The sequence below is a fragment of the Coptis chinensis genome, chromosome 9 (genome assembly GCF_015680905.1).
Source record: "Coptis chinensis isolate HL-2020 chromosome 9, ASM1568090v1, whole genome shotgun sequence".
Lineage (NCBI taxonomy): Eukaryota > Viridiplantae > Streptophyta > Magnoliopsida > Ranunculales > Ranunculaceae > Coptis > Coptis chinensis.
In genome coordinates this window covers 62,356,576-62,428,664 of record NC_141464.1, presented here as the reverse complement: position 1 = coordinate 62,428,664, position 72,089 = coordinate 62,356,576, and the positions used below count along the sequence as shown (strand labels likewise).

At 38.1% G+C, this 72,089-nt stretch overlaps 1 protein-coding gene and 2 pseudogenes across 1 annotated transcript; 1 reads left to right on the top strand and 2 right to left on the bottom strand.

Annotated features, from left to right (window-relative positions):
• The first annotated feature begins 410 nt into the window (after positions 1 to 410).
• LOC147477228 (uncharacterized) lies at positions 411 to 1,499 on the top strand. The gene has a single exon (XM_086585943.1). It carries the CDS (start codon positions 411 to 413, stop codon positions 1,497 to 1,499), a length of 1,089 nt encoding a protein of 362 aa, XP_086442069.1.
• Positions 1,500 to 26,907: 25,408 nt separating this feature from the next.
• Positions 26,908 to 29,599, bottom strand: LOC147477227 (G-type lectin S-receptor-like serine/threonine-protein kinase At2g19130 pseudogene; annotated as a pseudogene).
• Positions 29,600 to 31,116: 1,517 nt separating this feature from the next.
• Positions 31,117 to 32,940, bottom strand: LOC147477226 (glutamate--glyoxylate aminotransferase 2 pseudogene; annotated as a pseudogene).
• Positions 32,941 to 72,089: the final 39,149 nt, after the last annotated feature.

Here is a 72,089-nt window from a genome sequence, read left to right as displayed (position 1 = left end):
ATTGGCGCCATCTGTGGTCTCATTACTTGAGAAACCACCTTCACACACACCAAAAACCAAAAACCAAAAATCTCAAGCCCACGAAGCATGGGAAGCCTCAAAGCTCAAGTTCAAACCTCGCAAACCAGCTAGGTTTAACGAATGAGAGCATTTCCCTGCTTAGGAAAATGCTGCTCTACGTGCACAAGTAGACGCACAACAACAACCAGTTGGTAACGTCGCTGAGAATGGCATCAACGAAGTTAATCAACAGACTAACGAACTGTCACAAAGGATCGGCCAGAGTGCAGTAAGAAAAGATGCAACCCAGATCGTTTAGAAAATGCTCAAGACGTACTCGCGCATCCCCGTTCACTACTGAGGTACTCAACAAACCCTCTCTTCAAGATTTCATCCAGCCACGTTTTCCAATGTACGATGGCAACATGTGCCCTGGTCAACACGTGGCTCGCTACATTCAAAGCCTTGCACTCTACAATTCACCTGAGTTTGATCATCTTCATTGTCACTTATTTCCTGCCAGTCTCAAGGATGGCGCACTCGACTGGTTCTTCTCACTAGAGTCAGACTCGATAAAGACATTCGAGCAACTTACTAATTTGTTTGCTAGTCAGTACGCCCACAATAGAAGTAAAAAAGCAGATCTTGATTCACTTTTCCAGTTATCATTTGGCGAAGATGAGACCATTCGCCAATTCCTAGGTCGATTCAAAGCCGAACTGTTATGCATGGAAAGCGGCCTTAAAGAGTTTTTCGCCACACTGGCATTCTCCAACGCCTGTCGAGTGCGTAGCACAAATCTCTCCAGATCACTGATTAAAGAGCATCTGGAAACGTTATCCGAGCTATACGCTTTGGTAGACAAATACATTAAGTTGCAAGAAGGTTTGAGACACCACGGCCTAACAGAAGATCAAGAGGTCACCGCGATCTCTGATGACACCCCACCTACCAAAAAGCGGTCTAGGTCGCAAGTACCAAAGTCGGGAAACCGATTAAACAACAACCGTGAGTTTGTGGTCCTTACATGGTCTCCCAGTTACATACTGGATAAGATCAAGCGAGTTGCGTACTTTCGACTTGACGTCCGGCAACCAGCGGATCGACCTGACAAGCCCTACTATGCATTCCACAGAGCAAAATGTCATGAGACCGATGCATGCTGGGGGCTAAAGCATTACCTCCAGGACCTCATTGAAGCAAGGCACATCAAACAGTACACCAACATCGCTGATGGAGATCTGCGCCATAAACTCATGACTCGCAGAATGCACAGCCGATCTCCACCTCGCCGTGATCATTCCAATGTCCAAGCTCGCTCCCGTAGCAGAGGACGACCAAGAGATCGCTTCCGCCACGAGCGTCGTCAACACTCATCAGATCGAGACAATGACATAACCATTCACATGATAACGTTTCCGGATGATTCAGTAACATCGTCCAGAGAGAAAAGACAGCATGTAGATGCCCTTGAAAAAGTCTATCATTTTTCTTCCTAGGCCGCACCTACCCCACGCAGTTCCAGTCGCAGTTCAGGCGAGATCACTTTTATGGAGGCCGACCTTAACAAGGTTTGCCTCCCCCCACAATGACGCACTAGTAGTCCATGTCAAAATCAGCGATTGGATGGTCAATCATGTTTTGATAGGCCTTGGTAGTTCATGTGACATTCTGTTCTACCATACTATTCAAGAGATGAATTTGCCCAAGTCAGTTTTCATAGATCCCATCGCTCCTCTTTACGGGTTCAATGGCTCTAGAGCCGACCCAATTGGTGATATCATACTCCCAGTTTCTATGGGATCACGAGAAGATAAAGTCATCTTCAATACGCATTTCAGCGTTCTGGACATCAAGTCGTCCTACAACGCCATCCTAGGACGGTGGTGGATTCATCAAATGCAACCCGTACCGTCAACATTACATCAAGTTATCCGCTTCCCAGGCCCTAGGGGCATGATGGAGCTTCGAAGCAATCAGCTCGAAGCTTATCATTGTAACCAAATCCTCTCAGCGAATAAGATCGCCGATCCACCTTTCAGCACAAGGAACGAGCCTATAAGCTACACAATGGCCAAAGATTTGGTCGCTGAGGTCAGTACCAAAGCACCAAAACAATATGCTGGGGGATCCAGCAAGAAGGTCTATTCGTCTGTTCAGATCCCAGAAGTCACTCAAACCTTTGTTGCTCCACCAGTCAGGACCCTAGAGGTCGCTTCAGTTGTTGTCACTCCACCAGTCAGGACCCCAGAGGTCGCTTCAGTTGTTGTTGCTCCACCAGTCAGGACCCTAGAGGTCGCTTCAGTTGTTGTTGCTCCACCAGTCAGGACCCCAAAGGTCGATTCAGTTGTTGTTGCTCCACCAGTCAGGATCCTAGAGGTCAAACCATCATGTGTTGCACAACTAGCACCGATTCCAAAGGTCACTCCAGCCCCTGTTGTCATGACCACAAAGGCCACCTTAGCTCCTGTTGTCGTCGCCACAGAGGTCGCTCCAATCCTAACTGCCAAATACACCGTCCCTCAGAATGGCAAAGCGTCGCCAGAAATCAATCCTTTGGAAGACACATCATCGTCAAAGGCAGCATCTCAACCTGCAGACAGAGAGCAAGTGAACCTAGGAACAGAAGATGACCCTAAGTTCGTATACATAGGGGCTAACTTAGACCCTACACTCAAGGCTCAACTTGTAAACTTTTTAGCAATGAATAAAGATGTTTTCGCTTTGTCGTATATCGATGTACCGGGTATAGATCCTAATGTCGCATGTCATAGACTAAATGTAAATCCTAATGCTAAACCAGTTCGTCAATGACCTCAACAATTATCCCTGCAATTTCAGAAAGCCATCAATGATGAGGTCGACAAACTCAAACAAGTCGGTTTCATTAGAAAAGTAGACTATCTAGACTGGATTGCTAACATCGTCGTAGTTCCAAAGAAAAACGGCACAGTTCACCTCTGCGTCGACTTCACCAATGTCAATCAAGAAATGCCAAAGGATAATTTCCCTTTACCTCGCATTGACCGACTTGTGGACCAGACCTGTGGCCACGAGCTCCTCTCTTTCATGGATGCGTACAGTGGGTACAACAAAATCCCACTCACTAAAGAAGATCAAGAGAAAATGTCATTCATCACTGAGCAAGGAATCTATTGTTACAACGTGCTCCCATTCGGCCTTAAGAACTCTGGAGCAACTTATCAGCGTCTCGTTACTGACATGTTCCAAGACATGTTGGGTGACACCATGGAAGTCTACATCGACGACATGGTCATCAAAAGTAAGAAAGTCGAAGACCACCTCACTCATCTCGAGCAAGCATTCACCAAGTTGTGCCGAACTCGAATGAATCTTAATCTAGAAAAGTGCCTTTTTGGAGCGTCCTCAGGGAAGTTCCGTGGGTACCAAGTATCATAGTGGGGGATCGAGGCTAACCCATACCAAATCCAAGCATTCTTAGACATGCCCGACCCTCAGACAAAGAAGCAAATTCAGAAGCTGTCAGGAATGGTAGCAGCACTCAACCGATTCATATCAAGGGCATCAGACAAATGCTGACCGTTTCTACAACTTCTTAAAAAGAGTGAGCAATTCTAGTGGAACGACCAGTGTCACCAAGCATTCTCCACCTGATAAGAGCCCAAAACTGTAGTTTTAACCCCTTAACAATCGTACTTTTAGACCAATTATGTGAATAATAAGTAAGAGTTAATACTGATTACGTGTTTTTATGCATTTCAGGCTTCAAAGTCCATCATGTGCAGAAATGTGCCACTTTAGCGAGATAAAGGAGCAAAGGTTGGTTGCTAAGGAGTTATGTGATTAAAAGCCAATTTTCAAGAAGACAAAGCCTCTGTAAAGCCCGGTCAAAAGATGAAAAGTCAAAGTCCACGCGGCGTAAAAAAAGGCACAAAGTCAATGAGAACTTCCGAAGACCATATCTTTGGACTCAGACCTCGGAATTGGGCCTACCTTATGTCAAAACGACCAGCTCGGAAAGAGCTTTTCAATGGTCTAAGCCTTGACCCAATCAGAGGAGCAGAAGTGGACGAAGTGTTTGTCAAAGCCAATTGCAGCTGAAGAGCCCATTTTGGACTAAAGAAATTGGGTTTTGGGCCCGATTTTCCGGCCCAAAACATGGCTCCAAGCCCATGTACGATTTTTGGATCTGAAAGTATAAAAACAAAAGCTTGACTCTCTGTTAATGGTAGATAGTTAGGTTAGAAAATAAATTAGGTTAGGATAAGAAAAGTAGCCATTAAACCTTAGTTCTAGATTTAGTTTTACATTAATTAATTAGTTTTTATTCTTGCCTTAAATTCAGTATTAAATTAATGTTATTGCTATTCATTAGATAAATAAAGTTAATTAGTTCTCCATAATCTAGTTTCATTTTCATTTATTTATTAGCTTAAATCCTTAGATTTACTTATTTGTCATTATTAGTTTAATTCAATTATTGCATGAGTAGTTTCGAATTGAGTTTAAACAAGTAAAGTTCAAATCTTTATATTATGTCTTGTTTAGATTCCATGAGAAATGATAGTCTTATGATTCTCGGCTAAACCTCCATTAGAGGGGGTTGAAAAACCTTGATGAAGCTTGATTTCGATTAGCATACAATAGTCGTAATTTCCTATTCAACTCTAGAAGTAATTAGTCCACCATGAGAATGGGGTTGAATACTTCACATGCTAGATGTTAGTTGATAGAGATTACCATGAACACTAGGGATTAGGAAGAACCAATTGTTCTGCGTAGCAGTTCAATTCGGATTACAACGATATTCAAATCCCCCCTAATTCCTTATCATTGAATCATTTTAGTTCATACCTTGTTATTTGAATTATCGCGTCTTGTTAGTATAAATTAAATCCGTAGTATAATCATAGAATAGAAATTTCACATAACACATTACTCTCACCATTGTTCTTTGTGTTTGTTCAATTGAATTTGTTTAAGTCTTGAGAGTTAAGAGTGGAACGATTCCGTACTCTATATATTGCATAAATATATATGTGAGAGTAGGAAATAAATTATTGATACCGTAAGAATAATAGGATTACGTATTAGTGTTGTTAACATTAATATTTAGGATTCTATTATTTTTACGGGTTATCACCACCCCTCAAAGAATATCTGACAACACCTCCTGTCTTAGCGAAGCCAACTGACGGGGAAACGCTGGGGCTTTACCTCGCAATATCAGACTTTGCTATCAGTTCGGTTATCTTTAAAGAAGACAACAACTTAGAGAAACCAATCTATTTTACAAGTAAGACAATAACGCCAGCTGAAAAGAACTACTCTTACATTGAAATGGTAGTGCTTTCATTGTTATATTCTGTAAGGAAGTTCAGGCCTTACTTTCAAGCGCATCCAATCAAGGTACTCACCGACCTTCCATTGAAGAAAATCCTTCGCAAGGAGAACAAGACAACTTGCATGGCAGTATGGGCCGAAGAACTCGGAGAGCACCACATGGAGTTTGTCCCTCGCACATCTTAGAAAGGCCAGGTCGTTGCAGATTTCTTGGCAGATTTCCCTGTCGATGACCCAAATTGGGAACCAGAAGCAGAGATCACACCCACAAAGGAAAGTGCCAAGTCAGTTTGGTCTCTCTTCGTAGATGGTTCCAGCAATCCCGGAGGGAGTGGCATCTTAGTGTCCCCAGATGGAGCTATGGTAGAGAAATCAGTTCACATCGACTTTGCGACATCTAATAACAAGGCAGAGTACGAGGCACTAATCACGGGACTTCGGATGGCACTACAGCTTGGTGTAAAGGAACTTCAGGTCTTTAGTGACTCGTAACTGGTTGTTCGCCAGATTGCAAAAGAGTACACTACCCACGAAGGTAACCTTTCTAAATACCTTCAAGTCGTTAATCAGTTACTTCCTTCTTTCAAGAAAGCCACTATACACCACTTCTTGCGTGACGAGAACCGTCACGCAGACAGTTTAGCTTACTTAGCTACTCAAACACCGAACTGCGCCCCTAGACAATTACTCATTGAGGTAGTTGACCGACCTTCTTACCAAGTGGAACACTTCTTAAAAATCAGCGACATGTGCCCACTCCTTGACAATCAGATGAGTCAAACATGGATGCAGCCCATCATAGAATACATCCAACACGGCACGCTCCTAGAAGAGCGTACCAAAGCCAGACAAATCCCATATCAGGCTGATAAGTGCTCAAAAAGTGCTATTTAACCCTCGATTATGCCTCCTGTTTAGCCATCTTAGTAGACTAATAGTGTTTGTAAGTTATGTTTTAAGATTCTACAGGTGAAAAAGAGAGTTTTGTAGAATATTAGAGAAAAAGGGATAAAAAGCGAGCAATACGGGGCATTAAGGATCACATGGGAAGCCCGTGGACAATCATGGAAAAGGCCAAGGAATTGAAGCTATTAAAGATGCGATTTGGACCTATTTTAAAGCCTATTTGGAAGCCCAAGGCCAAAGGATTCGTTGTTTGGACCAAAGCCCGCAAAAAGAGGATAAAATGATAGAAGCGAAGAGACAAAATAGGGCTTACGTGGTTCCGGACGATAGATCGGCGTCCCGTGACGCATTGATCAAGTCCGGATGCATGGATCGACCGTCCCGGACTCATTGATTAAGTCCGGGCGCATAAATAGTGTGTCCGAGATGCATGAATCGACAATCAGTAGCAATTCCTTCTCGGTTTGGAGATGAAGTTGGACTCGAAGAAGTCTATTTGTATTAGGAAACAAATGACGGTTTGGAATGCTTCTAGAGCTTATTGTAACCCCTATAAATAGAGGACCTAAGTGCCTCATGTAATTTGCCAATTCACTTATATTCTTGTCTCCAGAACTTGAGGCAGAGAGAGATTAATAATAAAAGATCTATTTTAACTAGCTGAGTCTTAATAAATTAGTCTTTCTAGTCTTATGTTCTTCAACTCTTCTTCTTCTCGTTCTTCATGTTCTTCCTTCTATATGGAAGGCTAATCTTCTCCTTCAAGGGAGGAGATGAAGCCAGTGCTTAAGGTTTAATGATTCTTTTGGTTCATGATGTTCTTCAATCAGGTTAGTTCTTTATGTTTTTAGTTATTAGTTCCATTGCCCACACCAGGGGATGAAAGTATAGATTAAGGTTTTTATTTATTATAATTGAATATCATGCTAGTTTAGGGTTTTATTTATTGCAATTGAATATTTGCTAGTAACATGCTTTTATTTATTGCAATTGAATATAATGCTAGAATAGAGTTTTATTTATTGTAATTGAATATTATACTATTATTTTCTACTTTTCTTCTAATTGTGTAGTGTTTTAGAGTAAGGGAACTATTTCTTGTGTTTGCCTTAGATGGTGATTCATTGAATAGCTTCCCAAGCTCACATAAAAGGAAAGAAGATACTAGTAACATGAACATAGGAACAACCTTAAGTAGAGTTAATTGTTTAACGATGTTTCACCCAAAAAGGCATCGGCACTCGCTCGATTGCTCGTTTGTAGTCTACTTGGAGAACAACATGAAGCAAAAAGTCATTGAATCAAAAGCATTGGTGGATTTGAATCTCTTGAATCTATCTCTCTCATATTCTCTCCATATTTCCAATTTTTAGCTTTAGTATAAGTTTAGTTAGTTTAGTTTAGTTTAGCATTAGAATCTACTATATCTATAATCATAGTTTTTAATCCCTCAAACCCCCTTTCCAGTCTTGTCCTTCATATAAACATACACTTAAAAAATGGAATGATACCCTACTCATCCTTTACTTATTGAGGGATAATTAGGTTTTGATACGCTTCTTTTTGTTCAACGACCATCATACATCTACATCATCTATCTACATTATCTGTATACCATCTACACACACAAAAGGAGTGAGTGTCAAATGGCGCCGCTGCAGTTTTAAGTTGTTTATGTTTAACATTTTCTTTCAAGATTAGAAGTTTGGATCTTAAGATAATTTTAGCCGCATCATCCATCCTTTTGAGAAAGAGAGAAGCTTGAAGGACATCTCGAAGACAAGATCTACCATCCAGGTTAGTCGAATCTTCATTCTTTTTATTTCATTCTTAGTTTAGTTGCATCATAATTAGTTTAGTTTTATTGCTTTCTAATATAATTGCATTTAGGATCTTTTCAACAATTGAAGTTGTAAGCCAACACAGCGAAAAATCAAACTCTAGTGTTTCTTGTCTGAATCTTGACAAACAGACTATCGTCTGTGGGACGTGGTACTTAAGCAATCTAAGTGATTCACCATAACCCTAGAAGAGGTAGCTTTAGACAACGGGCGAGATACTAGCTACAAAGCCCAACCCAGTTGAAGGAAAGTAGTTTTGCATATTAGTATAATTTAGAATAGTTGCATATTAGTTTAATTGCATTCAAGCATAGTAGGATAGTTTTTCGTCATTTTCGCATAGCATTTTCTAGTGTATGCACCGTCATCCATATCATCGTCCGGTAAGAACACAACAGTAGACAAGGTTTAACAACCGACTCACAAGAATACTAGACGAGATTGAAACAATGGCCGCAAGCAATGATGGAGGTGTTATGAATCCAAATAATTCTGAAGCTATCCCACCCATGCAAGCACAACAGAGAAAGAAGTTGAGCGATTTCTATTCACCAATCATTGGAGACCCACCCAGCAGTATTGTTTTTCCAGAAACAGAAGCTAACCAGTTTGAGCTTAGAGAATCAGTAATCTCTATGCTTCCAAAGTTTAACGGTTCAGACAATGTTCAGCCTTATGTTCACATGAACAAATTTCTATCAGTCCTCAGAACTTTCAAGAACCAGAATATCAGGGATGAGAGTATCAAAATCATTATGTTCCCACTCTCACTCGAAGGTGAACCATCTGAATGGTTAACTACACAGCCGATCAATTCAATAGACAACTGGGAGAAAATGAGAACAAAGTTTATGAACAAGTTCTACCAACCCCAGAAGACAGATGCCATGTAGCAAGCCATCAACAATTTCAAAGGGAAGGTGACTGAAGAATATCATCAAAGCTGGGAGAAATTCAATAATCTGCTAGTCTCATGTCCACATCATGGATACGACAAGAGCACACTGGCCTCATTTTTCTATCGAGGACTCTCGATGATGAACAAGCAGATGATACAGTCAATGCACAAAGGCAAGTTTACATCAATGGATGGAGAGGAAGCTTACAATTTTCTCGAGAATTTAGCTGAAGAAACACAACAATGGACTACTAGCAACGAGGATGTCTCTAGCATGGAGGGGGAGCCAAAGCAATTTGGCTACCAGGCACATGAACAAGCAGATCAAGAACTGAAGTCTACATTGGCCAACCTGGCCACTAGCATTGAAATTTTGAGTAAGAAATTCAATCAGTTCTCTATGAATCCCTCCAAGATCAACAAGTCTCAAGCTAAATCTCTCCCAATCATGCAAGCTAGCCAATACTGCGAAGTCTGTTCGGACACTTCTCATGCAACTCTAGAATGTCTTGGTTACTATCAACATGCATCAATTTGAGAGTACAATATAAACTCATTTCAGAGGCCCAACCAAGGTGGTAATAATTTTCAAGGTAATTATTGGAGACGAATCTTTGGACCCCGTGTTCTCAAGATCAAAGTTATATTCCACAGACAAGTCAAGCTTCACAGTTGGTTCCTCAACAACAGTTATACTCTTAGTAGAATTCCAATACAAGTGGAGAGTTAGTGCCTGATCCTAGGAGAAATTATGCTACACCTGCCAACCTGGAGAATGCAATTACTTGCTATCACAGAAAAATCAGAAGTTTGAAAGTGTTCTAGAGCTTATTGCACAGTCTCAGCTCAATCTTCAGCAATCTCAGGTAAGCCAATGTTCTAGAATGGAGTCTCTAGAGGCTAAGGTCGACAAACTCACTACTGCTTTGTCTGTAAAGACACAAGCCACTCAACCTAGCTTATTGGAACCAATATTGAGGAGTGAAGATGTATGCCACATTGGGACAACTTCTAGTACTGATCACCTCCATGATCATGTCAGCTCAGTTACTACTCTTAGATCAGGATTGAAGATTGATAACAAGGTTGACTTACCTTCTCATGATGACATTGCTACAGAGCAATCGGTCAAGATTTCAAATGAAGTTCGAAAGGAAGTGGGAGAAATCCTTTCAACTCCCATTGGTCAAGACAACCAAGACAAGATATGCAAGAATGCTAAAGAGAAAGAAGAGTAGACACATGTCTTGTGTTTTGTACCAAAGGCACCTTTTCCTATATTTTTTTGCTCAAAGCAAAAGGACAAGCAATTTTTAGAGATGAAGGAGGCATTTGAGAAATATAACATCAATATCCCCTTTCTCAAAGCGATCAAGCAGTTGCCATCATATGCCAAATTCTTGAAGGATGCATGCAACATAAAGAGAAGTACTCATGTTCCAAAGCGAGCGTTTCTAGTTGGACAAACAACATCTATTATCCATCAGCAAGCTCCAATCAAGCTCAAAGATCTAGGAAGTCCTATAATATCATGCAAGATAGGAGAAAAATTCACGGGTAATGCTCTTTTAGACCTTGGTGCTAGTGTTAATCTCTTGCCATATCATCTGTACCAAGCGTTGGGTCTGGAGAACCTAAAGCCTACACAAGTCAAATTGAAGTTAGCTGACCGTTCTACCAAGATTCCCAGAGGCATAGTTGAGGATGTTCTTGTTCAAGTAGCCGATTTCTACTATCCAGTGGATTTCATTGTGATAGACACCCAGGAAGCCTTTGATAAAATACCAATTATTCTAGGCCGACCTTTCCTCGCTACCACAAAAGCTTTGATAAATTGTCACAACGGTGAAATGAAGATCAACTTTGGTAAGATGTCCATGGACATAAATATCTTTCACCTGTTGCATAAGGATTATGATGAAGCCGAAGGTGGAGAGGTGTACTTCCTTGATAGCATGATACAAGAATTCGTCCCATTCGAAGATACAATTGAAAGTGCTCAATCTACAAAAAACTATGATGAACCTGAGAACCACACCACAGAGGCGTTGCTAGCCATGTTCTTAGAATCTCTGCAAAAAATTCAGGATTTAAGTGAGCATAATGGAAAATTGACAGAGAGAGTATCATACCTTGAGAAGATGAACTCTACATTTCAGGATGAACAACATACTTCTGCCCAGAAAAATTAGTTACTAGAGAATCAACTTAAAGAAGTTTTGGAAAAACAACAGTATCTAGAAACTGTAATGAGTCTTCTAAAGCAGAAAGTGGACTATATTGATAAGAAGCATTGCACTGTTGAAGCCTTTTCTACACCATCATTGTCTGAACGAGAGAAGTATGTGAAACAGTCTACCACCCACCTTGAGCGTAGTCAGCCAGATATCTATTATCATTACTGTAGTGGTAAAGGGCACATAAGATATTATTGTCCTGTTAGAAAGAAAGATTTTCGTCAATCTTCTACACAGAGGAACCACAAGGCATATCACAAAATCATCAGACCTGAAATAGTTCAAGGTAGAGAAGCAACTTCACCATCAATCTTTCCGACATATCAAGGAGTATTTTTGACAACCCACAAGTCTTGAGGATCTGACTATAAAGGACTCAAAAGTCTTGAGAATCTGACTTTAAAAGACTCACATTACGTCTTGGGGATCTGACATAAAAAGACCTAAAAATTTGTTTCTTGAACTAATTCTGATATTCGGCATCAATGGTAATATCCTACCTTTTTCTCATCCATTTCATTTACTTCTTTATACATTGAGGTCAATGCATGCATAAGTAGGGGGAGGGTGTACTTGAGAAATGAATTTCGAAAATTAGTTTTCAAAAATTAATAAATTTTTTTTCTATATCAGCAGCATGAGAAAAATGAATTTTAATGATGAGTCTGGGATATAGATTCTATACTGCTTAGTGTTGAGTTTGATAGATATTTGATATTATTGATTTCATTACCGCTTAGACTATTTATTATGCTCAGACATAGTTCTTATTGATAGAATTCTTTATCAAGGCACCACCATAGTACTTGGTCAGTTTTGTGTACTTTTGCTAGAAGAGAGATTTAAACCCCTAGTAAACTGGAAGTAGAATTTTTAGACTTAACCCGTAAGACTTGAGCTTTATACCCATTCCTTGGAGAGTTTTTATAAAAAATCCGAGTTTTAGTGACTCAACATCTTTCAGTTCTTTATGTCGTTGTAATATAGTCTCATTATTCGTTGATTTGGTTAATCACGAAGTGACATCAACTGGGGAGATAGCCATTAGGTCTTGTAGTCTATTCGAAACAGAGTATCATACTGATAAGTCAAGTAGTGAACCCATTCAGCCTTTATCCCACCTAGTAGGACCATCATATTAAACCCTTTTGAGCCTTACAATAAGCCATTTTCTTCCAAAACCCTTTATCCTTTACCCAACTCCAGACAAGGAGTATAGCCAAAATCTTTATCAGCCATACCCATATGTTTCTGAGAATACGAGGGGCACAATGAGGAAGAAAGACCACAAAAGGAAGATTACAAGGAAATATCAGAGAGATACAATGAAGACCATCATTCTGTTCAAAGTGAAAGAAGCTAGTGGAAAACAAGCATATCCAGTACTAATCAAGGATATACCACTGAGTTAAAAAAAAAAAAAAAAAAAAAAAAAAAAAAAAAGTTGAACAGAATGGATGGAAAAGCTAAGACAAAGGAAGAATTTTCTCTGCAATACAGAATTTGAAGAAATCTTCCAAAGAAAGAAGATAAACCCTTAGTGTTTTCAGAAACAACCTTAGAATCCCTTTTACCTTGCCTTCATAAACCAATACCCAAGCCAAGGTACAATCCATGACTTATCACTACAGTATGGTACGAAGTCTAGAATAGGTGAGAGGATGCTAAAGTGAAGGACCCGATACTTCATATGTGATTGACATTCTTTCCATGAGACTACTTTCATTCAGAAGTCTGTTTTTCAAGGTAGTATGTGGGATGTTCGTATGTATTATTCTTTTCCCCACATACATGAGGTAAAATAGTAGACCACTGAGAGATTCTTTGTTGAGAGTATGACCGGTGAGGATTGAAAGTCGAGATTTTCTGTCTAAAGGTAAACTAGAGATTCCCTTTCTTGGATAGGAGAGTATAGGAGATTGACTAAGTACACACATAAGCCTTGATTGAGAATTTTGTCAATTTTTACTATCTCCCATCATAATCTATGAGTCTTTGCAGCAATGTAGTTAGCAATGGAGATTGTCTATTGGAGTAAGCACTAAGTGGGTAAGGAATTTCTCTCTCTGAAAAATGCTATCATTCTTGAACATGTTATTGATTGATTTTGTGGGTATATCACCTGAAAACCCTCACGAGACTATAACTCATCCTTTTTGGGGAACTTAAAGGTTTAAAGCCTTGTTACATATGGTAAATGCAATCGCGATTCCTGCGAAAGTGAGTTAGGATTTTATTTTTGTTGTTAGGATGTGATTTTGATCACTTATCTATTTTTATCTTATTTGCTAAGAGACTAGCAAAAGGCTAGTTGGGAGTTGTGATAAGTGCTCAAAAAGTGTTACTTAACCCTCGATTATGCCTCTTGTTTAGCCATCTTAGTGGATTAATAATGTTTGTAAGTTAAGTTTTAAGATTCTACAGGTGAAAAAGAGAGTTTTGTATAATATTAGAAAAAAGGGGTAAAACAGAGCAATACGGAGCATTAAGGATTACATGGGAAGCCCGTGGACAATCATGGAAAAGGCCAAGGAATTGAAGCTATTAAAGATGTGACTTGGACCTATTTTAAAGCCTATTTGGAAGCCCAAGGTCAAAGGATTCGTTGCTTAGACCAAAGCCCGCAAAAGAGGATAAAAGGATAGAGCAGAAGAGACAAAATAGGCTTACGCGTCTGGGACACATAGATTGAGCGTGCAGATACATTGATCAAGTCTGGGACACATGGATTGAGTGTCTAGATGCATTGATTAAGTCTGGGATGCATAAATAGTGCGTCCAGACGCATGAATCGACACTGTAGCCAATTCTTTCTCAGTTTTGGAGATAAAGTTGGACTCTAGAAGAAGTCTATTTGTATTAGGAAACAAATGACGGTTTGGAATGCTTCTAGAGATCATTGTAACCCCTATAAATATAGGACCTAAGTGCCTCATGTAATTTGCCAATTCACTTATATTCTTGTCTCCAGAACTTGAGGCAGAGAGAGATTAATAATAAAAGATCGGTTTTAACTAGCTGAGTCTTAATAAATTAGTCTTTCTAGTCTTATGTTCTTCAACTCTTCTTCTTCTCGTTCTTCGTGTTCTTCCTTCTATATGGAAGGCTAATCTTCTCCTCCAAGGGAGGAGATGAAGCCAGTGTTTAAGGTTTAATGATTCTTCTGGTTCATGATGTTCTTCAATCAGGTTTAATCTTTATGTTTTTAGTTATTAGGTCCATTGCCCACACCAGGGGATGGAAGTATAGATTAAGGTTTTTATTTATTACAATTGAATATCATGCTAGTTTAGGGTTTTATTTATTGTAATTGAATATTTGCTAGTAACATGCTTTTATTTATTGCAATTGAATATAATGCTAGAATAGAGTTTTATTTATTGTAATTGAATATTATACTATTATTCTCTACTTTTCTTCTAATTGTGTAGTGTTTTAGAGTAAGGGAAGTATTCCTTGTGTTTGCCTTAGATGGTGATTCATTGAATAGCTGCCCAAGCTCACATAAAAGGAAAGAAGATACTAGTAACATGAACAAAAGAACAACCTTAAGTAGAGTTAATTGTTTAACGATGTTTCACCCAAAAAGGCATCGGCACTCGCTCGATTGCCCGATTGTAGTCTACTTGGAGAATAACATGAAGTAAAAAGTCATTGAATCAAAAGCATTGGTGGATTTGAATCTCTTGAATCTATCTCTCTCATATTCTCTCCATATTTCCAATTTTTAGCTTTAGTATAAGTTTAGTTAGTTTAGTTTAGTTTAGCATTAGAATCTACTATATCTATAATCATAGTTTTTAATCCCTCAAACCCCCTTTCCAGTCCTGTCTTTCATATAAACATACACTTACAAGTAGAATGATACCCTACTCATCCTTTACTTATTGAGGGATAATTAGGTTTTGATACGCTTCTTTTTGTTCAACGACCATCATACATCTACATCATCCGTATACCATCTACACACACAAAAGGAGTGAGTGTCACAGGCACGCTATTACTGCTTAGTCGATAACAAGTTATTCAGGAAATCCGCTGGTGGACCTCACTTACGGTGCATAAGTCCAGAACAGGATTAATTGATTTTTGCTAAGATTCATGAGGGAGAGTATGGAAACCATGTTGGAGGTCGCTCTTTGGCCCATAAAGCGATTTTGCAAGGATACTTTTGGCCTCGCATGCAGATTGATGCCAAAACATATGTCCTCAAGTGCATAAAATGCCAAACATTTGACCACAACATCATCCAACCAGCTCGTGAGCTGATCAACATTGCGAGCCCATGGCCATTTCACATGTGGGGCATGGACATCATGGCACCGTTCATCCCACAGAAAAGCACTGGTTTCCACTTCGTCTTAGCTGCAACCGACTATTTCACTAAGTGGGTCGAACAATTTCCATTAGCACATGTCAAAGAGTCACATGTCAGAAACTTCATCTGGACTCACATCATCACCAGATTTGGCTTGCCACATACACTGGTGATGAACAGTGGCTCCCAGTTCAAGGGCAAAACAGTCAAAGAATTTCTGGCCAAGTGGAAGATCGTTCATGGATTTTCCACTCCCCAGTACGCCCAGAGCAATGGTCAAGCAGAGGCCAGCAACAAAGCAATCTTAGAAAATTTGAAGAAAAAGATTGAAAGGAACAAGAGCCAATGGCCAAATCAATTAGAGAACATTATGTGGGCTCATTGCACCACAGCTCGCTCTAGCATAGGTGAATCTCCATTCTCCTTGTGCTATGGCACAAAAGCCGTTATCCCCACTGAACTGACAGTCACTACGACTCAATCAGAGCTCGTCGAGTCTGGCCACAATGACTCCGTCCTAGCACGAGAGGTTGATTTGCTAGAAGAACGGCGTGACCTAGCCGCCATCAGAGTGGGCATCTTATCAACAAACTCTGAAGAAGTCCTACAACAAGTGAGTACATCCTTGATCTTTTCAACACGATGATCTAGTTCTGAAAAAAACTCAAGATGAATCCAAACTAGCACCAACATGGGAAGGACCATATATAGTGGAACGAGTTGTAGGCAAAGGAGAGTACTGGATCAAAACCCAAGAGGGGAAATTATTGCCACGCCTTTGGAACACTTATTTGTTAAAGAAGTTTTATCAATAAAACTACATTGTTGTATATTCCATGTTTTCATTTACTGTAAATTCAAGTTTAGTTTACTTATGTTTGTTATTACAATCTACTCCGTTTACTTTAAATCGCCAAGTCACACAATTCGCACCGCAAGAGCCACCAGTATACGCGCACTGTCAACACTTTCTGATGTTTTAACACTCTCAGTGAGCAATACGCTTTCACAAGCTACCACGCTCTCCGTGAGTAGCATGCTCTCTTGAGCTTACAGCCTCCATAGCCTCTCCGAGTCTCGCTAGTTGAGGACCTATATTTCTAAGATCAATTCAGTGAGAACGTTCTTAGTGAGCAATACGCTTTCATAAGCTACCACGCTCTCCGTGAGCAGCATGCTCTCTTGAGCTTACATGCTCCATAGCCTCTCCGAGTCTCGCTAGTTGAGGACCTATATTTCTAGGATCAACTCAGTGAGAATGCTCTTAGTGAGCAATACGCTTTCATAAGCTACCACGCTCTCCGTGAGTAGCACGCTCTCTTGAGCTTATAGGCTCCATAGCCTCTCCGAGTCTCGCTAGTTGAGGACCTATATTTCTAGGATCAACTCAGGGAGAATGCTCTCAGTGAGCAATACGCTTTCACAAGCTACCACGCTCTCCAAGCTACCTCTTTGAGCTTACATGCTCCATAGCCTGAAGTTGAGGACCTGTATTTCTAGGATCAACTTCGGTGAGAACGGCTCTCCGATGAAGCAATACGCATAAGCTACCACGCTCTCCTTATAGGCTCCATAGCCTCTCCGAGTCTCGCTAGTTGAGGACCTATATTTCTAGGATCAACTCAGGGAGAATGCTCTCAGTGAGCAATACGCTTTCACAAGCTACCACGTTCTCCGTGAAGAACACGCTCTCTTGAGCTTACAGGCTCCATAGCCTTTTCGAGTCTCGCTAGTTGAGGATCTATATTTCTAGGATCAACTTAGTGAGAACGCTCTCAGTGAGCAATACGCTTTCATAAGCTACCACGCTCTCCATGAGCAGCACGCTTTCTTGAGCTAACAGCCTCTAGCGCCTCTCCAATTCTCCCAGTTGAGAACCCTTCACTTTAGGGTCAAATCAATGAGAACATTCTCAGCGAGTCTTACGCCATAGCAAACTAGCACGCTCACCTAAGCTACCAAGCTTCACAGCCTATATAGTTCTTGTGGGGAAGTACATACAGAAATGTTACTAACCTGCCTATACTGTCCTTACTTGTGGTCAGCCCACAAAGGAGAATGTTATTTACGAGCAAAACGCTTCCTTAAGCTAAGTCTTAGGCTCCTTAGCCACTTTGCACCATAAGCATTATAAACGGAATACTAGCTACAAGCAACCAAGCAAAAACATGCATTCCATACACATTCATCAATAGAACTGTCCTGCCAACGCCAGGAAACCAGTTCCACCGATCTGCTGGGTCTACCCAGGAAATCCAGATTGGTATTTCTTACAATTTAGCAAAATATCAAACTGCCACTTTTGTGGAAACTAGTTCACTGCGTCTCGGTACCAAAAAGGTGAACTGATCAGGCAAGCTTGAGAACTCAGCTCTATTGTTTAACTCTCATACAGAGAGGAGAACAGACAAAGTATTCCCAAATTTTCAACACTTACAAAAACAAGAGCGGAAATCACCATCAAGGAGCAACAACAACATGTTTATCTTTCGGGGCAGCACTGGTCGAGGGAGTGTGCCTTGCAGATCTCAGCACCATGCGCATACCCGTACCCTGATCTCCACCATCACACGCCTTTTTCAACTAGAAATACTTCTCATCCAGTTCGGCATATTGGATACAAGCCACGTCGTACGCATTTTGCGCTTTGCACGCAACCCCCTGACATTGCTTGGCATACTCCGTAACTTCAGCCAACTTGCCCTACAGATCCTTCATCACGTTCACCAACACAGAATTCTCATCAGCAGCATCCCAGTACTTTTTGGTCATTACTTCCAGTTTCTTTTTGTCAACGCCCCAGGCAGCTCGCATACTTCCCAACTCACCTTCAGTGTTGACATCAGTACCAGCACGTTGCACAGCGTTCTTCAGTTTGTTGTACCCCGCAAGAAACTGCAAATACAATACCAAAATTAGAGTCGCCTGATAAACAAAAGAAAAACATAACAGATGAATAGCTCACCAAACAAGTAGCCATGTCCATGGTCCCCAACAGCGTCTCCATATCTTTGTCTTCAACCTCAGCCTTATCACCATCCAACACGATCCCTTTTAGAAGACTGGTCGCTATGGGTGCTGAGTGGAAGCTACAGTCAGAACGTTTAACAGCACGCTTCTTCCCTATCTTCCCCACATAGAAGAATTCGCTCCCCACGTCCCCGAGATGCTGGGACGAACTCTTTCCAGTGACGTGGTGGCCTTGACCCTGGTCTCTACGTTCGTCAGCAGCTAGATCGGTCTCATCCATCTGCCGAGGAGACCTGAATACAATGCCACCAATCGAGCAACCTGAACTCCTAGGTCGCTTATTGCCCTTAGCTTCTGAAGCAACAACTTTCCTCTTGCCACGGTCACCATGCTGATGAGGGTGGAACTCCATCTCTTCCATTATAAGGGGGGAGGTTTCCCTCAAACTCCCTTCACCCTTAGTATATTTACGGCACCTGGCCATAATGAAATCTACAGACAAGGCTAACATTAAGCGAGTTAGCAACCAAGACACAAGGTTCTGTTCAAAAGGAATAACCAAATATAGAAACAAACATACCTGAGTACAGAGCAAGGAAAATGGCGCACAACGGTTTGGAGAAGAGGGGATGCAGCAAGAAGAAGAACAAATGCCTCTGGTCTTCTAGGAACAGTCGTACTTATTCTTAAATAACGTATCTACCCTAGGCATGCCATAATTACATCGAGACACCAAATGTCAGGCCACCTGGTAGCCATCATTTCATATTTCTAACCGTTCATATTCTTACACGTGTCACGCATGTGTAGGAATATTTCAGTTATCCAGAATACGGAGCACGGCATACGTCCTACTATGTCCGCAGTTCGTACAGAGTCACTAATTCTTGTCAAATGCGACCTACTATATACGCGGTTCTTATAAGGAGTCGCCTACGCAACCACACAGATATAACAATATCGAGATTCATACATTCAATCATGCAAGAGATAAACAGAACGGCGAAGGAAACAACAAACATGACATATAAGCAAAAGGACGAACTGGTCGGACCAAACCAGACCACAATGCACATCTTAGCCGAGCTTCTGAGTCAACTCAGGAAATCCAGCTCGGCTAACCACCATTCATCATCACCTTGGCACCCCAGACCAATACGGGGCACCAGGTCGTTCAGTATGTTCACAAACAGAAACAAGAAAAGCAAACTGCCTAGGTTCCGGGAAACCAGCTTTATTGTATCACAACTTACAAACATCAAACTCAACAAACTACTTTTACAACTCACCAGCTCTAGGTAGAACAACTAAATTTCTAGCCGCCAGCGAGTCATCAACCTCGGCATCCATCTCCTCGACCACAATTGATACACCATCCACATTTAAATTCACAAATACATCTGACATAACAGCTTCAGTTTGAGGTTCAGCAACCTCTTGCGCAACGACCGCAGAAGTAAGAGCATCACTTGCATCTTCTTGTACTTGTACCACTGAGGCACGGGGAGCCCCACGTTCATGCTCCTCTTTCAAAGCCTTATAATCGGCTTCCAACTCAACAAAATCAGGATCCAGAATGTCATAAACTTTAGTAGTGTCCTGAGCAACTCCCTTGCAGTGTAGGGCGTAGTCATTCAGCCTACCAATTTCTACAGTAGCTACGTTAACGTTCTCTTCAGCAGCTTGTAGTTTCAGCTTCAGTTCTTCCACCTCACTATCCCTCAGCAGCTTCACCAACTTAAGATCCTGGTACTCCTTCACCACTTCAAGCTCACGGCGATCTATGCCATACGCGTCTTGAACCCCCTTCAGCTCGTCTTTCAGCTTCACCACAGTCTCTCTATTTAATTCAGCGAACTGGGCAATCTCTGTCAGCTTCTGAAATCCACTCACAAGCTGCAATTGCACACATACAATAGCAATCATTTCGCAATAGTTCTCATAAACGAACAAGCAAACCAAGTCTGGACAGTTTCACTTACCAGACATTGCGCTATCTCCATTCACTTCAGGTTATCAGCTAGCCCCTTGGCATCCAGCTCCTTATGGTTATCATCTAGAGCTATATGTTCAAGCAAGCATGCTGATACCTTACTCGACCTGAAGTTAACATCAGTTCGCTTCACAGTCCACTGCACCCCCTGGTCATCCAAGTACACTATTTGCGAGATCAAGTCCTCAGCAGTCATAGGCGACTTCCCACTAGGCTTACTGGGACCCTTCGCCTTAGCCAGTAGGGTAGGCTCTCGAAGCACATGGAATGAGCTTTGTCTAGCCCCAAAAGTTGCCAAGTCCATAACTGGTTCCGGCCTCGACCGAGTACTGCGAGTGGCTTTACCGTGAACTTAACCATCACCAGACCTGCCCCCTGTACTAGAACTCTCCCCCAGTACATGCTTCGTAGCTCTAGAAATGTCCTTTTCAGCGAGCTGCTCCATGCACGAGGGTTGAAGACCACCCTCTCCAGTTCTACCGGCGCATCAATCGAACCCCCTTCAGGTCACTAGCCCGACCCACCTAGCCCCCGAGGCACCAACACCTCCGGAGGGTCGTTTCGAACCACCGCGACCTCGGTTCCTATCTTCCCTGGTTACCAAATTGCTCGTTCGTTTCTCCATCACTTCATCACTAGCTTGACCCCGAGCTCTTTTCTTCTGAACTCTTCTTTTCTCCCTAATTGCTGGACCTCCTTTTTCTACAAAGAAATGAGCTACTTTAGGCAGTTTTGCTTGTTTCTGGGATCGAGTCAACCGTGCGAACCTCTCTATCTCCTACCGATTAGTTCGTGTCTTTACAGCAAACTCTGCAAGCAGAAAAAAAAACACGGGTCAGTTAAAATAACAATAAGTCACCCATCAAAACGACATGAGCAAGACACTCCCACCCACCGGAGATATTGCAAATCCTAGTTTGCAACCTACATCCGCTAGCACAGTAGTTACCAACTAGCAGCAACGGCCTCTTTTTCCAAGCTTCGTTACTTACACCATCCATCACACTGAAACGCTTCATCATAGTTTGCAAACTAAAATTGAAATTACGAGATCGCTTTACAATGAAGTGCCCAGTAATGTCAGATACCCCTATGTGGTATTCACCACTCGCATTCAGTAGGTCGAACACTTGGAACAGCCGCCAAGTGTTACCAACAAACTGATAAGGGAACTTCCAAGAATGAGCTAAAAAGTCACAAACCAGCTTCGAGAACAGTATTTGCATATGCGCTCTCAGCTGACCTTCACAAATTATTACCCTACCATTCGACGGGTTATATTCCTCACTCTGTACATTTTCACTCGACCCTGGTTCGTATATCTCTAGGTCGAGTATATCTATCCCATAAGCTGCCCTCAGTTCGGGGAACGCACTCACTGCAAGTCGATCCACCGTCCTAAGGGCAACCCACTTGAGGACGATCCCTCATCACGACCTGACGTGCTAGCCATAGCACCCACAGAGCCAGATTGCATACTACCCTCATCTTCCCTAACTTTAACCTCACCAGAATCAGAACGACTTTCAAGACTAACCGACTCTTCCTTATCCTCCTCATATTCACCACAACTTAAAGATACTTCCTAAACCTCTTCCGATCGCATATCGTCAGAGTCAAACATTTTTGTGTTTTCTTCTTATCAAATACCCAAACCTAAACAACAAAACCTGACACTGACCTACTTATTAGACACACAACACTTGCACAAGCATAAAGAAAGCTGAAAATGGAAAAGCAGTGGTAGCGAAAGCACTCACCTGAGAAACCCTAGCCTGCAGTTTTGCTGAAGAAGAAAACAGAAAATAGCTTTTCAGTTTTCCCAAATTTGATTTTGGACAACCGCCCGTTCAGTTCCCAAGGCGTTATAATTACAACCTAAGCCTTAGCCCACACACGTGTCTCATGGACCTGTCTTTTCAAGATTCCAAAAATGTGGCAACACGTTTCCTCGCCAACTGCTATGATTCTATCACGTGCCAACCATGTGCCAACTTCCACTTCACATCAAGTCGTTATACAGCATGACTCGACCCTTACGGTATGACAGTCAGTTCTGGTCACACCAGCCCGCTCTTCCACTCATGCTCAACATGTACTACCGTTTTCTCTCAGCAGATCGTTTCAATGTATAACACAATCTACTGAGAGGGGGTTGTGTAAGGGAGTAATATTCTCGTTGAGGAATATTAAGCACGCGTTAAGCATAAGTAGAGAACGTAACAAACTCAAATCATCGACCTCCAATATCGAATCGTGAGCAGCTTGCTTCATGTAGGTGGTACACTTCAGCTCGCCCAAGAATACCTCAAGTCGAATAAACGACCTCAAGGAGAATGCTTAGAGTAATGACACCATCCCTTATCCAATCACCGTGATATATGAACTACTGCACCTACTACCAATCATCACACAATTCCTACCAAAACCAACCTAACACACATTCTCAATCTCCACCCTACATATGTACATGTCAGTGCACGTGTCACGTGGATCTCCACCCCCTTATGTCTATAAATACCACCTACATGAACTACGTAAGACCTGATTCTTCTCTCCCCCCAAAATCAAGAGAAGATACGTAGGTAGCTCGCTCATCAGCGAACTCGGTCTCTCCTTAACCCAATCCCATTCTCCTTCCTCCCTTGTATGTAAAAGAAAACTAAAGCACGCCTTTACACCGGGCATCTCTCCTAATGGCTTACTTGTACCCTAGGCCTATACTTTCTCCCCCAAATTCTAATACATCTCCAACTTACCTAGCAACAAAAAGTTTATTGACTGAAGTTTTTTAAAAGTTGTTATCCCAAAAAAGTTGTTTGTTTTTTTATAGTACCTAGTTATACATGTAAGTTTATATATAGTAATTTGAAAGTTAAAAAACAATGAAACATCTAGTCAAAGAAATAAAACATTACCAAACAAATTATGAGCATCTTAATGAAAGAAAAGACATTTTAATAAACAATTTGTGAGCAATTGCAATTATATTGCAACTGCCAGACTGCCAACAAGCTTAGTTGGTTGGTAAAACCTTTAGGTGATGATAACATAGGTTTAGGTTTCGAACCCCGCCAGCATCCGAGTTGCCCGAGTTACTAATCCTATTTAAAATAGACTTGCCCAGTGGCAGAACTAGGAAATTGAGTGAGGGTGAACCAACCCTGACCCAACCAAGCACACCAAAAAAAACACACATTTTTTAACTAATTATTCATAACTCTTATTTGAAATTATTATTTGTCACACAAAATGAAAATAATCAAAACTGAATGCTAGTGTAAATTTGTAGGCCCGTTAATGTTTTTTTTTCACTAATGAGCTAGGGTTAGGCATACCCTCACCTGTATTGAAAATAAATCATTGTCTTACATAAATAGTACTTTTATAGACATCCTCTTCCACATATACATGTAATTTATGGTCAAGAGGTGGAATACCGGAAACTAAGTCATTACATCCAATGCCTAAGACATAGGCCTACAATATAGTCAGCAACTCTATTACATTCTCTAAACGTACACATGTTGAAAAGAGATACACAGAAAAGAGGGGATCATATTTTGGATAGCCTTGATCAGGTCATCACAGTACCATGGAGGTTTTTCAACCTTGTTGATGGATTTAATGGCCCTTAACGAGTCATAATCTACCTCAGCTTGGAGGATTTGATTGTTCAAGCATATTTTCATACCTTGTTCAATAGCATTCAATTCTTGAACAAGAACTGAACATCTATCATCACTACCAGAGTAAAGTTGCACAATTTGCCCATTCATTTTTGATAGCACCTCCATATCCAGATCTTTCAGAGTTCACAACACCATCCATATTTAGTTTGACAAAACTAGTGGCAGGGGGAGACTAGGAACAATTGATGGCATGTGGAATTCTAATCTTAACTTGTATACTAATAGAGGATGTCAGGTTATGATTCGCTAGAGAATTAGGTAGCTCAAGAGATAAAGATTGTACGTATATAACGTTTGATATCTCTTATAACCTTGTTCAGAACAACATGGGCTGGTTTATTTGCTGGTGTGTCGAAATCTTCTAGTATTTCTCTCTAGTAGTGCTTCTAACATAATAGGCTCCTTGATAAGCACCTAAAATTGTAGTTTAAACTCCTTAATAGTATTTCATTTAGGCCAATTATGTTTATAATAATGTGAATTTATCATTGTTTACTAGTTTTTGTGCATTTCAGGTCTTGGAGCTGAATATGTGTATAAAGACATCACTTTCATGTGGAAAAAGAGTTAAGATGATTGCGAAAGAAATTCTATGGTTAAAGGCCAAGTTTTAAGGAGAAAAAGTTTTTAAAAGCCTAGTCAAAGCTGGAAAAGTCAAAGTCAACTCGAGTAGAAAAATGACAGAAAGTCAACAGAACTTCAACATGCCTTATCTTTGGGCTCAGAAATTGGAATTGGGCACATTTTATATCAAAATGACTAGCTCAAAGAGAACTTTCTAATGATCTAGGTCTCAACCCAATTAGAGTAGTGAAATTAGACAAAAAGGGTAGTGCAATAAATTCCAGCAGTTTGGACCCTTTTGGATTTAATTCTTTGGGCTTTGGACTTGATTTAGTGGCCCAAAACTCAGCTCCCAAGCATATGCACGAAAATTGTAACCTAAACCTCTAGTATATAAAGAGGATTAAGGCAACCCTAAGATCCGGTTCCCCTTAGTTTAGTTTAATTAGGGTTTAATATTATTGCCTCCAACCTCCATTAAAACACCATTATTTCAATAAAGTTCATTCATATCTTCATTAATGTAATTCAATGTCTTATTTAATTGTTAGTATAGTTGTTATTTCAATGAATTTAGGCTAATCTCCTCATTAGAGAGAATGATTATGAAGCTTAAAGAGGGATTTTAGTATAGATGATAATTATTTCATTGTATAAGGTTAAATAAATTTAGTTTCTTATATATGTTTAGAGATAAACTGTATGTTGAATTGAACCAATGATTGTTAGTGTTAGATCAAATATGTTTAATCATAATTCTCTTTCATGCTAGTAGTAATGACTATAGAGATAGATGTAGGTTATTGTTAGGGATCAAGAAAGTTCAAAACTTTTGTTGGAACATTGGAATAGAGTTTTACAATGAAGTAATTAGAATTTGCATGAGATAACTTGTTAGGTTGATTATTCATTACTCTCTATATTTCTTCATTCATTCAAATATCATATTTTATTGTTTAGATAAATTAGTTTAAAACTTAATCAATAGCATAATTAAGTTTAATTCATCTCTCAACATAAACATTACTCTCACCATCGTTTCTCTTGTTTAAATTAGTTGAATTCATATATGTCTTGTTGATTAGGTGTGAAACGAATCCGTACTCTTTTTATTGCATGATATGTTTGAGAGTATGAATTTGATATAACTACATTAATTGTTATCTAAACTCTTTTTGTGTTTTTCACTTCTCTATTCCAACATTGTAAATTCAAGATATCATGACCACCTTTCTCCTTGAGTTTGCTAATGGTACTGAAGTTAGCTTAATGCACAATCTTCTTCATTAATTGTTGGGCTACTCCACAAATATTGTCATTGTCACCAAATTTGGCGATTTTTTACAAAAAAATGCATTTAAAACCCATTAAATTGGCAAGGCGTCTTGTTCCAGTTTAAAACCCGAGTTTTTCAAAATATCGCGTTTTAAACACATTTTAAACTTAAAAAACATTTAAAACCCGAGATTTTGAAAATCTCTCGTTTAAAACTTTATTAATTTTTTTTTTCTTTTTTTTTTAAAATCTAACACAAAATATGAGAAGAAAAATGGGTTTTGGAATTTACCTTTTTGAAGAGTGGGCATTAGATTGACTTATTGAGACAGTTCTATTTTGCTTTAAACTATTAATACTTGTAAATTTTAAAGTTATTCACTTATTTGTAGTATTTGATTATTCAATTATGGTTGGTAATTAGTAGTATCTTATTTAGGGTCGTGTTTTGGTACTGAATCTAACACTTCTAGTATTTGGATGAGGTAATTGATGATTTGATACTTTTATGTATTTGAATTTTATTTCATTTGTATTATTATTATTTTTATTTTATGTGCCTATTCTTTTTTCCATTCTTATAAAAAATCAAACTTCTTATCTATCGTATTTTTTATCATCGGTTTTTACAATTTTTTTTTTACGTATTATATTTATTATACGTTCTAAACCCGTTTTACCGTTTTAAACCCATTTTTTATTCCCCACGTTTTTTTACGTTTTTTTTTTCCGTTTTTTTTCGGAGACGTTCCGTTTTAAACCCGTACCGTACTTGGTGACAATGATACACTACGTACCTATTTTGTTCGCAATAAAACAAGTGGATTTGGAAATTTGACCAGGTGTTCACTTTTGTATAAAATTCACAGCATTGTAAAATTATACGAAGCAGATGAAAATCATAGGACCTAAAATTTAGAAAAGACCTAGGGAATGCACTGCAAAGAGAACTGGTTCAGAATTCTTTGTGGACGTCATTGTCTTACGTCTTCGAACTTGTTAATGAGATGTTGTTTTTGGTTTGAGAAGAAGCAGATGATGTACTGCGCGTTTGTGAGCTGCGGTTGGAGGTGGTTTCTGAAAAGAATGTATGTCCCCTTCTTTCTCCACAAGAACTTGGAGTGTTCTGGGGATGGGAGGAGGATTCACCTCCATGACCCCCTCAAGGATTTGAACCACCTGCCCCATTGTTGGCCTATGAGATTCATCATCTTGGATACACCAAACAGCAACTCGACAAGCTCTAGTTAGCTCTTCAACATTGGCAGTACCCTCTAACCTGTAGTCTAATAATGCAAGGACTTCTTCATCTTCGCTTATTTTGCGTGCAGCCCAAGCTGGGAAGAACTTCACCATCTCATCCTCCGAATGCTCTGAGTTTCTTCTCCCTGAGATTATCTGAAAAAGCATCATGCCGTAGCTATAGACATCAGCTTTGGTTGTGATAGCTACACCGGAAATCCATTCTAGCGGCAGATAGCCCCTAGTTCCCCTCATGGTTGTCAGGACCCTGCTGAATTCGTGACCAATAAGCTTCGCCAAACCAAAGTCGGCCACCTTGGGACAAAAATCAGCATCCAAAAGTATGCTCTCCAGCTTGATGTCACAGTGTATAATGTAGTCTCTGCACTTCTCATGGAGATAAACTAAACCTCTAGCTGTTCCAAGTGCAATTTGGTACCTTACCTTCCAGTTTAACATCTCAGAATCTTGTTGATTAAACATGTGATGATCTAAAGAGCCATTAGGCATGTAATCATAGACCAACAACCTTTTATCTCCTTCAGAGCAAAAACCACGTAATCTGACGAGATTAACATGTTGTATGGTCCCAATAGTGCTCACTTAACTGCGGAATTGCTTTTCTCCTTGACCTAGGGCTTCAAGTTTCTTGGCAGCAATGACCGTTGTATCAGGTAAAGTCCCTTTGAAGACTGAACCAAAACCCCCACCACCTAACTTTTCGGAGAAATTCTTCGTCGCATTTTGCAAGTCTCTGTAGGTGAATGCCACCAAGGAGCCCTCAACTGTCTTTGACGTTCCAACTGATTGTCTTATCTGCCATCTCCGAACAACTAAGAAAACAAGGCCTAGTAAGGCCACAATCCCTGCAGCGGCACCCACTATAGCCGGAGTAGGTGTTCCCTTATTCTTAGCACCAGTATGCGCAAGTTTGAGATAGAGATCTATTCCACGACCATCGCCATCTGGGGCTTCTACACTTAACAAATCACCATTCCAAACTGAACACCCCCTACTGTAAGCATAAGCACTGCAAGAACAGTTGTTCAAGCAAGCCGATTTGCACTCATCAGCACTTGAAGCACTTGGAATTACCAAAGACTGTTGATTGGAAGGCTGATTTGCATGCAATTTCACATTTTGCTGCGGTGAAAAGCCATCTTTCCCGCATTGCAAAGATGCTTGCCTCACACATCCACCAGAATAATCTGTAATATTCCATTCTTTTGGTGTTCGTGGTTTGAAACCATCCAAACACGTACAAGAGGGTAAGTTCTGATCGCATATACCGAAAGCACCACAAAAGTCATAGACATCACACTGTTGTCCTGGTTGAGACCAAAATTGAATCCAATTTTGTGTACCATCACCCCAAAAAGTTTGCTTGATTTGCTCTGTCACATCCATCACAAATCTAGAAACAATAGAAGTATTATAAAGACTATAGGTGAAGTAGCACTCATTCACATTTTTCGTATAGCTGAAATTGTAAATATAATTCAATCTCATTTCTGGAACTCCACTGAAAATCTGTCAGTTCCAATGTCCACTAGTCCAATACCTTTGAGTCCGATTCCACAATATAACATACTGGTCCCCAATTGGGTCCAACTCTAAAGAAAATAACCCTGTCCCAGGATCATTTATATTTTTCCAAGAAGTGAGTAACTGCGCTTTCTTCGTTCTATTATCATATCTAATCTTTCCACCAGGCAACCATGTATCAGTAGGGTAATCAAAACTCTGCCAAGAAACATCAGATGGTCTTACCCTATTTCTCAAAACAAGATTTCCATCAACCCCAAGTACTACTTCAGATGAATTCATGGCACTTGAAGTAGTGTTTGTCCACCAAACTCTGACTTTCGACTGGCTTAACAGAACTAAATTACCATCTTCTAAGAGTTTCAACTCAGAAGAAGCAAGGTCAGTAAGAGGAGTATCTCTATTGGCAACCCAAACAACAGTTTTGTTTTCAACAGAAACTTTCTTATACCATATTCCTATGTAGGAGTTAAGAGAAGTACCTGGTTGGAAGAAACCAAGTTCGAAGTTCCCATCCTTAGAGATCAAAGTTTGGTTTGGAATGAGAGATTGACTTGCAGAGATGGTATCAGCAGCAGTACAGAAATGAGTTTTTGTTGCTAAAAACAATAACAGAAAGGATAGAAGCATCTATGTTTGGTTTCTTGATCTCATCTCAGCAGAAACTACCACAGAGAGGTTCCTGAGACAGAAATATGTAGACTTTTTCAAGCAGACAAAGTCTTATTATTATTAGCCAGACAAAGTCTTTTAACTTTCAGCTGCAGATCTTTCAATCCTACTTTTCATGGTAACTATTTAACACCATGTGTGGAAGCATCTTATTAAATCTTTTAATAGGAAGAATTGGTAGTAAGAGTGTGTTTGTTAGGATGGAAACACCATGGAAAGGAAAGGAAAATAATAGTGGTCCACCTTTTCCATAGTTTTTAAGGCGTTTGTTTATCCATGGAAAGGAAATGGGCTTTTCCATATGGAAACAAAATCATGGAAATGGAAAAGGTTTTGTGTCCTTAGCTAACCCCCCTAAAAATTTTGTGGAAATAAAAAGAAATAGATAGCTAGGGACTTAAATTTCTTTCCATAGCCCACCAAACAATACACACCCAATAATACAATTATTCATTTCCTTAGCTTTTGCAAACAAACATGATTATTTCTTTCCCCAATTTACCAAACACATACCATTTAAAATTATTTCCTTTCCATTCCATTCCATAGTGGACCACCCATTTTATTTCCTTTCATTTCCATGAGTTAAAATTTAACAAACACACTAAATGATGAATTGCAAGAATATTCAATTATAGTCAGCAACACTTGTTATTGCATTATTATTATTATTATTAAACCCCACACCACAATCTAATGTAAGACTGTAAGACACCTTTGTTCCTTACAATATTATATCTGATCAATTGATTCAACGCAACCATCTATGTCAGTGTTATAATTAGTATGCCACTTACAGTGGTAATTAATATAAGCAAACGTAGCAAAAATATTAACTTTTATTTTATTTTATTTTTTTTACCCCATATCTTATATATAAAGCGGATACCAGATTTCCCAATTAGTTCCTGTATTCCTGGTTTTATGCCAAAGTTTTAAATGGAAAGGGTACCGGAAAGTTAGACAGCCACTTATTTTTTGTTCTTCACACAAAGGGTAAATTTGTAAATATGCTTCCCCCTTTCCATCCCTTAAATTACAACTGAAATATCTCCGAATAGACATACCCTTTCCATCTATCACAATGAAAGAAAAAAAAACGACACATATAACTCTAATTCTCACAAACTATCTCTACCGCTTTTTCTTTCACAAATCTCTAATTCTCTTCATCATCTCACTCTCTCACACACAAATTCTAATTCATTGTTTCTTTTTTGATTATTCATCCTTCAAACTTTGGTAATATTGTATTTCTTTTGGAATCCAAAATCATTACTTCTGCAACTTTGGTATGGTACTATTTTCTTTGGTTTTCTTATTGCTGTGTGTCGATCTTCTATTTATTTATTTTTCGTTGGTTTTACATTGCCATAATTCAGTATTTTCTTTTCTTTCAGATTAACTTTAATTGTCTGTCAAATACTCTCAGGTATGGTTATTCAATTCTCTGCAATTCAGTTTGAAGTATTTAATGTTTGTTTCCAATTTTGTGATTTGCCATTTATGCTAATAGTTTCTCACTGTCACCATTTATGACAGTGAGAATATTAGGATTGATTTTTTTTTTTTTAAGACTCTATTTCGATAATTAATGCCTCATTTTAGGCCTGCGTTTTGAGGATAGTACTTCTAATTTTGCAGTTTCTCCAGTCATTTAAAGGTTGGAGACTTTGGATTAAGCAAGCTCATCAGGGTTCAAAATTGCGATGATGTCTACAAAGTGAGTAGAGAAACTGGAAGATGTGAGTAAATAACATTCTCATAAAATAGTTGTCGTAGACTCGATGATAGTTTCATAGGCTCTATAATATATCTATAGATTATAGATGTTCTGATTTCTTTCGTAGAACTTTTTTTTTTTTTGAAAAATCAATCCATGTACATAAAATAGAAATGAAAGTTTGAACCAGTGAAAATACACAAGGATATACCCCTTTAAAGAGAGAGGAGAGTCGGCAGAAGGTAGGGTGTAAATGAATTAACAGAACTGTATACAAATTATGATTTCTTTTCAACTCCTTTACATCCTTGAATATCCTCTATGTTCCTCATATTGTTCAATGAACTCATCGTTGAACTTCTTAAAACTTTCCATGATTGCAGGCATGTCTTCTTCAGCTGGTAAGATGGTTGTCCTTAGGTGGAAAACCCTTCTTTCTGACCAAATCCAGAACCAGGGACGGTAGAAATGCCAGTGGCTTCCAATAGCTTGAGACAATAAAAAACATCGGGGACTTTTCCAGCCATTTTCGCAACTTCGATCGCTTTTGGTGGTAATCTTATTTGTGGGAATGAATACATAGCTCCTTTTGTAAAGTTGCAAACTACATTTCTGCAAATGTTGAATCCATTAGTCATTATGTGGGCTCTCTCCTTAATGATTCAAGAACTGAGTTGCTCTCCTGAACATACTTCTGATATGAGATGTCTCCTGGATTGGGAGGACTGACCATCAAACCCATAAATATTTGTCCAAGAACATTTGGACTGAGTGATATGGATGCAATCTTATAATTTTGTCAACAGTCTGTGGAGAAATATTTGCCATTTCAAAGTACCATCCTCATTGTCCCAAGATTCTCCCTAATACCCTTTTTAGGACCGCGGTGTGGAAAGATATACAAGTTGGACTTCCTTGCTTACGGGTAGAACCATGTCCAACAAAACCTTTCTCGCACTTAAGAAGGGTTGTGCATCCTGGTATATGTTATGCTGATAAACTTCATTTACCATAAGGACCAACTTTTCTCGGTAACAAAATTTTAGTATTTCCTGCAGATTGGCTTCGCTCAAACACTGACTAGTTGGGTTTCCTGGGTTTATAATCACCATGGCCCTCACAGTTATACCTCTTGAACGGGCATCTGCAACTGACTGGCGAAGGTTATTTACATCAAGACCCCAATTTGCAGTCTCTTCCAAGTAATATGGAACAAGAGAACCACCATATAAAGATATTGCTGCTGAATAAAGCGTGTATTGTGGAATTGGAACCAGAATCCCATCACTTTGACCACGTATAATTGTATTCAAGATTTGCATTACTCCTTTGCTAGCACCATCCGTCAGATATATCAGTTCTGGGTCAATAAACTCTGCCACTTCCTATCGCACTCCTAGAAGTCCTCGGGAATCACTGTAGGCACCTAGAACACCCGATGTCAAAGAAAGGTAATGTTTAGCTCTAGCAATGGCATCTGCTAGGAAGGCGAGTCCCACATTAGGATCATCCAGTAGAAATGGAGCTTGGCATAGAGCCACAACCTGGCGAGGGAAGGTCAGTGGCTTCTGTCCTAAAGCATGCGGGTTGCCAACATTTGTAAATATAATCTTCTTTCCTTCCTTCTGAAGCTCGGAAGCTCTAAGATAGAGCTCACCTCTCACAACATATTGTGGCTTCTTCACGTTCTCATTCAGTGTCTCATGGTCTAATCACTTTGACATAATTGAGTAGTTATTAGTGTTCCTAGTGCCGATCTAAAGCTCAGACTTCCAACTGGAAAGTGGAAACTGAGGTTAGCTACGTGTAGAAATAAGAAATTGATAAGGTATATAGTGTCAGTTCCATTCCAATAATGACAATAACTATAGTCACATCCCCCTAAAACCCATATATTGCAGATGTTTTCAGTAGCTGGGTAGTATTTCGTCCCTAGCACATGATTGGATCGGGAAACAACAAAGATTGTGAGGAGTGGTTCTTTGATCGTAAGTAAGCGAATGAAATTCTTATTTGTACCTTTGTTATGTTTAGCTCTAGGCTTCTAGCTGTGGGTGTAATAATTGTTTATTGCAACTCCAAATACCTGAAGCCAATACTTTGCTCTTTCCAATCTTATCTACCTGCGATCTACCGTGTACAGGTATTGTTCGTGACTTACCAGTTCCAATTCCGGGCTCAGGGATGCAACTCACCAACATCTCTCATGTTAGGGACTTATCTTCTATGCTCACTTCGGCAGTTGAAGATCCAATTGTTTCAAGTAGAAATATTTTCAACTGTGTAAGTATTGGCTGTTAAAATGTTATTTTGTTGCCTCATAGGTAGGATGGTAACCTATGCCAAATAGCTCGGATGGTGGTGGGTATGTGGAAGCTGAGTTGGGTATGAAGATTGCATGTGGGGTTGACATTATGTATCAGCAGAGAAAGAGTGAAGGATTGCATGGCAAAGGGAGTTTGTGGGAAGCTTTTCGTGAGAGATTAAAGAGTAGTGTATACTTCAAGGAGCTTCTTCCTAGGTCAAATAATTAAAAATAAATAAAATTGTTAGTTCTTTCAATCTTCAATCAACCATCGGTAAGTTCTATGCCTTAAAGTATGTTATCTGTTGCCATCTTTTATTATTTGTAACGGGAGGTGTTTCAATTAGAAAATTGAATATTATTTTGTTAAGAATCATGTCCTGGGCAGGGCAGCTCATTAGAAATTCAATACTTCTTGATATGGATAAACCATTTGAAAATTTCTACTGAACCACCTGGAACCTCAACTAAGGAAACAAAGCCTGAACGGATGCGTAGAAAGTCCGAATGTGTGGTAAATATACAACCGCGTTGATTTTTAAATATTTGTTTTTATCAATTCCTTATCCTTTATAACTAACACGGGATGGGAATGTGCATATTATGTTGGCACAGGAAATTTATTTATACAACTTTAATGAAACTATGGAAACTTCAAACACGACTGTTGCATCTAAGAGAATCCGCAAAATTTACCAAGTAATAGACTTTAATTATGGTCAGTAGAATGCTAAACTTCCATCTATTGTGATCTTTAGTTTAAATAAAATTTTGATGAAAGAATATGTCGTTATAGGAGTAAATGTGTGTGGTGTTGTGGATGTGGTTGTATGGTGTGGTGTGGTGTTGTTGAGGTGGTAGTGTGTGTGTGTGTGTATGGTTTTTTGTGTGTATGTGTATGCTGGCAGGTCATGTGGTAGAGTGTTGGGTGTGTGACGTGCTGTTGTGTTATGTTGTGTGTGTGGTGTTGTGTTAAGTGTTGGGTGTTATTGCTACTGTTTACTTGGTGCTGCATTCTGCCTGCTGCTGCTGTGTGTGTTGGGTGTTGTTGCTGCTGCGTTCTTGATAAGCGTCTAATTGTTACATATTTATACCCAAATCTGTATGAGTTAGTCTATTTATCTTATATATTTTTCGATTGATTAGCGTGTTTTATGGTTTTTGCAGAAATCGACTTGATTACGGGAAAGTGCTAAAAAGGACAGGAAGTTGATCGAAGTTAAAATTGTGAGGCTTGCTTTCCATCAAATAGTTAATGAGCCACGCCAAGGATCTGTTTGTGGAATATGGGCCTAAGAGTTGGCCCATTAGCTAAATACCAAGTGGGTTAAAGACAAGAACCGAGACATAAAGACTGGACCAAACCAGTTAGTAACTAATGGTTGTACCAATTCAAGTCCACCTGAGATGCACCGTAGCAACACTTATATTTCTCTCCCATTTCTCATGAACAGGAGTACCGAATAGAGAATAAAACATCCCGATAATTCCGGTGATGGAAATGGAATACCGTATGAAACCAAACCATCTGTCTAGCAATCCAAACATCCAATCCCACCCGATCACCGACTATGATTCTTACGAAAACAGAATCTCAATAAGACATCAACTAGTTATTCTCCGAATGGATCGAAACCGAAACTCTTGCGACCGACTTCGAATTCCATTCAAAATCAAACACTGCTCTAACCAAACCTTTATATATACAAGGGGAAACAAAGAGAAGGGTGCACTCCAGAACACTGAAACAGAGAACATGAGAGACAGAAAAGTGGAGTTCGAGTTAGTACGCGGAAAAGCTTGGGGACAGAACGAATTGGAGGAGAAGACTTCAATGTGAGACTACGGTTTTTGCAATGATTAATTCTTCTATTAATTTCATTTTTCTGTTCATTGTTATGTATAGCTAAACTCCAAGTCTAGGGCAGATGAAACCTTAGGCTAATGTTTGTGTTTTTTGGGATTAATTTCGATGATTTCCAGTTAGTTTAAATTGTTATATTCTTCTAGTTTCATGTATTGATAGCTAGCTTATATCTTTCATACAGTATGTCACGCATGCTTTATAGTTCGATATTCGTTGCTATTAGTTAAGCCTGTTTTAACTGTTGAAGTCAAATTTAGATATTATTCGTGCCGTAAAAAGACGAGTAATCTTTTGAGTTTGATCTGTAGTGTCGAAACTTTAGAAGATACATGTTTAGTTAAGATTATCACGATCATATCATCGAGAAAGCAAGGGTTACCTTTCCCTCGTGCTACTTGTATTAAATCTGGAACATTAAAATTACTCTTAGAAATATAAACAGAAGTCTACGGTGGATTCTATAGTCCTAGAGTTCTCTCCATTTGATAAAACCCAATTATTTAAGTTATAGTTTTTGTAGTTTAAATAGTTTAGTGAGTAGTTAATTCCAACTTTCTCTAAAACAACATTGTTCGAATTAGGATAAGTAATATTTTAGTATTCAATTGTCCCTAAATAGCAATCCCTGTGGGATCGACCCGTTTGCCGCAACTATTTTCAACGATAGCTATGCGCTTGCGGTTTAACTAAGGTTAGATTAGTCTATTTAATTAGACTGACTAAATTCCTATCAGTGCTTGGTGTTGTTTTCTCTTTTGCTACTACCTCCATTACTTCTACTTGAAGTCTTTGCCGCTTCTTTACCTTTGATGCCCGTGGTTGGAGTGTGGTGAGTGTCTTTGGTTCAGATATCGTGTGTGGACTGGTGTGTGATGCTATAGTGGTGTAGGCGGCAGGTGGTTTAGTAGTGTAGTCGACTTATTCTGCTGCTGCTGTAGTGGTTTGAGATTGGAGCATGTAAACAGTTATAGGACCGAATGCTAGAGATGGATTGGAGCATGTCGTTATTATTATTGTCCTCAACTTATTATTGTTTTATTATTTATGGTTATTAGATATTTTGTTGTTGGAATTTAATTTGTAATACTACAGTGATGTTACTAATGGCTACTAGATTTGCTCTGCCATGTAATAGTGTTTGTTATGATATTAGTAAACAAACACTTTCTTTGAAGGCCCCTCATGATTCAGTTGCAGCTACTGCCTACCATGTAGTATAACCATTGTTGCTTAATGGCCCAAACTATTGTTGGGCAATATTTCAATAATGAGTTAGTACATAATGGCCCAAACCAACTCATTATTTTACAATACTCAGGCCCAGAACAATATATAAAAATGGGCCAACCCAGTCCATCATGAAATGCTTAATATATGGTGGACCAAATAATTATTATTTTGAAAAATGTTCATAAATTGGGACCAAAGAAGTGAAAGAACCAAACATTTCATTGCATTATGTTAATCAAGTGGAAGCTTGAAACCCGCAAAGTTTTGCATGTGCAGATTGGTGCTAATAACATTTTCAGAATAGGGACAAATAAACAATGTAAGAATTGATCAAAATATTGTGCTACTAACAACAGGATGAAACAGATGTAATTCAGCGATACAGCTAGCATCCATAATTTCTTCCTTTTGTCGCCTCCATACAAATGGATTGAAAAAATTCAACCCTCCATCATTTGAATATATAATTCAATCTCCATACACATGAAATGGGTCCACATTATATTAAAAGCTTTTAAATTGTAATCTTGCCACATATAGCCATCTTACCGAAAACTATTATTTACACATTCAATTCAGTCCACATATTATATCCGACTTAAATGTGAACGTTTCTAAATTAAAAAAAAAAAAAAAAAAAAAAAAAAAACAATGACTTTTTTTAGTTAGCAACAATTTCTTTCTCTAAAAAATAGTTGATGGATTCGCTAGATCATTTTGAAGACAATAATAAGAAAAAGGTTATTCTTCTTGCATTTTTTTTAGATATTTTATTCTTCAGTTTATAATAGCAATTATGTTGCACAACATGATGTAATATTCTTATATCTTACAGGTAGTACACTCATATAAATCCAACAATGTTCCTCCATTACATATAAATGCTCGACAAGAGAATTACACAACTAGCAACACAAAGGTAAACTTCATCAACATAATACCTATTTTTTAGGTAAATTAGTTTGTGGCATATACAATACTAATTACATACTAACTAAATTACAGGCGGTTAAATACCTTTTCAAATATATTTATTCGCATCATGGCAAAGCAGCAAAAATCGAATCAAACAAAGAATAAAACTAGCGTATTCAAGTGTTTTTTTCTTTTCTTATTGAATTTTTTTAATATAAAACATTTTACATAATCCATTCAGACAAATGTAATATGTAATATTTTACATTTTACATAATTCTTTCCTTTGATTTTTTCCACCCCAATTTTCTTTCCTAGCACGTGCAACGCACGTGCCCATTTACTAGTATATATTAATAAAGATATAAAGGATTACAACATAATGTTTTGTTCCAGCAGACAACCCGGTAGCTTACAAACTTGAAGCCGATGGTTAGTCCATTTCGCAATCAAGTTTGTATTTTCATTTGAGGTTCTACTGATCCACTTAAATTTACTGTGGTGGCCAAATATCGTACATATTGATATTTGTCATTATTTCACTAAATTTCTAATACAATATCAGCATGAGAGCCTATATATTCATTTTAAATTGGAGGTAGAAGAGAAAAAAAAATGGACACATGTCACAAAACTATTAGATGAAGTCATGTGGAGTAACTATAAAAGGACTAGATGGCAGAAAGAGGAGGGGGAGATTCATTTCCACATTTCATTTGTCCTATTCTTTCACATTTTGAGAAAAGACAGAAAGAGAAATTGAAAGGTTGTAAAATTCCATTAATGAATAAATAAAAAGGCTATTTGTTTTGATGATTTCTTCTTGTATCTCACACTTACTAAAGGTAAAAGAAGTTAAAAGGTTTGTTACAGAATCTCTCAAGCTCTCTAACAACCATGAACATGTAGAGCTATTAAAGGCTTTGATTACTTCTGCATGGTCTCTTTCCGAAAGTACTACAGTGCACCCAGAAAAAATAGCAAGAAAAATTGCGACTTCAGCAAAAATATTAACTAGAATAGGGGAGATATAATGAAAAAACAATCTGTGTGTATTTTGTAAAATGAGGATGGTATAGACACTTACCAAGTTGTGACTCGGACTATAGAAACAAGCTCCAGTGACTTGGACACTTAGTCTTTTTTTTTTTTTAATCCGATAATCAAAATAGTCAGATAACATAACATCGTTTTGAAAACAACAATTTATTTAATATATGTAGGAATTGGTAAACTATAATAATGGTTATAAGAAGTCAATGAGAATTGCTCTACTTGGATTCTACAAGGACACACCGATTTATAGATCAGCTTAAAGCAAAGTAAGAAACAATAAAATCTCAGCGCACAAGCGAATGCAAAGAGGAAACTTCTGAACATATGAACACACAATGTCACTGGCAATTTCAGTTCTATTGAAGGTTAGCTTCATAACCTTCTTGATCTCATATTTAATTTATGTTTTCTTTACAATACGGAACATCAAATATATTACATATGGTGTTTGATTAAGAACATCATCCAGAATCTAGTCCCCCAATTCAATAAAGTTGATAAATTACCAATACCAATATGGCAATAGCGACCATGCTCTTAGGCTGTGTTTGTTTACTGGCAAATCTCTAGTGGGAAAATATGAGATTTGCCAGTGTTTTCCCACTAGAGATTTTCCAGGCAAATTTCTAGTGGGAAAATTTATGTTTTACAGTGTTTGTTTGCACAAATTTCTAGTAGGAAAATATGAGACTTGCCAGTGTTTGTTTACATCATTTTTTTCCCGTGGCAAATGAAATTTCAACTTTTTGGAAATATATTTTTTTTGTTTCCAAACTCAATGAAGTATAACAAAAAATAAAATTAAATACAAATTAAATAAAATTAAAGACAATACAACTCAACTTTAATAGCATCCATAAGATGTATTCTCAAATAACCATAAAATAAAGTGAAAGTGCAATGAATCATAATAATTATTATTATCCAAACACATATAAAATGCCATTGTGCTTTAGAAAAATTCTATCTTTATTTGTACTTTCCCATACTCGGATTCCGTGATATTGCTTGATCCCAAACATCGTTGCTAGCTATGATCTTTTGTTCTTCAGAACTCCATTCAAACCCCTCTTGCATACTGCTCTTATAGATCATCCATCAATTTGTACTCAGGAAATTAATCGTGGAGATGGGGATTGTGAGGTGACTCCAATTGTCGTAGCAGATAGCCAACAACATGTGGAGGTACAAGTTGAGCAGCATGAAAATGAGCCACCTCATCAAGATGTTGCTCTTGTACACATAAATTCTGAAATTTGTAGTGTAGACTTGGATGTTGTGGTTCAAGTGGATTCTACTACAGTACAGGTGGATGCTGCTGTAGGTACAAATGATTCCCATAACCTCTTGATTAGTGAGCAGTCTTGTGCTCCCATGGAACAACAGACGAGATATAAAACACAACCTATCTCTCCACATGGTACAAGGTCGAGAGTACATAGGGAAACTTGAGCTGATGAGGAATTGACTACGGTAAAGTCAAAGAGAACTAGCAAGAAACCCTCTCTTTGTGTGGTCAGGGGGCGCTTAGCTGGTGAAATTAGTCCTACCTTAGCTATGATCAAGCAAGCTTCCAAGGTAAGATATAAAGGTAAAAACTTTTATGGATATATCAAGGAAATTTCGGATGATACTCGATCTTGGTCTAACATACGCTTGTGGTGAATGTGGGCTCTTTTTCTATGACTTTGAGCACGCACAAAAACACCTAAAGAATGATCACCTGGTCTTAAGTGATAAACTTTTGTTTGGCGGTAGACATTAATGTTTTTATGTTGTTAAGTCTTTGTGTATGTACCCGAGTGGGTTATTTTCATGAGTTTCTCATGATTGTAAGGCTTCGAGCCTATTATTATTGTAGTCAGGATTCTCCCTCTAATGATCATACTCTTGGGGAGGTATGTAACTCTTTGAAGTTTAATCAACAGGTAGGGGTCTGCCTCAACCCCATAACCATTTAAAAAAAATGGCAAATAATTGCAATCCACACTATAAATTTACTCAAGAGGGACTGCTTCTCCCCTGCAATGACACACACAGCACACACACACACACTGCACACACTAAATCAGCAACACACACTACACACACACTAAATCAGCAGCACACACTACACACACACTAAATCAGCAGCAGCACACATACTAAATCAGTAGCACCACAGCATCACACACTAAATCAGCAGCAGCACGCACACTAAATCAGCACCACAGCAGCAGCAACATAACAACATCACACATTTTTCTAGTAACACAACACAACACACATATCATATTTGAGAGTTGCGACTGCTTCACTTTTGCAGTCACATCCGACCTGACTCAACAACTTTCTGCAGTCCATCTCAAGTTGAGGCTTTCAGCTGGTTCTGTGCTCTATGCTTCATTCCTTCAGCTGCCTGCATACACAAATTTGTTAGGTCATCTACACATAATGAAAACTTCACACAAAAGATCTTCGAAGAAATATTAGCCATCTGCATGAATCTAGTGCAACTAACTTCGGAGTTTAGAGGGGCAGAATATTTTGATTTCCCCTTGTGTTGGTGGATTAATGAGGAGCTTTTGGGTTTCCACAAGTATGGTATAGGAATAAAGCTTAACTTCGCAATGGGCATAACAACATTTCTATCCATCCACAAGAGCAATATTATCAAAGTAACTAGGAGCAAAAAATATGTTCACTTTTTGCATATAGGTCTTTAATGTTTCAATAAGATTACAAAAAATGGAATTTAAGTTAAAGATTTCAGGTTTACGATTTCTAACAAGTGAAAAGACTACTGCATGAAAAGTAGATTCAGAAGGATCACCAGTTTCCCACATCTAGGGAAAGTATTATAATCATTATACTTCCAGAAGTGAAAAATTGCTTCATGGAAATGAAGCCAGTAGTTAATTTCGAAATAAACAATTCAACTCGACTAGGTCAGTGAATATTCCAAATTGAGTGTTAGATTGTGATTTGGGATAATCTGTTGGTGAAATAAAAGGTGTAATCATTGAAACATAATGGGTTTAGAGTAATCCTAAACGGATGCCATATAAATTCTATCAATGTGACTTCTATTTACGAAGATTGATCAATAGCTTGTCAGCTTGTGCATGCTTGACTATCTTGTGATCCCAGTTAGCACAGTTACCTATAAGATCAGAAACTACTTCAACATTACTAAGTAGGTGCTACAAGAGGGAGGGATAGGTAGTAGACTACGATACTCACATATCAAAATTTAGGAGAACTCAATTATTGCATTGGGAGAACCCTTGGTGAATTTCTACAACGACTTAGCAATCAGCATCCGAAAATTGACATCCCTTTAACGCTAAGGTGGTATACAATTTTCATTTTCAGGTAAATATCTCACAGTGTGTAATTCATCCTCATAGTGACCCGCGAGTTAATTTATAATGAGTACAGCAAAGTTAAAACTCATATAAATATTTTAAGTACTATAATAACTCAAAATACATCAAGTAGTACCCCGAAAGATATGTGCAAAGTTTCCAGATTGGGATAACTCCTGAGTAAGAGGATTAACACTTTGACAAGCCATATTACAAGATGCAAATGTTGCAAGCTACAACATGAGGTAGGAAGACACACTTCTAAATTTGGATTTTCACCGAAAAACTATACGGCACAACTACGTGTAAGATACAGATAAAAAGATTAAAAAAAATCACAAAATTATCATATGGATGAATAATGAATCATACCTCAAAACTTTTCAATCAATTTCAGAATCCGACATTACTCCACCAAACGCACTCATCCCGCTCATTCTTGAATTAAAAAGCACAAATTGAAGAAAAATGGTTATGGTTTAGTCGTTCATAGAAAATTTGCTAGGTGTTCAGTTAGAGTTTGAGAGAGGAATATGGTCGAGTGTAAGAAGATGAAGACGGACTGAAAAGGAGATGATCAAAACAATAAGAGTGAAAGTGAGAGAAGAGGCCGATAGTTTGGGAAATAGGGCTGGCGAATTTTCTTGCGTAATTGGGAAAATAACCCCTATTTTTTCACTGGCAAAAAGACTTGTGTGGGGGGGGGGAGGTGGAGCATATTTTCTCACTTCTCATGGGAAAATAACATTTTCCTGTCAAATCAAGATTCTATTTGCCAGTACTCAATTTCGTAGCCAAACATGAAAAAACCACTGTTTAAGTGGGAAAATATCATTTTCCAGCTTGGTTTGCCAGTAAACAAACATAGCCTTAGCGTCACCAAATTGTATACCCGGTAGGGCAGGGAATGGGTCGGGTTCGGGTGTATCTGAATCCGTATCCGAATTGTTTCAACGTATCCGAATTTCTTAAAATATTTATATCCGAATCCGAACCTAATATCCAATCCGATAACACTAAAAATTTGAATTTTTTTAATAATTTACCCAAAACAAATATCTTAACCCGTATCCGTATCCGAATTACTTGATCCGACCCGAATGCAAAAAACGGATATAAAAATAGACCCGAATTCGTCGGGTTCGGATTCGAATTCGGGTCTACCCGACCCGATTCCCCGCCCTATTACCCAGCCCTAATGTCATTAGGAAGGAAGAGAAACGAAAATAAAGGTCCCATTCTGCCTAAAAAAATCCACTATAATGCTTAATACCCAACAAACATCCATTGCAAAAGCCCGTTTTACTAACAAATAGGCTCAGTTTTAGAGAAATTGCTTAGGGCCTATTGAAATTTAGGGTCGAGCCTGAAATCAACTACCACCAAACAAATCCAATTATGATAACAAAAATGAGTTCCTTATGTCAAAGATGTTTGAATGAATATTTCTAATGTTCTTTATTGATATATCAAGGGGGTATATATACAAGAAGGATTCTATGAATACATAAGATCTCCCATTATTATAGGAATGATTATATGAGATCTATATATCTAGAGAAAGATTATGATACACTTGCTAAGATTACAATATACTTTCTAAGTATACTACATACTGTAATATATTGTTACTCCAACACCCTCCCTCAAGTTGGTGCGTGGATATCACACATGCCTAACTTGACAAAAGAGTCAATAAACACTTTGCTAGCCACTGCTTTAGTAAGGACATCTGCTAGTTGGTCTTTAGATTTTACAAATGGAAGAGTAATAATTCCAGCATCAAGTTTTTCTTTGATAAAATGTCTATCAATCTCCACATGCTTCGTCCGATCATGTTGGACAGGATTATGAGCTATCTTTATAGATGACATATTATCACAATATAGATTCATTTCCACTTTTGGTTTAAAACCCAAGTCCTGCAACAAATTTCTCAACCACAGCAACTCATATACCCCATATGCCATACCTCTATATTTAACTTCAGCACTTGATCTTGATACTACTGCCTGTTTTTACTCTTCCAAGTCACAAGGTTTCCACCTACAAAGGTGAAGTATCCTGAGGTAGACCTTTTGTTGTCAGCTGAACCTGCCTAATCAGCGTCAGTGTAGCCTTCTACCTTTAGGTGATCATGAATTGAGAACAATAAGCCTGTACCTGGAGCAGATTTCAAATATCTTAATATGCACTCTACAGCATCCATGTGAGGTTTACATGGGTCATGCATGAATTGACTCACGACACTAACTGCATAGACAATATCTGGCCTAGTATGAGATAAATAGATCTGTTTTCCTACAAGCCTCTGGTATCTCCCCTTCTCGGTTGGAGTTACATTCAAACACATAAACAACTTGTGGTTATGCTAAATGGGAGTATCAACTGGCTTACAACTGAGCATTCCTGTCTCAGATAATAAATCAAGAATATATTTCTACTGGGATAAGAAAATACCATGTTTTGATTGGGCTACCTCAATCCCAAGGAAATATTTAAGGTCTCCAAGCTATTTCATTTCAAACTCAGAAGCCAAATATTGTTTTAAACTAGAAATCTCTTCATGATCATCACCTGTCACTACCATATCATCAACATAGATAATCAAAGCAGTGATTTTACCTTTTCTGTGTTTTAAAAACAAAGTATGATCTGAGTTGCTTTGTTTGTAGCCGAACTTCTTCATAGACTTGGTAAACCTGCCAAACCAAGCTCTTGGGGACTGTTTTAACCCATACAATGCCTTCTTTAGTTTACAAACCATTGTTGTATCTAAGTATTCTGGTATACCTAGGGGAGGATCCATATATACTTCTTCAGTAAGATCTCCATGCAAGAAAGCATTTTTCACATCAAACTGAAGAAGAGGCCAATCTTTATTAGCTGCTAATGACAAAAGTACTCTCACAGTATTGAGTTTGGCAACCGGTGCAAAAGTTTCTTGATAATCTACACCATAAGATTGTGTATACCTTTTTGCAACTAGCCGAGCTTTGTATCTCTCAATACTCCCGTCTGCTTTGAGCTTGATTGTAAATACTCATCTGCACCCCACGGTCTTCTTTCCCTTTGGTAAGATTACAAGTTCCCAAGTAGCATTCTTTTTCAGTGCTGCCATTTCTTCTGCCATAGCTTTGGTCCATCTAGAATATGCTAAAGCTTCCTGCATTTCACTAGGAATAGAGATAGATGATAACTGGAATACATAAGATGCATATGACTTGGACAACTTGTGAGATGACACATGGTTGCAAATGGGATATTTCACTTTAGCTTTAGGAACAGGTTCATATTTAATTGGTGGTTGGCCATGGTTAGATCGAGGTGGATGATGATATTGAACTAGTTTAGAATCAGGACTAGGTATATTAACAACATCATGAATATTAGAATCAACAACATTATGAATATTGGAATCATCAATAATAGAGTTAGGCGATACCTCTAATGGGTCCTCTAGAGAAGATTGGATCAGTGGATCCGTTGTAGGAGGTAATGTACTATCATGGGCTTGATCTTCACATCCTTCACCTAAACATTCAGGAGAGGCTGTATCGACTTCTTCTATTGAAATTTTATCATTCGGTGATCGTGGTCTCAATAAATCAAAGACCATTATATCATCATGATTATGAATTTCATTTCTATTCCCCCCCCCCCCCTGAAGTGAAGAATCAGTGATCTCTGTGGTAAAAAAAAAGTTCGTGTTCATCGAAAATGACATCCATGGAGACATAAAATTTCTTAGAAGATGGATGATAACACTTATAACCCTTCTGAGTTGAGCCATACCCAACAAATACACATTTCAATGCACGTGAGTCAAGTTTGGTGTGTTGTTGTGCATGTAAGTGAACATACAGTACACATCCAAAGATATGAGGTGCTAAATGAACAATGGGAGGAAGTGTACAGTGGTCAGAAAGCACATCTAAGGGTCTCCGAAATTTTACAACACTAGAAGGTGTACGATTAATCAAATAAACTGCAGAGTTCAAAGCTTCGCCCCATAAGTGAGATGGGACATGACCACCAATTAATAAAGACTGAGTGACCTCCAAAAGGTGTCTGTTTTTTCGTTCTGCAACCCCATTATGTTGAGGTGAATAAGAACAAGATGTTTGATGGAGAATGCCAGCCGAATGCATAAATCTAGTCAATTCTTTCTTGAAATACTCACCCCCATTATCAGAGTGAACAACCTTTATAGAGATGCTAAACTGTGTGAGCACCATCTTATGGAAAAGGGGAAAAACTGTACATACATCACTTTAATGTCTCAGAAAGTATACCCAGGTCATCCGGGTGCAATCATCGACAAATGTAATGAACCATTTCATTCCATTATGTGTAGGACGTGGGGAGGACCCCAAACATCTGAATGAACTAAAGAAAAAGGAGCATCAACTTTATTATCAGTCGAATAGAAAATAGTACGATGGCTTTTCGCCATTACACAAGTTTCACAAGAAAAATCAGAAAGACTACAACCATTAAATAATGATGGAAATAATCTCCTAAGATAACCAAATGAGGGATGTCCTAGTCGTTTATGCCATAGCCAAATCTCTCTTTTATTATTCTTAACCTTGTCGTCACTCATAACATGAACTAGTACTCTTCGATTGGACCGTTGAAAACCATCCTCCTGATAGTACAAACCTCCACTTTGTTTACCACTGCCAATTCTCTCCTTGGTATGGATGTTCTGAAAAATACAGTGAGTAGGAAAAAACAAGGCAACACAATTATTAGACTTGGTTAACTGGCTAACAGAGAGAAGGTTACAGTTTAGTGATGGGATATATAAAACATCATGGATAGATAAAGTAGGGGACAGAGGTATAACGCTAACATTAACAACTGGAGATGACACACCATTAGCATTAGTAATGACTGATTTTGAACAACTAGAGGAGATATGGCTAAATTTATAGCGATCACAAGTCAAATGATCAGTAGCACCCGTGTCAATTATCCAATCACTATTTCTATTAAAAGCAGTAAGACTAAAAACAGAGTTAGACATACCTGACTGGGCAACAAATTCGACAGCAGTGACTAAGTGACTCTTCGAACTTGAACCCTCTGCCTTAGAGTTAGAAAACATAGGAGATGTCGTCTTACCCTTTGGATGCCAGTCTGGATAACTGACCTTGCCTCTTTTTGTGTGTGAGATGTGGTATGGTCATTGAACAAAAGAGAAGCGTATTAAAACCTAATTATCCCTCAATAAGTAAAGGATGAGTAGGGTATCATTCCACTTTTAAGTGTCTGTTTATATGAAGGACAGGACTGGAAAGGGGGTTTGAGGGATTAAAAACTATAATTGTAGAGATTTTAGATTCTAATGCTAAACTAAACTAAACTAACTAAACTTAAACTAAACTAAACTAAACTAACTAACTAAACTTATACTAAAACTAAGAATTGGAAATAGGGAGAGAATATGAGAGAGATAGATTCAAGAGATTCAAATCCACCAATGCTTTTGATTCAATAACCTTTTGCTTCAAGTTGTTCTCCAAGTAGACTACAATCGGGCAATCGAGCGAGTGCCGATGCCTTTTTGGGTGAAACATCGTTAAAAAATTAACTCTACTTAAGGTTGTTCCTATGTTCATGTTACTAGTATCTTCTTTCCTTTTATGTGAGCTTGGGCAGCTATTCAATGAATCACCATCTAAGGCAAACACAAGGAATACTTCCCTTACTCTAAAACACTACACAACTGGAAGAAAAGTAGAGAATAATAGTATAATATTCAATTACAATAAATAAAATCCTATTCTAGCATTATATTCAATTGCAAATAAATAAAAGAATGTTACTAGCAAATATTCAATTGCAATAAATAAAACCCTAAACTAGCATGATATTCAATTGTAATAAATAAAAACCTTAATCTATACTTCCATCCCCTGGTGTGGGCAATGGAACTAATAACTAAAAACATAAAGAACTAACCTGATTGAAGAACACCATAAACCAGAAGAATCATTAAACCTTAAGCACCGGCTTCATCTCCTCCCTTGAAGGAGAAGATTAGCCTTCCATAAAGAAGGAAGAACACGAAGAACGAGAAGAAGAAGAGTCGAAGAACATAAGACTAGAAAGACTAATTTATTAAGACTTCGACTAGTTAAAACCGATCTTTTATTATTAATCTCTCTCGCCTCGAGTTTTGGAGACAAGAATATAAAGTGAATTGGCCAATTACATGAGGCACTTAGGTCCTCTATTTATAGGGGTTACAATGAGCTCTAGAAGCATTCCAAACCGTCATTTGTTTCCTAATACAAATAGACTTCTTCCAGTCGACTTAGCCTTCAAAACCGGAAGGAATTGGCTATAATTAATGATTCATGCGTCTAGACGCATTATTCATGCGTCCCAGACTTAATCAATGCGTCTGGACGCTCCGATCTATCGTCCCAGACGCAATCAATGCGTCTGGACGCTCGATACATGCGTCCCAGGCGCATAAAGCCGATTTTCTCTCTTCTGCTCTATCCTTCTATCCTCTTTTGCGGGCTTTGGTCCAAACAACGAATCCTTTGGCCTTGGGCTTCCAAATAGACTTTAAAATAGGTCCAAGTCGCATCTTTAACAGCTCCAATTCCTTGGCCTTCTCCATGATTGTCCACGGGCCTCCCATGTGATCCTTAATGCTCAACCGCCCGTTTTACCCCATTTTCTCTAATATTCTACAAAACTCTCTTTTTCACCTGTAGAATCTTAAAACACAACTTATAAACACTATTAGTCCACTAAGATGGCTAAACAAGAGGTATAATCGAGGGTTAAATAGCACTTTTTGAGCACTTATCACAACTCCCAACTAGCCTTTTGCTAGTCTCTTAGCAAATAAGATAAAAAAATAGATAAGTGATCAAAATCACATCCTAATAACAAAAAATAAAATCCTAACTCATTTTTTAGCAGGCATCACGATTGCATTTACCATATGCAACAAGGCTTTAAACCTTTAAGTTCCCCAAAAAAGGACGAGTTATAGTCTCGTGAGGGTTTTCGGTGATATACCCACAAAATCAATCAATAGCATGTTCAAGAATGATAGTATTTTTTCAGAGAGAAAATTCCTTACCCACTTAGTGCTTATTCCAATAGACAATCTCCATTGCTAACTACATTGCTGCAAAAACTCATAGATTATGATGGGAGATAGTAAAATTGACAAAATTCTTAATCAAGGCTTATGTGTGTACTTAGTCAATCTCTATACTCTCCTATCCAAGAAATGGAATCCACTAGTTTACTATAGGTAGATAATCTCGACTTTCAATCCTCACCGGTCATACTCTCAAAAAGAATCTCTCGAAGATGGTCTACTATTTTACCTCATGTATGTGGGGAAAAGAATAATGCATACGAACATCCCACATACTACCTTGAAAAACAGACTTCTGAATAAAAGTAGTCTCATGGAAAGAATGTCAATCACATATGAAGTGTCGGGTCCTTCACTTTAGCATCCTCTCACCTATTCTAGACTTCGTACCATACTGTAGTGATAAGTCATGGGTTGTAACTTGGCTTGGGTATTGGTTTATGAAGGAAAGGTAAAAAGGATTCTAAGGTTGTTTCTGAAAACACTAAGGGTTTTGCTTCTTTCTTTGGAAGATTTCTTCAAATTCTGTATTGCAGAGAAAATTCTTCCTTTCTCTTAGCTTTTCCATTCATTCTGTTCAACTTTTTTTTTTTTTTTTTTTTTTTTTAGACTCACTGGTATATTCTTGATTAGTACTGGATATGCTTGTTTTCCACTAGCTTCTTTCTCTTTGAACAGAATGATGGACTTCATTGTATCTCTCTGATATTTCCTTGTAATCTTCCTTTTGTGGTCTTTCTTCCTCCTTGTGCTCCTCGTATTCTCATAAACATATGGGTATGGCTGGTAAAGATTTTGGCTATACTCCTTGTCTGGAGTTGGGTGAAGGGTAGAGGGTTTTATGAAAGAAAATGGCTTATTGTAAGGAGCAAAAGGGTTTAACATGATGGTCCTACTAGGTGGGATAAAGGCTGAATGGGTTTACTACTTGACTTATCAGTATGATACTCTATTTCGAATAGACTACAAGACCTAATGGCTATCTCCCCAGTTGATGTCACTTTGTGATTAACCAAATTAACGAATAATGAGACTATATTACAATGACATAAAGAACTGAAAGATGTTGAGTCACTAAGACTCAGATTTTTCGTCAGAACTCTCCAAAGAATGGGTATAAAGCTCAAGTCTCACGAGCTAAGTCTAAAATTTCTACTTCCAGTTTACTAGGGATTTAAATCTCTCTTCTAGCAAAAGTACACAAAACTGACCAAGTATTATGGTGGTGCCTTGATAAAGAATTCTATCAATAAGAACTATGTCCGAGCATAATAAATAGTCTAAGCGGTAATGAAATCAATAATATCAACTATCTATCAAACTCAACACTAAGCAGTATAGAATATATATCCCAGACTCATCATTAAAATTCATTTTTCTCATGCTCTTGATATAGAAACAAAAATATTTTTGTTTTGAAAACTAATTTTTCAAATTCATTTCTCAAGTACTTCCAAAGTACACCCTCCCCTACTTATGTATGCATTGACCTCAATGTATAAAGAAGTAAATGAAATGGATGAGAAAAAAGGTAGGATATTACCATTGATGCCGAATACATAATTAGTTCAATAAACAAATTTTTAGGTCTTTTACATCAGATCCCCAAGACGTAATGTGAGTCTTTTAAAGTCAGATTCTCAAGACTTTATATCATGCATTATCAATTTGGAGTGAGGAGATCAGATTTTCTTACCCAAATCTGACGAATGTTTGGAGGACGAGGAGGTCTCACCTTGTGGGTTGTCAAAAATACTCCTTGATATGCTGGAAAGATTGTTGGTGAAGTTGCTTCTCTACCTTGAATTATTTCAGGTCTGATGATTGTGTGATAGGACTTGTGGTTCCTCTGTATAGAAGATTGATGAAAATATTTCTTTCTAACAGGATAATAATATCTTATGTGCCCTTTACCACCACAGTGATGATAATGGATGGATGTCCGGGCCGACCACGCCAGGAAGCGATGGACCGTTCACATACTTCTCTCGTTCGGATTAATAATGGTGTAGAAGAAGCTTCAACAAAGTGCAATTCTCCTTATCAATATGGTTCACTTTCGCTTTAGAAGACTCATTTCAGTTTCTAGATTACATTGTTTTTCCAAAACTTCTTTAAAGCTGATTTTCTAGTAACCCATTTTTTCCGCGTAAGTTTGTTGTTCATCCTGAAATGTAGAGTTCATCTTCTCAAGATATGATACTCTCTCTGTCAATTTTCCATTATGCTCACTTAAATCCTGAATTTTCTGCATAGATTCTAAGAACATGGCTAGCAACGCCTCTGTGGTGTGGTTCTCAGGTTCATCATAGTTTTTTGTAGATTGAGCACTTTCAATTGTATCTTCGAATGGGACGAATTCTTGTATCATGCTATCAAGGAAGTACACCTCTCCACCTTCGGCTTCATCACAATCCTTATGCAACAGGTGAAAGATATTTATGTCCATGGACATCTTACCAAAGTTGATCTTCATTTCACCGTTGTGACAATTTATCAAGGCTTTTTGCAAGATAGAGAGGAAAGGTCGGCCTAGAATAATTGGAATTTTATCAAAGGCTTCATGGGTGTCTATCCTGATGAAATCCACCGGATAGTAGAAATCGGCTACTTGAACAAGAACATCCTCAACTATGCCTCGGGAATCTTGGTAGAACGGTCATTAACTAACTTCAATTTGACTTGTGTAGGCTTTAGGTTTTCCAGCCCAACGCTTGGTACACATGATATGGCAAAGAGATTAACACTAGCACCAAGGTCTAAAAGAGCATTACCCGTAATTTTTCTCCTATCTTGCATGATATTGTAGGACTTCCGGATCTTTGAGCTTGACCGAGCTTGTTGATGGATAATAGATGTTGTTTGTCCAAATTAGAAACGCCGCTTTGGAACATGAGTACTTCTCTTTATGTTGCATGCATCTTTCAAGAATTTGGCATATGATGGCAACTGCTTGATCGCTTTGAGAAAGGGGATATTGATGTTATCTTTCTTAAATGCCTCCTTCATCTCTAAAAATTGCTTGTCCTTTTTGCTTTGAGCAAAAAACATAGGAAAGGGTGCCTTTGGTACAAACACATCAGCATGTGTTTGCTCTTCTTTCTCTTTGGCATTCTTGAATATCTTGTCTTGGTCATCTTGACAAATGGGAGTGGAAAGGATTTCTCCCACTTCCTTTTGAACTTCATTTGAAATCTTGACCGATTGCTCTATAGCAATGTCATCATGAGAAGGTAAGTCAACCTTGTTGTCAACCTTCAATCCTGATCTGAGAGTAGTAATTGAGCTGACATGATCATGGAGGTGATCAATACTAGAAGTTGTCCCAATGTGGCATACATCTTCACTCTTCAATATTGGTTCCAATAAGCTAGGTTGAGTGGCTTGTGTCTTCTTACGACAAAGCGTGGTGAGTTAATCGACCTTAGCCTCTAGAGACTCCATTCTAGAACATTGACTTGCCTGAGATTGCTTGGAGATTGAGTGAGATCAGCGTGCAAGAAGCTCTAGAACACTTTCAAACTTCTGATTTTTCTGTGATAGCAAAGTAATTGCATTCTCCAAGTTGGCAGGTGCGGCATAATTTCTCCTAGGATCAGGCACTAACTCTCCACTTGTATTGGAATTTTGTTGAGAGTATAATTGTTGTTGAGGGACCAACTGTGAAACTTGACTTGTCTGTGGAATATAACTTTGATCTTGAGAACCTGGGGGTCCATCGTTCTGTCTCCAATAATTGCCTTGAAAGTTATTACCACCTTGGTTGGGCCTCTGAAATGAGTTTATATTGTACTTTCCAACTGATGCATGTTGATAGTAAACAGGACATTCTAGAGTTGCATGAGAAGTGTCCGAACAGACTTCGCAGTATTGGCTAGCTTGCATGACTGGGAGAGATTTAGCTTGAGACTTGTTGAACTTGGAGGGACTCATAGAGAACTGATTAAATTTCTTACTCAGAGTTTCAATGCTGGTGGCCAGGCTGGCCAATGTAGACTTCAGTTCTTGATCTGATTGTTCATGTGCTTGGTAACCAAATTGCTTTGGCTCCCCCTCCATGCTAGCGACATCCTCGTTGCTAGTAGTCCACTGTTGTGTTTCTTCAGCTAAATTCTCGAGAAAGTTGTAAGCTTCCTCTCCATCCATCGATGTAAACTTGCCTTTGTGCATTGACTGTATCATCTGCTTGTTCATCATCGAGAGTCCTCGATAGAAAAAATGAGCAAGTGTGCTCTTATCGTATCCATGATGTGGACATGAGACTAGCAGATTATTGAATTTCTCCCAGCTTTGATGATATTCTTCAGTCACTTTTCCTTTGAAATTGCTGATAGCTTGCTGCATGGCATCTGTCTTCTGGGGTGGGTAGAACTTGTTCATAAACTTTGTTCTCAAGTTCTCCCAATTGTCTATTGAATTGATCGGCTGTGCAGTTAACCATTCAGATGCTTTACCTTCTAGTGAGAGCGGAAAAAGAATCAACTTGATACTCTCATCTTTGATATTCGGTTCTTGAAAGTTCTCGAGGATCGATAGAAATTTGTTCATGTGAACATATGGCTGAACATTGTCTGAACCATTGAACTTTGGAACCATAGAGATTACTGATGCTCTAAGTTCAAACTGGTTAGCTTCTATATCTGGAAAAACAATACTGCTGGGTGGGTCTCCAATGATTGGCGAATAGAAATCGCTCAACTTCTTCCTCTGTTGTGCTTGCATGGGTGGGATAGCTTCAGGATTATTGGTGTCCAAAACACCTCCATCATTGCGTGCGGCCATTATATCAATCCTATCTAGTATTCTTGCTATGCGAAGATGATGAAAACTATTCTATTATGCTTGAATGCAATTAAACTAATATGCAACTATTCTAAATTATACTAATATGCAAAACTACTTTCCTTCAACTTGGTTGGGCTTTGCAGCTAGTATCTCGCCCGTTGTCTAAAGCTGTCTCTTCTAGGGTTATGGTGAATCACTTGGATTGCTTAAGTACCACGTCCCACAGACGATAGTCCGTTTGTCAAGATTCAGACAAGAAACACTAGAGTTTGATATTTCGTTGTGTTGGCTTTCAACTTCAATTGTTGAAAAGATCTTAAATGCAATTATAATAGAAAACAATAAAACTAAACTATGATGCAACTATATTAAGAAAGCAATAAAAAAGAATGAAGATTCGACTAACCTGGATGGTAGATCTTGTCTTCGAGATGTCCTTCAAGCTTCTTTCTTTCTTAAAAGGATGGATGATGCGGCTAAAATTACCTCAAGATCCAAAATTCTAATCTTGAAAGAAAACGTTAAACATAAACAACTTAAAATGGCAGCGGCGCCATTTGACCTTGCCTCTTTTTGTGTGTGAGATGTGGTATGGTCGTTGAACAAAAGAGAAGCGTATCAAAACCTAATTATCCCTCAATAAGTAAAGGATGAGTATGGTATCATTCCACTTTTAAGTGTATGTTTATATGAAGGACAGGACTGGAAAGGGGGTTTGAGGGATTAAAAACTATAATTGTAGAGATTTTAGATTCTAATGCTAAACTAAACTAAACTAACTAAACTTAAATTAAACTAAACTAAACTAACTAACTAAATTTATACTAAAACTAAGAATTGGAAATAGGGAGAGAATATGAGAGAGATAGATTCAAGAGATTCAAATCCACCAATGCTTTTGATTCAATAACCTTTTGCTTCAAGTTGTTCTCCAAGTAGATTACAATCGGGCAATCGAGCGAGTGCCGATGCCTTTTTGGGTGAAACATCGTTAAACAATTAACTCTACTTAAGGTTGTTCCTATGTTCATGTTACTAGTATCTTCTTTCCTTTTATGTGAGCTTGGGCAGCTATTCAATGAATCACCATCTAAGGCAAACACAAAAAATACTTCCCTTACTCTAAAACACTACACAACTAGAAGAAAAGTAGAGAATAATAGTATAATATTCAATTACAATAAATAAAATCCTATTCTAGCATTATATTCAATTGCAATAAATAAAAGAATGTTACTAGCAAATATTCAATTGCAATAAATAAAACCCTAAACTAGCATGATATTCAATTGTAATAAATAAAAACCTTAATCTATACTTCCATCCCCTGGTGTGGGCAATGGAACTAATAACTAAAACATAAAGAACTAACCCGGATTGAAGAACACCATAAACCAGAAGAATCATTAAACCTTAAGCACCGGCTTCATCTCCTCCCTTGAAGGAGAAGATTAGCCTTCCATAAAGAAGGAAGAACACGAAGAACGAGAAGAAGAAGAGTCGAAGAACATAAGACTAGAAAGACTAATTTATTAAGACTTCGACTAGTTAAAACCGATCTTTTATTATTAATCTCTCTCGCCTCAAGTTAAAGACAAGAATATAAGTGAATTGGCCAATTACATGAGGCACTTAGGTCCTCTATTTATAGGGGTTACAATGAGCTCTAGAAGCATTCCAAACCGTCATTTGTTTCCTAATACAAATAGATTTCTTCTAGAGTCCGACTTCGTCTTCAAAACTGAGAAGGAATTGGCTACAGTGTCGATTCATACGTCTGGGCGCATTATTCATCGTCCCAGACTTAATCAATGCGTCTGGGCGCTTCGATCTATCGTCCCCAGACGCTTGATCAATGCATCTGGACGCTCGATACATGCGTCCCAGATGCATAAGCCGATTTTCTCTCTTCTGCTCTATCCTTCTATCCTCTTTTGCGGGCTTTGGTTCAAACAACGAATCCTTTGGCCTTGGGCTTCCAAATAGACTTTAAAATAGGTCCAAGTCGCATCTTTAACAGCTCCAATTCCTTGGCCTTCTCCATGATTGTCCACGGGCCTCCCATGTGATCCTTAATGCTCTGAACTGCTTCATTTTACCCCATTTTCTCTAATATTCTACAAAACTCTCTTTTTCACCTGTAGAATCTTAAAACACAACTTATAAACACTATTAGTCCACTAAGATGGCTAAACAAGAGGTATAATCGAGGGTTAAATAGCACTTTTTGAGCACTTATCAATAACCATGGAGCTTAAAGCAGGTATCAACTACATGGTTATTACCATTACAATGAGTACACTTATGAACACCTTTCTTTGACTCAAGCTGAGCAAATGGTTTTTGAGCCGCCATAGCAGTCCCTTCATTAGATGTCCTACCAAGCATGGCATCCTGACGATTCGCCTCAACACAAACCATGGCATAAACGGATTGTATGTCTGGAAGTGGCTTAATAGCAAGAACACGACCACGAACCCCATCCAAATGAGAATCAAGACCGGCCAAGAAAACATACACACACTGAGAATTAACCTTTGTGGTATATTTCTTAATGTCATTGCCACACTCCATAGTGCAATCTTCAATAGCATCAAATTCCTGCCATAATTTTTGTAGTTTTCCAAAATAAGGAATAACAGAACCTCCATTTTGGTGGACAAAAATTACCTCACAATATAACTGATAACCCTTTAATGCATCTTGGCTGACTGAGTAAGTTTGTTTGGCAATTTCCCAGATTTCCTTGGCCGTAGACAAGCGAAGGAAAATTGACCTGATGTCCCTGGTCATTGCATCAAGGAGCCAAGACTTGACCAAACAGTTCTCGTCCTCCCAAGCTTCATATTCCACAGAATTTATGTCCGCTGGAGCAACCTTAGTACCAGAAATAAAGCCCCAACGTTTTCTACCCCTAACCACTCGATGTACTTAGTACCATCAAGTCGTTCTGGAGTGTAATTAGTGAGGACATTTCTTTCATATAAAGAGCAGGCACAACAGTGGAATCATTATTGGAATTTAATTCGGTTATTATGATAGAGAACACAAACAATGAACTACATCAATAGATTGAAAACAACGATAAGTAAGAAGGGTAATAAATACAATCTGATATAATGTAACAAATTGTATTAAATGACCAGAAAAAAAAAAAAAACACAAAAAAGGCTCTGATTCCTATATTAATGGAGTAGTGGAAAGGAAATCGGAGTTGGCTCTGATACCATGCCAAAGATGTTTGAATGAATATTTCTGATGTTCTTTATTGATATATCAATGGGGTATATATACAAGAAGGATTCTATGAGTACATAAGATTTCCCATTATTATAGGAATGATTATAGGAGATCTATATATCTAGAGAAAGATTACGATACACTTGCTAAGATTACAATATACTTTCTAAGTATACTACATAATGTAATATATTGTTAATCCAACACCTTAAGATTCGTGTGTCTAATTTCAGGAAACCATTATACCAAAATCTCATGCATAACAGTTTCAAATAAAATTTTATTTTTGATAATTCCTCCTCTTATGTTGGAACTTCTTGGCATTCCATGATTTGTTAATGTAACCGTGAGAATGATGAGATAAGAAAGACGAACTAGATAATTAATGATGATAAAGATCATGAAGAAAAATATTATGATGAATTTTAAGAAATGGGTATTAACCCAACTACATTGGTTGTTGTTTCTTTGTTAAATTTGGTTTCTGATCCTATTGAGATGGAATCGGTTAGTGGGGATTTGTTTAAACTTAACGATATAGCGATTAAAAGTTATGTTCGTGCATAAAGAGTTGTAGTTAGTACTGGTGTTCATTTGGACCCGAAACCAGACACAAAAAACCAAGCCGCAACCAATAAAACCCGAACCCAACATATAATAGGTTAGGGACTTAGGGGTTGGTAGGGATTGTTGGAACCGTTATTTCAGAATGACTATTTCTACAAACCGCGAACACCACGCGTAGCGGAATTAATGGGTGTCCACGATTTGTGATGAAGAAAACATACCTTTGAATCCAATTTAGATAACTCTAAGAATCCAAACTTTATCAAATCCGAAATCAACCCCTTGATCTTCTGTTGTATTCCTTTAGAACATATTGGACGTTGTGTGGGCAATGATCTACCAATCCCCTTCTTTCTCATAAAGCTAGATCCAATTTTGGATCTATCTTTCCTTGCCTCTTTTTCTGTTCAGATGAATAGTGAATTTCGGCCAAAGAGAGATTATTCTATTTATAGGCTACAAAAGGGACCATGAGGAGAAATTAGGGTTGGGCCTCCTGACGGGCTTTGGTTTCCCATCTTCGCCCCGAACACACGGCCCAAGTCTGTCAACAAATGACTTATTCCACTAAAGGCCATTGTTGCACTACCGCCCTAATCCCAAATTACGTGTCAGCGTTTATGGGCTCCATATTATATGCTCGTTGATCTCCCCGTGTTTAAGATATCGAATGTCCGTTGATTAAGTCAAGTTATTGACAACTACATTAATCAACTTCTTATGTCCTTGAGTAGTACCACTCAACCTCATTGTCATATCGGAATAAATCCACCTGCAGGGTTTACATGACAATCTTTTTGAGCTCCTCAAGGGGACATCATCAACCCGACTTCTTGCGAGACACAAATTTCTTCTATAATCAACAACACACCTTACATACAATGTCATTACCCAATCCATCGAGTTTGTTGATTCACAAATGAATCTCACTCATTGATGATTTAAAGCAATGTACAATGCATGTAAGTGCCCGTTATTATATCCGGATTAGGAGGACAAGCATCCATAATAACATAGGTGTTTGTTCTCTTATATAGTCAGTATAAGGAGAAACAACTTCACTTGGTCATGTTCAATACACACAAAGTGTACTAGTGTAATCCTATAGTCAAGATAGACTAATACCATATTATACTACAACCGTACTAATGGTTTGTCCAAATCCATCTAGGTTATGAACGATTACTTATACTTTATAAGGTACTAATGATATGATCTTCTGTGTGTTCACACTCTATCATCTACAACATAAAGTATTAGACATATGCATATAACAAATAACATATATAATATGTATAACATTTGCCTATATGATTCTCATTCAAAATATAAAGAATTAGAGTTAATACAAAAGTAATACTTTTAGTATATAACCCTATCAGGGATTTGGTACCCGAGGGGTACCTGAATCTAGGGGTGATAATTTGGCCCTCAGGCCCTCAACCCGGCCCTAAAAAATGCGTGTAAAAAACCCTTAAAAGTTGGCCCTCACAGATTTGAGGGGTGGGCTGGCCCGGCTCTCATGCTTGTTAGGGGCGGGCTAGGGTCTAGGTTTTGGAGCATGTGCCCGACCCTCATTTGGCTCTTTAAAGCCCTCACTTGGCCCTCAATACTCATAAGATATATTTTATTTTTTTACATTATATATGTAGGGTACCACAATTATCCCTATTTGAACTAAATATTTTCACTACAAATGATGTTTAATAATGGTAGTTTACCACATATCATATGGGATATTTTGTAATTTGAGTAAAAGAGGTCAAATATAAAAAGGAAAATAAACTATGATTATTTTGTGTAAACCCTAAATAGGGGTGATAATTTATGTATTATACTATATATTTGTGTAAACCCTAAAAGAAAACCACATTTTCTTATTATTTTACATTATATTTATGTATTATACTATAATTATCTAAATTGTATAAAAAATAATCATTAAATTATTTTTCAATAGTGGATAAATTAGAACATAACATAACATATGCGCTTTTGTAATTGATTTAATAATAGGTATATAAGTCATACATAAAAACAAATCCAACCTAACAACATAATTAAGTATGAAAAATGTAGATGTTTTAAGAATATCATCTCTTCTACCATCTCTATATATTTTTTTATTTATTTTTTCTAAAGACATAAGAATTAGTTTTGTATACTTAGTTAAAATTGATATTCATAATCAAAGTATGATAAAAATAAATAAAAAATCACAAAAAATAAAGTAAACTAGTAAAGTATAATTAGACCGGGCCTGACCCGACCCTCATTTGGCCCTAAAAAATGAGGGTCAAGGGGCAGGCTAAGGGCTTGATTTTTCATGCTTGACCCTACTCGACCCGGCCCTCAATACAAAATAGAGGCGGGCTGACCCGACCCTCAATCATGAGGGCTTTTATGGTTTGAGAGGCGGGCTAGCCCGGCCCGACCCTTTTATCACCCCTACCTAAATCCGACCCTTACTTTTAACCCGAAACCGAACCAACAATCTGACCCCAAAACCCGAAAAATTCCTAGAAAATTAGACATGTATGTTGTAGACTTATTTGCGTTTATAGTTTACTGGCCATTTTTCCTTTATTTTGTTGAAAGTTATAAAATTAAATCAGGAGAAGCGTATGCCAACCTTGTTGAACAAAGATAATAGGTACAGGAAATTTGTTGGGGACAACGATACTAATCGATCCCCACTAAGATAGCTTGTACTTAGACAATCTTATACTACAATTAAAAATCTAATATTTAACTACAACCAACAACAACAACCTAAACTATAGATATAACTATCACAAACATACAATAGAAATATAAAGCAAGTAAAACATACCACAACACAAAAATGTAACGTGGTTCGGCTAATGATGCCTACTTTCATAAGAGCTAATCATTTTATAAGTATGGGAAGAAAGATTACAATCACTCATCTCAAGTCTTTCTACCTTACTAGATCACTCCTCTCTCCTTACAAACTTTTCTCTTTGCAAGAGTTCTCTCTCAATCTTGATTGCTTTCAAAATTGGGTTTCTGTGTAAGACTTGGTTTTCCAAAACCTAAGTCCTGTTTTTATACTAAGCTTGCAATCTCGCGATTTCTGTAGAAATAGATATCTGCAAATTTAGACATGAGCATGGGCACACTCTTAGCAAGGCAAAATCGAGCGCGCGCACGCCCTCTTTGATTTTCTTTAGAAAAGTCCAGTAGAGTTGTTTCGGAAAAAAGGCTGAAAAAAAATACTATCTTCTTTCTCTCCAAAAGAGCCTTGGACAAGACCATTTCTAAGCCTGCGCTCGCTCAAACCTCTTCACACAAACAATACTGGATTCTCTCCTTCATCACGTAAGGGATAACTCCAACAAAATCCACTAGTGTGAGCTCTTCTCTTCAAAATCTCCTTGCTTCAAGAAACCAAAAAACTTCGCTTTGAAATTAGATTTCAAAGTCCCTGCATCATTATCCTCCAACTCCATATATCATCGTCTTCATTCTCCATAGTTGGGTCCTCCGCCATCAACTTCACCTAAAACAACTACCTCGACTGCCGTCCCATTCCTTAAAGTTTACACGAGGAAGCGGTTTTCTAGACTCAATTCGATCTACTTCTTTCTTAATATCCCAATACCAGGACCAATTGCAATTTCAAGTATCACATCAGTACTTTTAATTCTTGATTTCATGACAATGGTATCTACGAGAAGTGAGTTTTTGAGATGACACCACATGGTTAGTTATTTGAGCCGCCACCATTGCCCACCTTTTCAGATCTGTTTTTTGTTTTTGGGTATTGAAGAACTGGGTTTTAATCGGGTTATCCGAAACCGAAATCGACAGAGTAACCAACCCAGTCGGATATATGGTAGGTTTCGGTGGTTGCTTTTCTCTTTCTACCTGAACCCAAGACCAACCCAAAATTGGTCGGTTAGGTTTTCGAATTACCTAAATTTTTGGTTAGGGGTAATCCGACCTGACCCGAATGAACCTGGCCTAATTGTAGTTGTAATAAGAAGACGATGATATCATATTCAGAAAGTTGGGCTTTAAATGGTCTCTAAAGCCCATTAATTTCAATTCTCAAATCTCGAAATGTTTTTTAAATCTCAAAATATCCAAAATATAACTCAAATTTCGTTGATCGAAATCAAAGATATACACATGAAATTTCCACATCATTAATTAATTTAAATTTATTTGACAGGTTGGAAATAAGTTAACGCTGCTTAAATCAATTAGGACAGAATCACTAAATTGCAAAAAAAAAAAAAAAAAAAGTTGAGTCCTAAGTCAGAATTAAAGTACGATCACTCAATTGAGAAAAACTTATATTACAAGCTAAGTATAGTCACTACTTTAATAGTTAGTTCTTAGAGCATCTCTAGGTGGTAATATCACCTCCCAATTTCTCCAAATTTGCTTCCAAAATTCGGAATTTTGCAGAAATCCAACTCTAGGTTGAAGTAAATTCGGTCGTATCACCTATCTAGCCGCATCCGTAAAAGCAAATTTGGGATTTCAAATGCGGATGTGGAGCGACAGTGGTAATGTCGCGCGCCATTGCAAATGTCGTGTGGGTTTTTCTATTTACTTTTTTCAATTTAGCACAACATTCGCGTGACAGTGGGAGTGTCGCGTGGGTGTTTTTTTTTTTACTTTTTTTTCAACTTGGGTGACATTGGGACTAGCGCGCGACATTACCAAAGGCACGCGGAGTAGACCCTATATTCAAATTTGCGTCCGATATTTGTGACCACCTAGAGTTGGTCAAAATTTGCATTCAATTTTTTCAAATTTCGCCTTCAAATTTGAAGGTGATACCACCACCACCTATAGATGCTCTTAGACTTTCGATTTAGATTTTTTGTATTTTTTTTCTTCTTTATTTTCAATAGAAGTACGTAGGTAGTTTGAAAATATTTAGATATGTGTCCAGACTCCATGACAACATATGATGCAGGGCGTGGTGGAGAAACTGCGTCAAAATCAATGAGATTGATGGAATTCCAAAGTTTCAGCCCAAGACGGGGAGATTGATGCAAGTCAAGATCATTGAAATTTATGGAATTCAAAAGATTAGCCCATAGAGATTTTTTTTTTTAACTTTAGAAATTATTTATTTTATGTATTTTCGTTATTTAGGATTCTATGGTGTTTTTAGATGTTTCCAGATTCGTATTTGAAGTGTTTTAAGTAGTTTTAGGCCCTTTTAGTTAGTAGTATCAATTTAGGATTTTTCTGGATGTTTTCATTTCCAATTTGAAGTGTTTGGAAACCTATAAATATGACTCTAAGTTATAATACGAAGAGGAGCTTATTGATTAATGAAAATTTGCTTAGAAAAGTGTCAAAATCCGCATGTTGTGGAGGAGGAGGAAGATCATGATAGTGATGATTTTGAAAATCCTTTTGTTGAATATGGTCATGTTAGAAGGAAAAGGGTGTTTTGTGAAAACCTTAGGGAAGAACGCGAATCTCGACATTGGGAATCAGGATTTAAAGTTGAGATTCTAGAGTTCCATGAAAGTTTACAACCAGAAGAGTTTCTTGATTAGATTAATACGGTTGAGGAAATTTTGAATTTCAAGGAAGTTCCTGATACTAAACGAGTTCAACTGGTGGCTACACGTTTTCGTGGACGCGCTGCTGCTTGGTGGCAACAAATCAAGCAAACACGTCTTCGACATGGTAAGCAAAAGATTGAATCTATCTTGGGAAAAACTTAAGAAGCATATGTGCTTAGATTTCTTGCCTTTTAATTATTCGAGAGGTTTGTATCAACGCCTTCAAAATCTGCGGCAAGGACCCAAAACAGTTGATGAATACACCCAAGAGTTCTTTCAATTGGTATCTCGGAATGACTTGGTAGAAACACATGATTAGATGGTTTCCAGATATGTTGGTGGGTTACGACAACCTTTCCAAGATCTTTGGAACCTGCTTGATCTTTATTTTGTCACAGAAGCACATCAGAAAACACTGACTATTGAGAAGCAGTTAAACCGGAAGAGTGGCAATACTCAGTGGTCTAGTAGTTCTGGAAATCAGGGTAGTAGCACCAGCACACGTCCGGCTACAACACCTCCTAATAAAGCACAAACAACTCGCCCTAGATCTCGTTGCTTTACGTGTGGTGAACTAGGCCATATCGGGGCTCAGTGCCGAAGTATAATCCATTATATAAAAGTTTGTTTGTTGATGTGGACGATGCACAGGTTGATGACCATGGCGTTTTTTATGGTGACACAGTCTTTGATAATAATGAAGATGAATCGGTCGCAGAGGAATTTGTTTAAGGCTATCTAGGGCAAGCTTTGGTGATACGACGATCCTGTTTTACACCAAAAGACAGTGAAGGAGATGGCTGGCTTCATAACAATATTTTTATGTCCACCTGTACCATTGGGGGTAAAGTTTGTCGCATAGTAATTGATTATGGTAGTTGTGAGAATGTGATTTCAGAGGAAGCAGTTCAGAAGTTGAAGTTGGAGACCACTGCAAATCCCAAACCTTATGATCTGACATGGCTTAAGAAAGGTACCAAGGTAGTTTTTTCTAAACGTTGCTTGGTCAAATTTTCTATTGGGTCGAAATATAAGGATAAGGTGTGGTGTGATGTTGTTAATTATTATGGATGCATGCCATCTTTTTCTTGGTAGACCTTGGCAGTTTGACAGGGATGTTTCTCACAGTGGTAAGCAAAATACCTACAGTTTTATGGGGGATAACACTCGCATTGTGTTGGTGCCTATAAAAGAGGGTATACCTAAACCCGCTAAGGGAGAGGTTTCAAAGCTCTTGTCTATGAGATAGTTTGAAACTGAAATGTAGGATTCTGGAATAGTTTATATGTTGTTTGGTGTTGATATTGGTACTTGTCTTGGTATCCCAAAGCGTGTACAACCGCTAGTTGAAGAGTTTCAGGATGTGTTTCCTAATGATTTGTCGGATGAGCTCCCACTTTTGCGTGCTATTTAGCATCAAATTGACTTGGTCCCCAGATAAAATGGAAAACGCTAGTTTTACCTACGAATAAGCGATTAAACTAAACGCAAGTAAAACTAAAACTAAATCACGCTTAGGTTATCAAAGTTTTCTACACTCTCGATGCTATTGCACTAAATGGAGTAGCGAATTCGTTCCACTCCTAGTTTTTCAGTATTCAATGCTAACTAAGATTATCGGTTCTACCAAAGTCATGAGAGTATTGATTATGTAACTATGCTAACAACGATGAAATGACTTAATCGAAATGTTCTAAATACTACGATGGCAATCCAAATACTAAGGTTCGAATCTAGATTAAGAATTAGGGGAATTTGATTCCACCTTGAATTCAACTTAATAAACTAGCATAGATTGTTGTAATCCAATTCTTATGTTCTTACGATAATAATTGGTCGTTCTAATCCCTAATCATTCATGGCAATCTCTACCAAATAATGACTAGCATGTGAGGAAGTTCAACCCATTCTCATGGTGAATCAACTACCTTCTAGAGTGGAATAGAATCTTACAACTATTTTTACACTACACAATCAAGTTTTCATCAAGGCTTCCTCAAACCCCTCTAATGGAGGTTTAGGCTTGATTCATAAAACTATCATTTCTATATGAATTTAAGCAAGACATGATACCAAGATTATAAATTTACTATATGGATCTAATAAAGAATTTAAATCTAAATTAACAACTAAGAAATGATTAACAACTAATAACTGAATTTAAATCTAAGTAATTTAATAAACCAAAACTGAAATTATGAATAACTAACTATTTTTATTAATCTAATGAAGAATTATCAATGATCCAATAACTAAATTAAAAACAAGGTAATAAAACTAATTAAAGGAGTCTAAGCTAATTTATTTTCTAATCTAGGTCTAGCTAATTGAATGTAAAAAACTAGATCTAAAATTCTTGGATAATGGCTAACTAAACAAACTGGATGCTTAAGAGCTAAGTCTTCTCTCTTCAAATAAAGGAGACAAGATCCACTTTTTTGTGCATGGGCTGTGGAGCCATGTTTTGGGCCGGAAAATCGAGCCCAAAACCCAATTTCTTCAGTCTACAGAGGTCTTTTCAGCTAGATTTGACTTTAATAGCCTTTTCTTTTACTTCTGCTCCTCTGATTGGGTCAAGGCTTGAACCATTGGAAATCTCTTTCCAAGATGGTCGTTTTGACATAAGGTAGGCCCAATTCTGAGGTATGAGTCCAAAGATACAGTCTTTGGAAGTTCTGCTGACTTTTGTGCGTTGTTTCTGCCTGCGTTGGCTTTGACTTTTCAGCTTCGACCGGGCTTTAAAATGGCTTTTTCTCCTTGAATCTTGGCCTATAGTCACATAACTTCTTAGCAACCAACCTTTGCTTCTTTATCTTGCAAAAGTGACACATTTCTGCACATAATTGACTCTAATGCCTGAAATACATAAAAGCCCGTAATCAGCATTAACTCTTATTTATTACTCGCATAATTGGTCTAAAAGTATTATTGTTAAGGGGTTAAAACTACAGTTTTAGGCTCTTATCAAACCACCCCCAAACAGCATTTTGCTTGTCCTCAAGCAAATATGAGACATTATAATAAGTGACCAAAAATGGAGTTCTAACTACTCTCGTTTAGCTAAGTGCGATTGCATTGACCATATGCAACTAGGCCTTAAACCACTAGGAATTCCCTAGTGGATGAGTTATAGCCTCATGAGAGTTTTCTAGTGAAGGTACTCACAAACTTCATCTATACTACAACGACTAAGAAATAAAACTACTGTTTCATTATTTATGTTTCAATTATCTATACATCTCACTAGTAATGAATACAGAATAATCAAGTCGAAACCTAACCTAATATATACATAATAATCAATCATCTTACGAATAAACATATATACAATGAGTAATACTATGAAATGCACTAGCAGGTCCATTTCTGAAAACTCGGAATAGCGTCCTTAAGTAGGTCCTCACATAAATGTCAAGACAAAAATACTCTGATTTTTCCGCTCAAGTTTCGCTATTCCGGTGTGCAGTGGGCACACTTTACATTACAATCTCAATGATACAGAAGGAAGCTGGAGTCAATCAAATACATCTGCCACTTACTATCACACTAACTTATTCCTAATTGAGTTAGAGGCCTTTATTAGGTGTTGCGGGGATTAGGAGATGGTTTAAGAAGAAAGGAAATGGATATTCAAAAAGGACAAGTCTGAGATAATAGAGTCTTCATATTATGTAACTAGAGAAAACTTTGTTCTTTACTTTTGCTTCTACACTTTGTTTCCATCCTTAGCCATATTTTTCTTATTCCTTGGCTTTTGACTCCTTTGATTCTATTTTTGAAGTTTTAACTCTTTATTTTCTTTTATTTATTTATATATATATTTTTTTATTTGGATGGAAACTTTCTTTTCTTATTTGAAGCGACTAATCAAATTCTTGATTTCAAAGGTCTTTCTCTTTTCTATTATTCATCTCTATTCTCAGACTCATTCAAAGAATGGGTAGGCTGATTTTTTTTTTTTTTTTTTTTTGTTTTGTAAAAGGTTAAAGGATTTGCAGTTTATGAAAGGCTAAAGAAAGGCTCAGAGGGGCGACTAGCGAAAAATAATTTCATAAGATTTGAATTTCTGGCTATATCGATCCAAAGAGGGCTTAAACTCTCGCTTAGGATATGGTATAGTGATCAAGCAAGTGTATGTGTGATTTCTCTATCCGGATTTTACTTCTCCCTTGTGTCATTTCTTAAATATTTCACTCATATAAGGCTTTAGGTTATATTCTCACAGGATTTGTAGAATAAGTACTCTAGCCTAGATTTCAGAAACTTACTGCCAAACAATCATAGATGCTCGTGCAATATATTTATAGAAAGATGTAAAGATTATTATCTACATATTAACCTAAGTTTCTAAAAACTATTCTAATGCAAAAGCTATGTGAGACTTCTAGATTATTAAGAGCATAGAGAAAGAAAACAATACTAATATTCCTAAGTGTATAGTATAAACTTTTTATTTATATTTTTGAATTTTTACTAGAAAACAAGTGCATATTATACATATCTATATCCTAACAGATGCTTTAATTACACGTGTTTCTATGCCACCTCCAAACAAGAAGCATGCTTTGTCCTCAAAGTATTGAAATAAAAAGGGTAGAAAAATACCATAAAAACGCGAGAAATTCTGGAACATCTGCAAAATAAGGTTAAAACATACTAATATAGAAAATAAAAAATGACGCAACTCTGTAGGCGTTCCACCCATTATGGGGTTAACAAGAATTAAATTGCTTGGGACATAAGCAGACACTAACTGAAATAAAAACTTACCTCCTCTCCCGCGTTTAAACATCATCCTCATCCTCTTCAAAGAGATGAGGTTCCTTCACGTCCTGCCATGCCATGATAATTTGCCAAGCTAGTCGTCCTGTGTCATCAACTCGTGCTAACCTGTCGAGTGTTACTCGGTCTGATGGAGTGTAAGGGCAACCAAATGAGGCTGCACCTGCCATCCCGGCCAAGTCACAACTCGAAATGAACGAAGCACCCAATTGGTGGGTCTCATGACTTCAACCCTTTTCCAATCCGTGAACTGGGTACAAAATACAGGTAAACAACCGCGCAATGATGCGACAAACCAAAACAGGCATAAGAAGATACTTATGCCTCATGCTTTGGGCTCTCTTTAGACTAGCCACTAATACTCTGGGAATGTCATATCGGCGACGTCCTTAAGCTAAAGCAAGGAAAACGTCACCAGCGGTACTATTTGCAGAAATAAACTGCCACTCCCCTAAAATATTCATCAGGATGAATAACATGGTGGTTCCTACATTCAGGGGCAGGCTACCAAGGGTTATGCTATATCGCCCTTGGTCCATTACACGAAACACCCCTCCCCCATAATACTCATGGAAATATATAGTCATAGAGGTATGCATTATCGGTCATATATCCCCACGTGTGCATAGGATCAGGCAAGGGCAATCCCAAAACTAACGCTACCAAAGACTTATTGAATTACATTGTCGTGTCTTCAATTGCAAGGGAAAATTTTTGTTCTCCATCTTGGTTACAATAGAAAGTAATATTATTGTAGAAAAATGCAGTAAGCTGAGGTGAATACGAGTCGTCATCACTTACCAGCTCAGTAGATGCTGTCATCCTAACTGCAAGATCCTGTCGCGGAATCAACCTCCATAAGTTTTGCTTCCCAACAAGTCTTTAAAAGACTGCTCCGATATGACTGTAGGAGATGTCATCACAAACTACTCTCTAGAACAGCCGCAAACGATCCTGGAACAACCCACAAAAAATCGGAATTTTTCATGCCTACATATGTCAGAGCGCGGGGGGCGCTCAAACTATGCCTTGTATGGGTGCGGGGTGCGCTCTGGCTATGGTCGAGTTCCAGGCACTTGGGCGCAGGGTACGCTCACTTTTAGCCTGGGATGGGTGCAGGGTGCGCTCATGCCTTGGGCAAGTTCTAGTGTTTTTGGGCACGGGGTGCGCTCGAACTTGTTCTTGTGAGGGCGCAAGGTGCGCTCTGGTCTAAGTTGAGTAACAAGCGGTTCAAGCGCAGGGTGCACTCACTGAGGTGCAGGGAGCACTCCGTGTGGCTTGAGTGCTGAAGTGAAGAAGAAAAGAGATAAAAATAGGGAGTGAAAGGTGAGAGTGCAAGGTTTGTAGTGTTGGTTGTGAGTGTAGAAAGAAGGAAGTTTATATAGGGTTTTAGTTTCTAAAATGAATCGACAAGTTGCCAAAAAGGATTAAGGCAATTGCCGGAAACAAAATATTTCCAAAACCTAAAATGGAAACAACCCATATTCATTATTCTAAAACAAACCTAATATCTTTTAGATTGAATTTAGAATAGTAACTTCCTAACTCTTTGAAATTTCATCCTACCACAAAATCTAATCATAGATATGCCAATATCAACAACATTCCCAACAATCACTGCAAAACTACTTCTAAAATTATGGATCATATAAAAATCATGTTAGAAGAAATAATGTCATCCACAAACAATTTGGGAAGGTGGGATTAACACTAAAATCAACGCATAATTTGAAAAGAACCAAATTAAATTCAAATTCAAATTCAAATACAATTAACTACCAAATTAAAATTTTAACTACTGAATTCAACAACTTATCATCCGAACTAATAAAAACAATAAAAACAATATCAATCAATAAATTCCCTAAACCACCCGCTACTGTTTGAAGATGGGTCCGGAGCTCCCGATGGGCCCGAGCCATCCGTCTTTCGGCGATGATGCTCGTGCCTCACAGACGCCTTCTCAAAAGAAGAACCCCCGTGGGGTGGGAAGCGTTCAAGCATTTTTTTCTTGGAACTTGCGCTGTGCTTCCATCTCTGCCTTCATCTCTTCCCAACGCTCATCCTCAGGCTGGACACGAGTCTCATAGTTATGATGTATGGTAGTCTGGCGAGTCCGAAGATCTTTACAAATAGTATTAAGAGAACACATGCCACGATGAAGCACTGACATGAGTACTGCATCGATATCGGAAGTACATCTCTCCAAGGCATCGGCATCAAAACATGTCATGTCCTCCTCATCATCCGACTCAGTCTCTTCCGCTACCCTCTCTCCAGGCAACCTCCAAACTTTCTGAACACAGTCCGTATACGCTATGGCATTCGTATGCAACTTAATCATAGTATGCTCAATTTTCGGAATAGCTCTAAAATTCATCATGATCTTAGTGATCAATACAGGGAAAGGTGCAATAGTTTTTCCAACTCCTCTAATCATATCTAATATAAAATCGAGGATGCATAATTTATACCTCTTCCCCTGCAATATTCAGAAAATGTGCAGACAGTTCAGACCGATGTCACTGAACTTCTCTTTCTCGATGATGTTCTTACCAACCCACTGAGCTACAGCCACCTGGTTGGTTCTCAATGACCGCTGTCGGACGCAATGTGAGGCCGCATTGTACTCTCCCTCCAAAACAGTGTCTGTCATCACTGCCGGAACACCAGCATACTAGGATTCCTACAAGGTGGCGTCGAGATGGGGTTTTGGTGGAACACCTAGAATATAGGCCAACACATCTCTACCAACTTCTATCCTCGTCCCATTCACCTACACAAAAAATTTCTGGCCCTTCAACTCCCTCTTCTTATAGATTTGTTCCACCAAATCGGAGTGGTAGAAATCGTTCGTCGAATACCACAACCCTTTCCACTGCCGGTGAATCATCTCGTCACTGTAAAACGGCGCGAAGCAGTTGGCAGTAAAAGCTTGCTCCGGCAAAATTCTTCGTCTTTGAGCCATTGAAGGTTGTAGTCGGTTTGTGGACTTGAATGCAATGTAGAGAACGAGTTTGAAACCAAACTCACTAAAAACAATGGGAGGTGGCGCGGTGGTGGTTCAAATTTTTTATAGTTTGGTGATTTTTTTTGTATTTTCGGTGGTGCAAAGGTTGGAAATGGTGGTGGAGATGTTTGGGAGAAGATTTGGAGTGGGTTTAAACTTTTGGTGTGTTTTTTTTTTTTTTTTTTTTTTTCTAGGGTTGAAAATCGTTAATGGCCGAAGTGGGAAGAGAGAAACGCGACTTTTTTGTTTTGAGGAAGGAGACACACGTGCCGCGAACGTGCGTGCGGTATTTGGGCCCAAGCCCAATTCAATTTCGAAATTTTCCGATTTTTCGCGCAACTTCAAACTAAAATTGTCGCTTCGTTACCGGTCCCATTTTTGCGAATGAGATATGGAAATGATCAGGAGAGAATTTCCAATTCAATAATCCATAAAACGCTCTATTCAAACCATGGGTGACATATAAAAAGATGTAAATTGCCTCAAAGTGCGTGCGTGACGTAAGTTATGCAAACGAATAAAATCTAAATTCATAGATAATGTCAACCCGAATAAAAAATACGATTAAACGGCATAAGCAACACAAATGGAAAGTTTAGCAATCACAGATGGAAAGCCCGAGACCCCACCCCCAAACAAATTTTAGACAACATAGTTTAAAAAATTTGTTTTAAACGTGGGTCTTGTTTGGGTAATGATTCACCTAAACACACTAATGAAGTTGTAAGGGGTGTTGATTGTGGTAGAGGAGAGACTGAACCAGGTGGTTGCCTACGTATCCAGAGTGTTTTCCAGAATCAAGTCTCCATGTGTGTAGTTCTTTGCTTCAAAGGAATGGGGTATTTATAAGATAATAATGAGAAATATCATTTCCTTAATTGCTAGAAAATCTTATGTAATTATGTAAAGTCTTAATATAGAAGCATATCTTGCCAAATATGTTTTATAAATCTAAACCTGCCATATCTAGCTTATGGTGCCATAATTTTGGGCAGGTCAGGTGCGCCATAATTTTGGACAGGGCAGGCATGCCATAAATTTGGGTAGAATAGGCACGCCATAATTTTGGGCAGGGCATGCCATAATTTTAG

Bases quoted from the DNA above. Each gene is read 5' to 3' on its own strand.
- LOC147477228 (XM_086585943.1), top strand. From the start codon at position 411: ATGTACGATGGCAACATGTGCCCTGGTCAACACGTGGCTCGCTACATT.